Here is a 72,089-nt window from a genome sequence, read left to right on the forward strand (position 1 = left end):
TAATGAAGATTACTAAGCAATGGAACAAATGTTACATTTAGCTGGTTGATGGATGCCTCTCTTCTTTTATTCTAGTAAGATGTTTCATCCCTGAGTCATGAGAAGGGAGCACACCCCAGGTGATGACCAAAGAGGCTACTGTTTGTTATGATTAAGATAATACACCACGAAAGCTGATTTTCTGAGTTCAGTCTTGGATCTGCCATATATTAGTGTGATCTTAGACAATTACTTAACTCCTATGTCTCTGCTTTCTCAGCTGGAAAATGCTACTAAGAGTACCCATGTCATAGGGTTGTTACAGGGTCAAATGCATTAATTCAAGAAAAGAACTAAGAACTGAACTTGATTTTAAAAAGTCAAAAACAAGTATTGATGATGACGTGGAGAAAAAGGAACTCTTATATACTGTTGGTGGGAATGTAAATTGTTACAGCCATTATGGAAAATAGTACGGAGATTCCTTATAAAAAATAAAAATAGGCCAGGCACAGTGGCTCACACCTGTAACCCCAGCACTTTGGGAGGCTGAGGTGGACAGATCATGAGGTCAGGAGTTCGAGACCAGCCTGGCCAACATGGATTGGATTTCAAAGAAGAAAAAGAGAAGTAGATTCTCTCTACTGCTCCTTGTGAATGCCACCACCATCTCATTGTGCCAGCTAGAAACCTGCAACTGCAATTTTTGAAGCTATCTACATCTCCCATAATTAATCCATGACAAAGTGCGATTAATTTAACTTCTTGATTTTTCTTGAATTTACCTACTTTTCTTCATCTTCACTGTCACTATAGGGAAGTTATTCATTACAGTTTTTCACAGGGGACCCTGCAGAGGTCAGCCAAATAGTTGAGGCAGTGGTCACAGGTTGAAAGAAGCCCCCAACTGGGTTTCACGATATAACTTCCCGGAGGAACAAACTCCCTTGGCCAGGGCCAGGGTCAGGAAAAGTGAAAAGCAGCCTGCAGCCATGAGTGCAGGAGCTGGAAATCCAGGTTTTCAGCAGATGGGGAGGGACATGACCCGAAAGCCACAGTTGCTATTTCCATGGGGCAAGTGTATGCCCAGGGCACTTGTGAATTCTGAGTGCAGGCTACCTGGAACATAGCCCATTGCTGCTAGTGGAGCACTGTGAGAATGGATCTGCCTTGCCAGATGCATGGGATCTGTGTGGGGCTTACTTCCGCCTGCTACTCACCACTCCCTACACGAACTCTTCTGTGTAGCAGAGGCAGCAACATTCCCCTATGGAACATCAACCCAGTGGCCTGAGAACTGCCACCATCCCCTGACACCCACAGAGGCTGCTGCTTGACCTGCATGTGGAAATTCAGAGTGCAAACCTGCCTGACCCAGCCCCTCCCTGGCTTTGCCCTACCACCCTCCCTGGTAGCTTAACACAAAGGACAGAAACTTTCAGGAGCTTTGTGGCCCCACTCATTGCCTGAGAAACCAGAGTACTTCCCCTGGGCAACAAAAGGCAAGCAAAAGTCTCATTGCTACTACCACAGCTGCAGCTCCTTTGTAAGCGCCACCTCCTTGCTGGAGGCCAAACAACACAGTCCATTGCAGCATCTCCTGGTAGAATAGCACTGTACCCAGGAAGGAGAAAACAGCTGCACAATCTCAGCTATCACTACTGCCTGCACCACCTGCACCACTCTGGCTGAACAGGTGGTCTTGAGTCTGTCCAAATGACCATGGTGTTCGAGAAAGCCAACACACTAAGTCTATCAATAACGAAGAAATCTCCCATAGTCTACATCACTCCACTGCCATCCCCATTAGAGCCAGTGATGTTACCCACTGCTGGGAGACTTGAGGAAAAGTCACATCACCAGATACCTTGAAGATATTCCCAAGCACCAGCCTGGAGAGTGGCAACTTCACTGAGTGGTTAGACCCAGAGGAGCAACAACACTCATAGTAGTCTGGCCCCCAGGGACTTTCACTCCTAGAAGGAGTGTGCCACATCAAGGGAACACCCAATGGGTCAAAATAATCTAGATGGCAGGCCATGAGCACCAGCTCTTTCTTCTGGTGGGAAGTTTCCTTCAGCAGAGGCAGTTGCAGTGCTGGCTCAGCAAGGAAAGTCTGCAGCTGTAACCCAACAGTCAGACAGCCCTGGTGCACACAAAGGGTCTTAGAGAAGGGGATGGCTTTCCCCTCTTGTCCACCACTGCAAGCACAGTTGGAGGTTCTCTCACAGAAGGCTGGCATGGATTCAACTATAGGCAGCCTTTCTGGAAAACATCAGGGTGACTGCATCCCCACAGGAGGAGCACCCTCCAAGTTCGGGCTTGCATAAGAGACAGTCACAATTCTTCTATACTTGGAACATCAATATTCCTACAGATGAAAAGAGGTGCCTGTCTGAGCTGCATAGCCAGAGCACTGGGAAAGGAGTGTGTCTGAGGGGTGTATAACTTTCCTCCTCACCTGACAGGGGAGCTGAGGTGACTCCAACCCTTCCCCCTGATAAGACCTCAGTGCAACTCACCAAGAGCTCCTCTAGCCACCTTTGCTGATGTTAGGACCTCTGCCCATCACTGGATAATTCATTTACCAACCTGCTTCAGCCACAACTGGTTCCTACGCAGGGACACCTTCCTTACTGGCCTGAAGCCTGAACCATCAAACCAGTAAATAAAATATTGGGGGAAAATAAATAAACAAACAAATAAACAAATGCATTCCAACCCCATAGGAAACAGTAAACTTACACACAGAGCACATTGCTACTACAACCAGCACATGTGAAAGTCATCATACAAAGATTCTTTATAGGCTGGGCATGGTGGCTAGCACCTGTAATCCCAGCACTTTGGGAGACCAAGGCGGGGGAATCACTTGAGGCCAGGGGTTCGAGATCAGCCTGGCCAACACAGTGAAATTCTGCCTCTACTAAAAATTAAAAAAAAAAGAATTAGGTGGGTGTGGTGGCATGCACCCATAGTCTCAGCTACTTGGGAGGCTGAGGTTTCAGGGAGCCAAGATCACCCCACTGAATGCCAGCCTGGGCAACAGAGCAAGACTCTGTCTCAAAAAAAAAAACAAAACAAAACAAAACAAAACAAAACAAAACAAAACAGAAAACTCCAAAAATCAGAGACTCTCTATAACCAAGGAACTCTTACAGAGTCTTCATCCCTGAAAGCACCAAGAACCAAGTTAGGCTAGAATTAACTGTACGCACTAAAGTCACATTCTTAAGGGGAAAAGAGAAACTTAAAAACAGACAAAAGAAACACAATCAAATCAAACATAAATTCAAGAATAATTAGAAGAAATAGTCTAGCCTAATGAGAATGAACCAGAAAAGTAACTTGGTAATATGACAATACAGTGTGCTATAACACTCCCAAAAGATCACACTGTCTCTCCAGCAATGGATCCTAACCATAATGAAACCTTAGGAATACCAGTTAAGAAATTCAAAATGTCAATTATTAAGCTACCCAAGAAGATATTATAGCCGGGTGTGGTGGCTCACGCCTGTAATCCCAGTACTTTGGGAGGCCAAGGCGGATAGATCACAAGGTCAGGAGATAGAGACCATCCTGGCTAACACGGTGAAACCCCATCTCTACTAAAAACAGAAAAAATTGGCTGGGAGTGGTGGCAGGCACTTGTAGTCCCAGTTACTCCAGAGGCTGAGGCAGGAGAATGGCATAAACCTGGGAGGCAGAGCTTGCAGTGAGCCAAGATCACACCACTGCACTCCATCCTGGGCGACAGAGCAAGACTCTGTCTCAAAAAAGAAGAAGAAGATATTAGAGAAAGGTGAAAAACATCATAGAGAAATTTAAAAAGCAGTTCAGGACATGAATTAAGAATTTTCTAGAGATGGATATAATAAAGAAAAACTAATCAGAACTTCTGGAAATGAAAGACACACTTAGAGAACTACAAAGTGCAGTGGAAAGTTTAAACAATAGACTAGACTGAGTAGAAATATGAATTTCAGAGCTTGAAGATAAGACTTTTAAATTAAATCAATAAGACAAAAATTTTTTTTAAAAGAATGAACAAAATCTCCAAGAAATATGATATTATGTAAACTGGCCAAGCCAAAGATAATTGATGTTCTTGAGGGAGAAGAGAAAACAGTAAGTCTGGAAAACTTATTTGAGGGAATAATTAAGATAAATTTCCCTGGCCTGGATAGAGATCTAGGTATTCAAATCCAAGAAGCTCAAATAACTCCTGGAAATTCATCACAAAAAGATTTCCACCAAGGTGGCATATAGTCATCAGATTGTCTAAATTCTAAGAGTAGTATGACAAAAGCATCAGGTAACTTACAAAGGAAAATTTATCAGACTAACAGCACACTTCTCAGCAGAAATCTTACAAGCCAGAAGGGATTGAGGTCCTATGTTCAACCTCCATAAACAGAATAACTGTCAGCCAAGAAGTTTGTATCCAATAAAACCAAGTTTTATAAATGAAAAAGAAATAAGGTCATTTTCAAACAGACAAATGCTAAGGAAATTTGTCATTACCATATCAGCACTACAAAAACAATACTAAAAGGAGTTCTAAATTTTGAAACAAAAGCCCATTATGCACCAATATAGAACTTCTTGAAAGCTTAAAGCTCACAGAGTCTATAAAACAATAACACAACCAAAAAAAAAAAAAACCTATCTAGGTAACAATTAATATCATAAAATAATAATACCTTGCATCTCCATATTAACATTAAATATAAATGGCCTAAATGCTCCCCTTAAAATATACAGAATGGCAGAATAGATAAAAAATTGAAAACCAAATATCTGCTATCTTCAAGAGACTCACCTAGCATAAAAGGATTCATGCAAAATGAAGGTAATGAAATGAAAAAAGATATTCCACATCAATGGAAACCAAAAGTCAGCAGGAGTAGCTCTTTTTATATCAGACAAAACAGACTTCAAAGCAACAGAAAAAAAAAGTCACTATATCACTATATACAATGATAAAAGGATCGATCCAACAAGAAACTATTAAAATCCTAAATTTACATTCGCCTAACACTGGAACTCCCATATTTATAAAACAATTACTGCTAGACCTAAGAGATGAGATAGACAGCAATACTATACTAGTGGGAGACTGCAGTACACCACTGAAGGCACCAGACAGATCTTCAAGACAGAAAGTCAACAAAGAAACAATGGATTTAAATGATATGCTAGAAGAAATTAACTTAATGGATATTTACAGGATATTCTACCCAAGAATTGCAGAATATACATTATCCTCATCAGCACATAGAACGTTCTCCAAGATAGACCATGTGATAGGCCACAAAACAAATCTCAATAAATTTAAGTAAACTGAAATCATATAAAGTATCTTCTCAGGACAACAGTGGAATAAAACTAGAGGTCAACTCCAAAAGGAATTCTCAGATACAAACAACTATACAAATACATGGAAATCAAGGAAATTTAAAAATTCTTTGAATTGAATAATACTGATGAAAATTATCAAAACCTCTGGGATACAGCAAAAGCCATGCTAAGAGGAAAGTTTATAGAGCTAAATGCCTATATCAAAAGATCAGAAAGAGCACAAATTGACAACCTAATGTCACACCTCAAGGTACTAGAGAAACAAGAAAAAATGAAACCCAAAGCTAGAAGAAGAAAATACATAACAAAGATCAGAGCAGAACTAAATAAAATTCAAACAAAAAAATACAAAAGATCAATGAAACAAAAAGCTGATTCTTTGAAAATATAAGCAAAATAGATAGACCATTAGCTAGGTTAACAAGAAAAGAAGAGGAAAGATCCAAATGAGAAATTGGATTCAATTAGAAATGAAAGTGGAGACATTACAACCAACACCATAGGAATATAAAAGTTTATTTGAGACTACTATGATTACCTTTATGCACCCAAAGTAGAAAACTTAGAGGAAACAGATAAATTCCTGGAGACATATAACCCTCCTAGATGAAATCAGGAAGACATAGAAACCCCAAACAGACCAATAATAAACAGCAAGACTGAATCAGTAATTTTAAAATTGCCAACAATAAAAAGCCCAGGACCAGATGGATTCACAGCTGAATTCTAGCCGACATTCAAAGAATTGGTACAAATCCTACTGAAACTATTTCAAAAGATTGAGAAAGAGGGAATTCCTGCTAAATCATTCTATGAGGCCATTATCACCCTGATACCAAAACCAGGAAAGGACATAACAACAAAAAAGAAAATTACAGACCACTTTCCCTGTTGAACATAGATGCAAAAATTCTCAACTAAATATTAGTTAACCAAATCCAACAGCATGTTTAAAAGAGCATGATCAATTGGGCTGCATCCCAGGGATTCAAGGATAGTTTAACATACACAAGTCAATAAATGTGATACATCACATAAACAAAATTAAAACAAAACTAAAACCGTATAATCATCTCAATAGATGCAGAAAAGTATTTGTCAAAATCCACCATCCCTTTATGATAAAAACTCTCAACAAACTGGGCATAGAAAGGACTTACCTCAAAATAATAAAAGTCATTTATGAAAAAGCTATAGTCAACACCATAATAAACGGGGAAATGTTTAAAATATTTTTACTGCGAACAGGAACAAGACAATAATGCCAACTTTCACCACTCCTATTCAACATAGTTCTGGAAGTCCTAGCCAGAGCAATTAAGCAAGAGAAGGAAATTACAGGCATCCAAATTGGAAAAGAGGAAGTCATTGTTTACAAGAGGAAGTCATTGTTTACAAAAGTGTCATTGTTTACAGGTGATATGATCGTATTCCAAGAAAATCCTAAAGACTCCTCCAAAAGACTCCTAGATTTAATAAATGAATTCAGTAAAGTCTCAGGTTACAAAATCAATGTACACAAATCAGTAGCACTGCTATACACCAACGATGACCAAGGTGAGAATCATACTAAGAACTAATCCCTTTTACAACAGCTGGAAAAAAAAAAAAAAACACCTAGGACCTAGGACTATACTTAACCAAAGAGCTGAAAGATCTCTACAAGGAGAACTACAAAACACTGCTGAAAGAAATCATAGGTGACACAAACAAACGGAAACACACTGCATGCTCATGAATTGGAAGAATCAATATTGTGAAAATGACCATACTGCCTCAAGCAATCTACAGATTCAATGTAATTTCCATCAAAATACCAACATCATTTTTTCACAGAACTAGAAAAAAACAATGCTAAAATTCATACGGGACCAAAAAGAGCCCAAATAGCCAAAGCAATCCTAAGCAAAAAGAGAAAACCTGGAGGCATCACATTACTAAACTTCAAATTATACTACAAGGCTGTAGTTACCAAAGCATCGTGGTACTGGTATGAAAGTAGGCACAAAGACCAACAGAACAGAATAGAGGACCCAGAAATAAACCAAATGCACACAGCTAACTGATCTTCAACAAAACATACAAAAACATAAGTTGGGGAATGGACATCCTATTTAATAAACGGTGCTGGAAAAACCAGCAAGCCACGTGTAGAAGACTGAAACTGCATCCCTATCTCTTATCTTACACAAAAATCAACTCAAGATGGACCAAAGACTTAAATCTAAGAGTGGAAATCATAAAATTCTGGAAGAGAACCTTGGAAAAACTCTTCTAGACATTGACATAGGCAAAGGATTTATGACTAAGACCCCAAAAGCAAATGTACAAAAGCAAAAACAAATAAATGGAACCTGATTAAACTAAAGAGCATCTTCACAGCAAAATAAATAATAATTAGAGTAAAAAGACAACCCACTAAATGGGACAAAATATTTGCAAACGACACATCCAACAAAGGACTATTATCCAGAATATATAAGGCACTCAAACACATCAGCAAGAAAATAACAATCTCATCAAAAGGTAGGCAAAGGACACGAAAATATATTTCTCAAAAGAAGATGTACAAATGGCCAATGAACATATGGAAAAAATGCTCAACATAATAAATCGTAAGGAAAATGGAAATTAAAATTGCAATGAGATACCACTTTATGCCTGCAAGAATAGCCATTATTAAAACATCAAAAATCAATAGATATTGGTGTGGATGTGAGGAATAGGGAATGCTTACACACTGGTGATGAGAGTGTAAATTAGTACAACCTCTATGGAAAATAGTATGGAGATTCTTTAAAGAGCTAAAAGTAGATGTATCATCCAATCTAGCAATCCCACTCTGGATATTTACCTGAAGGAAAAGAAGTCATTATATGAAAAAGACACTTACACATATGTTTACAGCCATGCAATTCACAATTGTAAAGATGTGAAACAAACATAAATGCACATTGACTAATGAGTGAATAAAGAAAATGTGGTATACATACACCATGGAATACTACTCAGCCAAAAAAATGAACAAAACAATGTCTTTTACAGCAAGTTGGATGGACCGAAAGCCATTATTCCAAGTGAAGTAACATGGGAGTGGAAAATCACTCATTTATAACTGGGAGCTAAGCTATGAGTATGCAAAGGCATACAGAGAGATATATAATAGATTTTAGCGACTCAGAAGGAGGAGGGTGGAAGGTGGGGTAGGAATAAAAAAACTAGACATTAGGAACAGTGTACACTACTTGGTGACAGGTGCACTAAAGTCTCAGAATTCACCACTATATAACTCATCCATGTAATAACAACAACAACAACAAAAAACCACTTTTACCTCAAAAGCTATTGAAATATATATTTTTTAAAAATTACACACACACACACAGATTGGATGGCAGTAATGTATCATCATTAATTTTAATTTTGATGGCTATGTTTTATTACATAAGAGAATACCCTGTGCATAGAAAATATGGGAAACATGCAATAAAAAATTCAAGAGTGATAAGGCATAGGATGGAAAACTCTCATATGATTTAGGAAAAACGTCTTTGTTCTGTACCTGCATCTTTGCTGTAATTTTGAGAAACTTCCAAAATGAAAGTACTGATAATACATACATAAACTATGTTTGGGAAGACATGCCAGGATAGCCATATCCTATGGGAAGAGGACAGGTGTCCATCATGGAAGAAAAACTCATTTTCTCCTGCATATCTTTTATACTATTGAGATACCGAATATTGTACATTTAAAATTATATTTATAAAAATGATTACATGGGAACATTTTATGAATATTAAAAATAAAATGCATGCATGCTCATTATCTGAATTTGGGAAATTTTGAAAATCATCCCATAGTGCTATGTCATATGCAGTGTTGAATATTTTTAAAATTAATGTTATTTTCATCCTACCTAAAACTTTTAAGCATAAAACAAATAAATGAAATTAATCCCCTTCTTCAATCTGCACCTTTATGCTATTTTATTTGAAGTGTTAGCACTCGCTACTACTATATGATAAAATATATGATTTTTCTTTGTTTTCTGTAGCGCCTGCACTCAAATCTTGGCCCCTCCCATAAGACTGAAAGACTTCGTTTTATTCCCTGCTGAGACTTTGGTGTCCAGTGCTATGACTGGCACATACTAAGCACTCAGTAAATATATGCATAAGAAGATAAATTTGAAGGGAATGAATCTTGTTTACTTTTATGCTTCAGAATCTATTAGGTAGAGTTATTTCCTGGCCTGATAAAAGACTTAAGTACTTACTACATGCCCAGCACTGTGCTAAGAACTTTACAAATATTCTCTAATTTAATGATCATCATCGGCCGTATGAAAATGTCTATGACCATGCACAGGTGGCATCGTGAGGCTTAGAAATGAGCAAATTGACTAAGACCACACAGTTGGCACTAAGGAACCTGAAATTTAAACACGTGCCTCACCAGCCCTAATCCCTGTGGCAGCTACATCAGCAGCAGAAGATACTGGCCCCTTTGCCTTGTCCCTGGCTCAGATTTTTATTACCTCTCCTCTGCACTCCTGCAGTGAATGAAGGCTTAGCTCTGCTCTTGGCCTCCTACCCATTCTATAAGTTTTTTTTCAGATTATACTTCAAAAGAATTCCCATAATGCCTCTACCCTGCCCAGTCATTCTCTGGGGCTGCCTATCAGGTAGAGAAGAATTACCCAAACCTTGTAGAACATTTGGTCCCCAAGAGGAGAAAGTAGGAATTTCTTTTTCCCAAATAAATAAGAAGGGGAAGTAAGCATTGCAATGAAAGAGGAGTGTTGAAGATAAAGGTTTTTAAATGGTCATTCATTTGGCAAATAGATTGCATGACTAAGGTACTAGGTATGTCACTGGGGTATAGCTATAGATAATGAGAGGTGGGTGTAGGGTGCTGAGATAAAATGTGAGAGTTGAGATGTGCAGCTGGACTTAGTAAATCTCTGCAAAATGCGTACAAGGAAGAGTGAAGTGGGGTTGGCGAATAGAAGGCAGGCTTGAGATATTACTACGGAGAAGGCTAATTGAGGGAAATCATATTCAAGACAGTAAGTTAATTTGAGGAATTAAATAAAGAGAGCTAACATTTATAAGATATCCAGCAAAGGGCCTGGCACATAGTAAAAACTCAGTGAACTGCGTATCTTAATAATAATACTTCGATTTTAAAGTATTGAAATGTGTAAACATAAATGAAAAAACATCCCAGAAGTAGAAATACATCTTGATTTATGTGCATTTATACACAACATCTTCAATCACCTTCCCAAACAGTGCCAATCTCAGAAAACATTTCAAAATATTAGTATTTCTTGAGAGAGGTTAATAAATAAGCATTCTTCTCTCGTTCTTTCAGAATCTGTAGCTCTTTTGATTTTTATTTGGTTTCACTTTCCATAAGGGGTTTCCAGCCTAAAACTGAAAGTGTCATCAGGGGTTTTACAAAACAAATTGAGTTTCCCAACCTAGAGATGGTCTAAGGTTGCTCCCAATGTCCTTCGTTCTCTTATTTTTCTCTTACCTGCTGGTTAATGCCTTTCTGCCAATGTAAGAAATTATCCCTCTGTTACCCATGGTGCTGCCAATTACGCTCCGAAACCTAGACCTACTAAACACCTAAAGTGAAATAGCAAAGAAAATTTGATACCAAATTACATATCTATATGTACCCACTGCTCCCCAAAAAGGCCTTACCTACCATCACCTACCCTGTCAGGCAAGCCTGTGTAAATTAAAAACAATGTTCATTAAACAAATACAAATTGAGGGCTTGCTGTACAGCCTGCACTGTGTTGGGAGCTTACCATAACAATCAGAGGTAATATCATAATTCCATAGACCTACCCCAGAGATATGTGTTGAGATCATACTCGAATGCTGAGAAATATATCAGATTGTAAAGCTCTTTAAAGTGAGGAATCCCAGCATTCTCCAGATATCCTAAAACAGAACTTGACCAAACCTATTAGTCACAAGTTTGAAATGTCAACTTCAAAAATTGATTTGAAGGTCGGGCACAGTGGTTCTTGCCTGTAATCCCCACATTTTGGGGAGCCGAAGTGGGCAGATCACTGAAGGTCGGGAGTTCAAGACCAGCCTGGCTAACATGGTGAAACTCTGTCTTTACTACAAATATAAAAATCAGCCAGGAATGGTGGCAGGTGACTGTAGTGCCAGCCTACTTGGGAGGCTGAGGCAGGAGAATTGCTTGAACCTGGGAGGCAGAGGTTGCAGTGAGCCAAGATCATGCCACTGTACTCCAGCCCGGGTGACACTACAAGACTTTGTCTCAAAAAATAATAATAAGATAAATAATAACAATAATAAGTTGATTTGAGAGAATATGTCCTGGTGATTTTCTTCCTTTACTATACACAGACTCTTCCTTACACACACTCTGCATTGTTAGAAACCTTTGACCCTGCTCATGGCCTTCTCTGTACTTACTCTGCTTGAATGCATGCCAGCTAACTTGTTGACTAGACATCCTAGTTTTCAAGCTTGTTCCACCCTGAGTGAAAATAATCCAGATAGCTTAGTGGCTGGAATTCGATACACCTGAGTTCAAGGTCTGGCTTTGCCACTTCATGGTTGTGTGACAAGACGTTATTCAATCATACATAGGCAAAGCTGTTAAAAAGGACACTGAGGCAGAAATAAATTTTAAAAAGGGAAAAAATAGAAAAAAATCAATGAGTCTAAGGTTTTTTTTTTTTTTTTTGGAAAACGTAAACAAAATCGACAAACTCTTAGGTGAAACTACTTAAGAAAATAATACATAAAATACATAAAACCAGAAAATGAAAAGGAGACATTGCAACTGATAACCACAGAAACATAAAAAGAGTATGAGACTACTATAAACAATTATCTTCCAACAAACTGTATAGCCTGGGGAAAATGGACAAACATGCAATCTACTATGACTAAATCATAATGAAATAGAAAGTCTGAACTGACCTATACCAGCAGGGAGATTAAATCAGAATAAAAAAAAACTCCCACCTCCTTTAAAAAAAGCCACGAATCAGATGACTTCACTGGTGAATTCCACCAAACATTTAAAGAAAAGTTAATTCTAATCATTCTCCAACTCTTTAAACATTTGAAGATGAGGCAACACTTGCAAACCCATTTAATGAGTCAGGAATTACCCTGATACCAAAGCCAGACCAAAACACCACAAGAAAAGAAAACTATAGGTCAATATCCGTGATGAATATTGATGCAAAAATTCTCAACAAAATTCTACCAAACCTAATCCAGTAGCAAATTCAAAGGATCATGCACCATGACCAAGTGGTATTTATCTCTGGAAAGCAAGAATGGTTCAACATAAGAAAATCAATTAATGTGATACACCAACTTAACAGAATAAAGGGAAAAATATCATATGATCATCTTGGTAAATGCAGAATAACACTGACAAAATTCAGCACCCTTTCACGATAGAACTCAACAAACTACAAATGGTAAGTAACTTAACATAATAAAGGCTACATGTGAAAAGTCTAGAGCTACCATCATACTTAGTGGTAAGTAACTAGAAGCTTTTCCTCTAAGATGAGGAACAAGACATGGATGACCACTCTTACCACTTCTATCCAGTGTAGTACTGGAAGTCCTAGTCAGAGGAATTGGGCAAAAATAAAATAATAAAAGGCATTCAATTCAGAAAGGAGGAATCAATATTGTCACCACTAGGAAACGACATGATCTTAAATGTAGAAAACGCTAAAGACTCCAGAAAAACAAAAAAAAAAACCCAAAACTGTTTAAACTAGTAAACAAATTCAGTGAAGGTGCAGGATACAAAACAATAAAGAAAAATTAGTTAAACTTCTTTTTTCTTTTCTTTCTTTCTTTTTTTTTTGAAACGGAGTCTTGCTCTGTCGCCCAGGCTGGAATGCGGTGGTACAATCTCGGCTCACTGCAACCTCCGCCTCCTGGGTTCAAGCAATTCTCCTGCCTCAGCCTCCTGAGTAGCTGGGATTACAGGCTCCCACCACCACACCTGGCTAATTTATTTTGGATTTTAGTAGAGATAGGGTTTCACCGTGTTGCCCAGGCTGGTCTCAAATTCCTGAATTTCAAGTAATCCGCCTGCCTCGACCTCCCAAAGTGCTAAGATTACAGACGTGAGCCACCGCGCCCGGCCAAAAATTAGTTACATTTCTATACACTAACAGTGAGCTACCTGAATATAAAATCAAGAAAATAACCTCATTTAAAATAGCACCAAGAATAACAAAATACTTAGGAATAAATTTGACCAAGGAGGTTAAAGATTTGCATAATAAAAACTGTAAAACATTGATGAAAGAAGACACAATAAAATGAAAAGGCATTCAGTGTTCATGGATTGGAAGACTTAATATTGTCAATAACTCCATCCTACCCAAAATAATCTACAGATTCAATGCAATTCCTATCAATATCGCATAGAATTTTTCACCGAAATAGAAAAAAAAAAAAATACTAAAGTTTGGTTCATTCCATTCATATGGAATGACCACCAGTGGGAAATCTCATTGTCATTAAGGTGATAAATGATGAACACCTTGGACATAATAATCACAACAGGAATGGAAAGGAGGGAGCTAAGATAAAGCATACTTAAGAAAGTTAACCGACAAGATTTGGTGACTTGATTAGATGTAGTTGGTGAAATAGAGGTGAGTCTTGAATTCTTTGGGACTCTGATGTAGGGGACTTAGGTAGATGGCAAATCATTTCACTTGCATACAAAACACAGAAGAGTAAATGGGGAAGGATAATTTGTTCATTTGTAGACATGTTGAGGTTAAGATACGTTGAGTAACATCCAAGTAGACAGTTGATAGAAGAATCTAGATCTCACAATAGAGTTTCAAGTTAGAGATAAGCATTTTGGAAATCACTGAAATGCAAGTGATAATGAATAAATGGGAGGAGATATGCTTGCCCAGGAAGACACGTAGAACAGAAAGCCAAGGATGGAATTTTGGGGAATACCAACATTTTTGTCATAAACATCTGTGATTTTATGACTTATGGTTTCTACTTCTGTTACATCAAAATGTTACAGTTTTCCATAAGGTGTGAGATTTAAAATATTTTGTTTTAGGCTCCAGAATATCTTATTTTATAAGAAGATCCAAATAAAATGTAGAACTGAATATGTGGAAATTCTCATTTACAGCAATCTCTTTCATAGAGAAAGACATACAATGTCATGATTTACTCCTCCTCTCTGCTTCCTTCTCCTATCCACTGATCTCAGTAACAAGCACCATCTCTTAACCAGTTACTCAGGCCAGAAAACTGGGAGCTGGAATTGGCATCTCCTTCTCCCTGTGCTTTGTCTCTAATGAATCATCAAGTTGAATCTATTTTTCTTGAATCTCTCAACTTTTGCCCATGCCACGTAACCCAAGTCATCCTGTTCATGTCTAATCGTCTCCTAACTTGGCTCCCACAGCCTCTCTAGTTTCCTTTCAGGCTATTCTCTACACTGCAGCTATAGTCAAAATCTAAAAATCTAAATCTGATATATTTTTAAAGTAACCCCTCACTTACAACACTTTCATAGATTTCCAACACTTACAATAAAGGTAAAAACTCTTATGCCTTCCAAAGGCTCCTTGTGGTATGATACAAGCTCATTTCTTTCCATCCTAAATAGACATATTTTGTTTTTTCATCTCTGGATTCCAGCTATTCTAGGCACTTTCTCAAAAATACCACACTCTTTCTCACTCCAATATATGGGTGAATTCACCTAGTAATGTCTTACCAACCTTCAGATCTCAGCTTAAATGCTACTTCCTTGAGGAAGACTTCCCCAGTTCTACCATCTCCTTGTTGTACATTGTCAAGCATACAAACTTTCTCTACTATATCAATTCAGACAATAGTGGTTTATTAATTCATCAATTATGTAACAATTTGTTCAGTCTTTTTCTTCTCAGATGGCAATGGTTTGAATGTGTCCCCTCTAAGATTCAGGGGTTGCCAATGTGACAGTATTAACAGGTAGAGCCCTTAAGAGGATATCAATCCGTAAGTATTTCTCCCTCAAATGAGATTATAGGCCCCTAAAAAAGAGCTTGACATAGGAAGTTACTTCTCTCTTGCCCTTTAACCTTTCACCACATGATAATGCAGCAAGAAAATCCTCATCAGAGGCTTGGACTTCCCAGCCTCCAGAAGCGTGATTAAATAAATTTCTGTCATTTGTAAATTACCCAGTCTCAGGCATTTTGCTATGGCAGCACAAAATGGACCAAGACACCAGAACTATTTCATGAGGGAAGAAATAAAAGGTGCGGGGCGGGGGGAGAGGGAATTAAAAATAAGGTTCCTATATAGAGAGAAAGCCACAGCTGCTTGCATGCTTTTTGGCCTTGAAGTCACTCAGACACTGGGTTCCAAGGAGTAATTTTTCAAAAAGGATAAATTTGGACTCTGTTGGTTTACTCGAGCTATTATTTAGGACATTAAAAACTTTTTTTTAAAAAAAATGAGGTTATTTGATCAATTAGGATTGTCACCAAGGCCTCACACAGAACTGTCCCTGACCCACCACGTTCATTGTCTTTCTGTTCCTACAACCGTTTTGCTAAGAATTTCAGAGGTAATTATTTTGCAAGACATGGTGGAAGATCCCTGAACTAAGAGTAGACACTTGGCAGTGTCCACAGTGACATTGACAGTGAACCCCTAACCTCTTCCACCAGCATCATAAACTATATGGGCTCCACAGCCAGCCTGCCCTAGCTGGATCCCAGCTCTGCCTTTTAATAAATACCTGATCTTGGCCAAATTAGTTTATCTCTCAAAGCTTCAATATCTCAGTCTTAAAAAGGAATTTAATTATAGTTTCTACCTCATTATATTGTGATTAAGATTATACAATAAAACATTTTAAAATCACTTAGAACCATGCCTGGTATATGACAAGGCTATGTAAGTGTGATAATGATGATGATGGATTATAATGACATTCTATGCACATAAGGTGGACTCCTCTTCCCTAATTCATTTGTTGCTCTTTGGGAACTACTTTTGTTCTTTAAATCTGCCCTGGGAATTCTATTTAACCCAAATTTTTTGGAGTCACATAATGAGAGGAAGAGGCTATAAAATAATTACCCAGTTTTGTTAATAATAGAAAGAATAAAACAAGTGTTTAATAAAGTCTAATCAGGGCCTATATATCATCATAAGTATAACTCAAATCATTCTCACAGCAGTGCTAAGATGGGAAGACTGAGCCTTACAAGTTTTGGTAAACATGGCCAAGTTCACCCATCTGGAAGAGGCAGAGTTAACAACAAAATCTGTTTCTGACTCTAGAGGTATCATTCTTAACACCTGCCTTAAGTTGTTAGTATCATTCCACATCCAGGGATAGCTTTGGGATAAAGAACATGAGGAACAAAGGCAAAAGATGTAAACAAAACTCCATGCTTCTTTTCCAGTTTAGAGCAAGGCCAAGCCAGATGGAAATGGCATGCTGGAGGTGTGTATGCCTGTACCTACCTGCTCTGCTGTTGTTCTACCCTAGATCCCAACTCAGCATCTAGGCCTTCTTACTTTCCTAAGGTATCTGATAGACATATTCAAGCGGAATTTAAGCTTTCTTAGGATCAGCAAAGTACCAATTGTTGCTTAAATATATTGCTATGGAAATTCAGACATTGTTACTCTGAGCCCATTTCTTCCTGTCTACCGGCATTGGCTCATATATCATGAACTAACACTGGTGGAATGCAATTAGCATATATTGAAGGACATTATGTAAAATACATTTTGCTGCTGCACCCAGATTCCCTTATCAGGGCCAACTCACCCAGCCTTCAGCTGTTGGTAATATTAGCATGAAGAATTCACAGCTCTGTTCTTCACTGGGAATTGATGTTGTCCATAAGAAACTGCCTCACGTAAGGTTACACTCCCTCCCAGGGAACTGTCTATAGTCAATGAGTGGCTGGTACGGAAATACACACACCTGGTCGACTTGCCTAAATTTATGTCAACTCTGAAGGGTCTGCCTAAGCTCCTGAACTTCCTATAGAAATTTTTCTATGGTCTCAATTACAAACACCGAGGAATTAATCTTTCTTCCTGAGATGCAATATTGGTTTTGATTTACTAATTTGTCCAGGGAGAGGGGAGGTCATAAACTTCCACTCACCTTTTTCCAGCATGACAGCTCTTACACCACAGGTCAAGAAAGAAGTATGACATTTTGGAACACTACACAGTCATAAAAAATAAATAATAGACTCTGCCAGGTACGGTGGCTCACATCTGTAATCCCAGCACTTTGGGAGGCTGAGGTGGAAGGATCATCTGAGGTCAGGAGTTCGAGGCCAGCCTGGCCAACATGGTGAAACCTCATCTTTACTAAAAATACAAAAATTAGCCTAGTGTGGTGGCTAATGTAGTGTACCTGTAGTCCTAGCTACTCGAGAGGCTGAGGTAGGAGAATCGCTTGAACCCAGGAGATGGTGGTTGCAGTGAGCCAAGATTGTGCCACTACACTCCAGCCTGGGCAATAGAGTGAGACTCTATCTCAAAATAATAATAATAATGATAATAATAATGAAATCATGTTCTTTGCAGAAACATGGATGCAGCTGGAGGCCACTATCCTAAGCAAACAAATGAAGGAACAGAGAACCAAATACTGCCTGTTCTCATCTATAAGTGGGAGCCAAACATTGGTATTCAAGAATATAAAGATGCCAACAAAAGACACTGGGGACTACTAGAGGTGGGGAAGAAGGAAGTAAAGCAAGGGTTGAAAAACTATGTATTGGGTACTATGCTCACTACCTGGGTGATGGGATCAATTGTACTCCAAACCTCAGCATCATACAATATACCCAGGTAACATTGCAATTATACATTCTGAGATGGATAGGTCCATGAAGATAAACCCAGGCTAAGACTTCATATAAAGTCTGGTCCTCATATGTTTTCACTGTAATAATAAACTGTGATCGTACTATATGCTGCAATATGTCTAACAGCCCTCAGAAGTTCTGGATATTCCAATTTCTTCAATGTACACTTACTCGAGTAAAGGCCATAGGTCCCTATACTGTGGAACTAAGGGAATCATTACTGTATACACTTACTCTGATGTTGGAATATCTGTCCTTGGAGGACCTGGCCTCTCCTTCAGCTAATGTAGTCTAAGACTGAGAACTGGCTCAGGACCAGAAATGCGGCAAAGAACCATTACTTTTAATTGGTGGAGTTGTCTTCAGTCTTCTGATTATCCATTCATGATTTACTATAACTGTATAAATTAAGAAACTCACTTGTCAACTGATCACTCTTGCCACTAGGAGCACTGTGTTCTATTAACCATCACATATCTCTCTATTGGTCAGGTTCCCTTGGCTACCTCTCTGATAGTAATTACATTTACCTTGCCCCTTAAGCTTAAGTGCTATTAACTGGCTTCTTCTATTTGGGGATACTTCAATATTGATTGATATTAAGGAGTCCAGTTCTGTAACAGCACCTCCTAATGAGAACTTTAACTTTTAGAAGACAGACACCTTTGAGCTTGTCAGTGATGCTGGTGCCCCTATCACTAGCATGTTTCTTATTACTTTGGTAAGTAGGATGAGCTCTAAGCCTTCCTGAAAATCATAATAAACTAGTTGGTTTGCTGGTATAGGGAGATATATTCTCATATGCTCATTTATTTGACCCTTTTTGACCTCTTATTCCAAGTCTACCATTTTGTGGGGACTACTTGCAGCAGAGAAATATATACCACTCAAAGAGCACCTCTTGGTGTGTTAATGGACTCTAATAGAGACCACGCATCTAATCATGGGATATCGACTGACCATATGGCTAGAGATGCCTCTCATGAGCTGGGTTCCATCAGATTGACTCACCAAGACCTAAGTGCATGAGGGTCAACAGTGATCCACCATAAGATGGGATGTTATATCCAGGATTGGGACAAATACGTTCATAAGGTACAAGCAAGCTCCAAGAAGATGCGGCCCATTTTCCCATGTTAGCCACCACTGTTACACTGGTGTCTTTTCATCAGTTCAAACTTTATGACCAGCTGACAAAGGAGGAAAAGGGCCAAGCTTGGTTCAGTGATGGGTTGGCTTGGTATGTGGAATAATGAAAATGGATTAGTGCTGAACTCAAAACCCATTGAGGGGTGCCACTGAGAATAGTAATGAGGTTAAGTAGCCCAATGAGCAGAGCTTTAGTCAATGAACCTGGACATCCACTTTGTATTAGAAGAGAAGTGGCCTGAAGTAAGGAAATACATGGACATGTAGGAAAGCAAATGGAATAGCTGGTGTGCCAGGGATCTGGAAGGAGAAAGATTAGAAGATTAGAGCCTAAGTTGTCTGGAGAAGAGGCATGAGAATGGGGACTCTGCCAGGGAGCAGGATATGAGATTATCTTTTAATTGCAGGTTATTGCCTATGACAGCATTCACCATAGAAGTGGCACTTAATAACCAAATAGACAAAAATGACTTGACCAGTTGACATCAGCATGCCTCTGTCACGGATATTAAAAGAAATTGAGAATACTCAGCCTCTAAATCCTGCTAGATAAGCAAGTTGTTTCTCTGTTTAAGTTGAACTCCTTATACTGCCTTATATCTACGTTGCATTGTACAATTTCCTACACTGCTCCTGTTCATTTCTCACTCCAGAGAGTAGAGGCCTGCAAACTCCAGTCCTCATGTTTGGAACATGTTGAGATCTTGTAAAGCTCACATTGTAGCTTTGAAGCCTGGCAGTCCTATCCTTTGTCTCTTTATTTACAAGCAAAATCACCTTGAACCCATTGGTTTACCTCTCCAAAACTTAGAGAGATGATAATACCCACCCATAGGTAGTCACAAGGACTAAAAGAAATAATGTTTTTTAAAGGCTTAGTGCAGGGCCTGTCACAAAGCTGATTTTGAAAAAGGGTTAGATGCTGTCCCTGCAGTCAGAACTCCACAATCTGATCTCTCCAGCTCTTGCTATCCATCTAGAACTCTTGCTTTCACTTTGATCAGACAACCAGATACCTTTTTGTCTTAGTCTGTTCAGTCTGCTATAACAAAATATCATAAACTGGGTAGCTTATGAGCAAGACAAATGTCTTTTTCACAGTAGAGTTCTGGAAGCTGAGACGTTTAAGATCAAGGTGCTGGTAGATTCAGTGTCTGGTGAGGGTCTCCTCTCTGATTAATAAAGGGCATCTTCTCATTGTGTGCTCACATGACTGAAGGGACAAGACAGCTTTCTTGGGCCTCTTTTATAAAGGCATTAATCCCTTTCATGATAGCTCCACCCATGACCTGCTCACTTCTCAAAAGTCCCACCTCCTAATACCCTAATACCTTGGGGGTTACAATACCAAAATACAAATCTTGAGGGGATGCAAACATTCAGACCATAGCACTTTTAAAAATGATTTTACACCCAGACTAGCAAAGAGACTTCATCTTCAATCTACTTCTGCTCCCCAGGTGATGACTCTCAGAGGGCTGTGCTGAAATATGTTCTAAGGAGGCATCCACCAGCCGGTGCCTCACGACTTTGATTTATACCTCATTTTTTCTGTGACTCCCTAGAGCACCTCTAAAGATCCCTAGAGTGAAAGCACTTTGAAATCTACTGGCCTAGGGCAATTGTTACAAGCACATCACAAAGAGAACTTACTTAATGAAAGGTCTGAAAAATATATATCATTTAACAAAGCAATTAAAGACATTATCCAAGACCGTGCCACCTGGGCTCCTGTGGCCTACACCAGCAAACGTAATAACATTATTACAATTATACATCCACCATCAGGCCCCACATGTGGGTTAATAAAGAAATGTTAATGCAAAAAAAAGACAACAGCTCAAAAATGTAGAGGGTGAGACTAATAATGACAGACTAATATATCCCTGTCAACAAACCACATTCTACAAACTAGTAAAACCAACAATAACTTATTGTGAGAGCTAACCTCACAGAATTGTTTTATTGGTTTATTTTCCCCATAAGGTGGGAAAACAGACCAACAAAACTAAAGACCAAAAATAGGGGGAAGGGTTAACTCTGCTGCTAACTAGCAATGTTAAGTAAAAATATTCTCACTGACAAAAAAAAATGTGAAAATTATTTTCTCATATGTCTAGCCTTTTCACTAGAGCTGGAAAAATGATATAACCTCTGTTTCCTAGTTTTCCATCTTATTTTAAAGATGGAAGAAACAGTAAAAGAGAAAGAGGCTTGGGAAATAAGGGGAGTGTTCATTTCTCAAAGCAGATGCTGACGCCATGATTCTTTAATCTGGTAAATGTACTTAAGCAAATGTAGAAACAAAGAGAAAATCAAAACACAGCCAGTGAACAGTTAGTAAACAGAGTAGATTTCACATAAACTGTGAATCAACAAATATGATGAAGTTTCTAATATTTGGTCTGAGAACTATACTGTCTACTAAGGGGAATATAAAATAGAGTGCTAAATAAATTATTTACTCTCGATCAATCCTCAAAAAAATTCTATGAAGTAGATACTCAAAGATAAGTTAGCTTAGTTTTAAGGCATTTTAACCATCCACTAGAATGCTTTGGTTGTAAGTAACTGAAGCCCCTATTCAAACTCCATTGATAAGGAAATATTCATTATTGCCTGCAACTGAGAGTATAGTGGCTGAGCTCTCCCTAGGTGTCATACAAGGACCTAAGTGCCAGCTTCATCTCATATCTGTACCCCCGGATGTTCACACACATGGGTCATGGTGACGATCTGAACTACATGTTTCCTTTTTCCTGTCCAGCATGGGGAAGAACCCTCCTTCCTCCTGGGTATGAACTGTCTGTTCTCTTCAAGATGTCTAGGACAACGTAGGTTATAAGATGACTCCTAAATCAATAGCTGCTGCTCAAGGACATATGTGCTAGAATGTTAACAATAAGGGCCATTCCCAGAGCTGGAAATGATACTGTTTTCCTCTGAGTCATGACAGATGCATATGTGAACGAACACTGGGTGCTTGTAGGAGGGAAGAAGGGGGATGAAGGCTAAGTAGGCAATCAGTGAGTACGCTATATTTGCCCAAAGTCAAATGGTTGACAAATGGCAGAGTCAGCATTGAACAAATTATATTATAAAACTATAGACTGATTTCTGCAACTTAGGAAACCACTTGCCATATCCCCAGATAAATCTTTTTTTTTTTTTTTTTTTTTTTAGATAGAGTCTCGCTCTGTCGCCCACGCTGAATTGCAGTGGCGTGATCTGGGCTCACTGTGACCTCCAGCCCCCGGTTCGAGTGATTCTCCTACCTCAGCCTCCCAAGTAGCTGGGACTACAGGTGCATGCCACCACACATGGCTAATTTTTGTATTTTTAGTAGAGACAGGGTTTCACCGTGTTGGCCAGGCTGATCTTGAACTCCTGACCTCAGATGATCCACCACCTCAGCCTCCCAAATTTCTGGGAGTACAGGTGTGAGCCACCAGGCCCAGCCAATAATTCTTTCCCAAAGTGCTGGGATAACAGGCATGAGCCACCACACTCAGTCGGTAATTCTTTTCTTTACAATCCAGGAATTAGTTTGTACAACTACACCTTCAGAGCTGCGTGAGAACCATATTTACCAAACAAAAAAATTAAGTTACTTGTTCCAGAGTAATGCACTTATCAAAATAACTAAATGCAACATTTGAAGTCCAGAAAGTCAGAGGATATCCAGGGCACATGCATGCTATGCCCATAGAAACCTTTGAAGGAAAGTCATTTGTGTTATAAATATATAATAACAATATCTGTACAACAATAAATATTGATGTGACATTTAGTTCATCTTATTATTATCATTTGTTCATGGGAAAGCAACTCTGTTGTACTTAAAAACTGCAAAAGGTATAGAAAGCAAATATAATTTTTTCAGTGACTAGTGGTAAACAAAACACCTCAGTCTGATAAGCTTTCTCTAATTTCTTCTGTCTGCTACTGATAATGGTCTGTATTTAATGCTGCCCCAGTGTCTGGTGTCTCTAAAATATTTAACACTGGAACAAAGATGAGCTGGCTAGTTACTAGGCTCTTTTCAGTTGAGCGCCTGATCCCAAAATATTCACTCCTCATCTAGGGTTATACCAGCTCCATGGAGATAAATATCCTCCTTTCACAAAGCATTTTTGTTCCACGGGGAAAAAAGATGGATGGTGGCAGCCCAGGATACCACGTCTGCCTAGAGGATTAGTTCCAGTTTACTATGCAGAAGGAAATATGCCAGACAATTCAACTCTTGGAGCATCTCCCAACCCTCCCTCTGCTTGGGGCCACTATCATAAACCTGCTGCTCCCAGCTAGGCCACTAAGTCCATTAGGGTCCTTTCTTCCCCTGGGTAAACAGAATTCTTTCCCACTTTCTTTCTCTGAGTAGGTGTTTTGTGGGTGAAAGATTTTAATATATAATGTAGACTTTTAAATTGAATTGAAAATGCTGACATGAGACACACAGAAATAGAGAATGACCAGGCTTACGGCTGCCTTAAGTGTTTCTATAATACCACAGTCCCCTTCTTTTTTATTCTTCCTGCCCTCATTCATGGCCACTTACATCACCTTCATCTGAAGTGTCACAGATTCTTGCCCTTCTCATCTCAAATTCAACTGCAAATTTAATTTTGTAAACATCTCCTTGCTGATTACCTCCCTGTTCAAAAACCTTCATTGTAGTGTACGCCCATTGACTACAAAAGACCTTCTCAATCAAAGATTGGCAAACTTGCTCCATAAATGATCAGATAGCCAATATCCTTAGCTTTGGGGGCCAGATGATGCCTGTTTGCAACTACTCAACTCTGTCTTCTGCCGTTGTAGTGCTGAAGCAGCTGGAGACAACATATTAAAAAACGGGTTGACTATGTTCAGACAAAACTTTATTTATGAACACTGAAATTTGAATTTCATAAAATGTTCATATTCTTTTTATTTTTTCCCAACTTTTTTTTTTTTTTTTTTTGAGACGGAGTCTCGCTCTGTCGCCCAGGCTGGAGTGCAGTGGCCGGATCTCAGCTCACTGTAAGCTCCACCTCCCGGGTTTATGCCGTTCTCCTGCCTCAGCCTCCCAAGTAGCTGGGACTACAGGCACCCTCCACCATGCCCGGCTAGTTTTTTTGTTTTGTATTTTTTTAGTAGAGACGGGGTTTCACTGTGTTAGCCAGGATGGTCTCGGCCTCCCAAAGTGCTGGGAATACAGGCTTGAGCCACGGCGCCAGGCCCCAACTTTTAAAAAATATAACAACCCATCTTAGGTCATGAGCCATACTAAAACAGGTGGCAGGTTGGGTTTGACCTATAGGCCATCATTTGGAAACTTCCAGGTCTAACATCCTTTAGTCCAACATTCAAATTAATACACCTTAACAATCCAGCCATTTTTTTTAGCTTTAGTTCTCACTGTTCCTGCTACACCATTATGCCACTCCTAAGAAATGAAGCCACTTTGTTCCCTTAATGTACTGTGTGCTCTCCTATCTCTGCTCTTTTCATAATGCCATTTCTTCCATCCAGCTTCAAGACCCAGTTTAAGTGGCACTTCTTTCATGAAACTTTTCCTTCAAAGAATCTTTTCATGCTTTATAATAGCAATTTCTACCCAGCTCTGCATTAAGCAATTTGCATACATTTTGCCCTTTAAACCTTAGACTGTGAAATAGGTGCTACTGGAACCATTTTACACACAGGAAATTGAGATTCAGCGTGATTGTGTACTCAATGTCATAATAAATGTCCAAGCCAGGATTTTAACTCAGATATTTTGGACCCCAAAACCTATGCACTGCCTTTTAAACTCCAAGTACACCAAACAGGCTAGATTCTATGTGTACTTCTTTTATGAGGCTGATTTTATTTCTTCCCACTGTTAGAAGTATTTGTGTGTGAACATCTTCATCTCTTTGTCTGCAGTCCAGAATTCTCTAAGGCACAGTTCATCTTTTTCATTTTTGGATCCTCAGAGGGATTTGTATAGAATAGGTGCTTAATACACCTTTGTTGATAAAATGAGCATCATTCAATACGTACTTGTAGCAATGAATTCCTATTATTAACTTTTGGATTTGATTCTCTATAATCACTACCCTTGATGATAGAAAAGAAACCTGTCTCTTTTTTTTTCCCAGAAGGCAAACTCAGAGATAAACAGAAAATCAAAACTGGTTCCTGTCAGTCCATACGGAAAGATTTTACTTGTGTTCAAGTAAACACAAGACAGTTACAAATATGAAATGCATTTGGCCAATGTTTTGGATGTTAGCACCTTCTCCTGGGAAAAAAATACTAGAATTGTTGCATTAATGATTTCCTTTAGCATGTGATTTCTCAGATTGGCATATCTTTTATGGGCTTTATAGACCCTTTGATATCAGCAACAATGGCACTGCTGGTTAGCGGGCACAGAACCTGCTCCCAGCCTGGTTTATGACAGGGCCAGCTTCTATCTCTATTGGACACTTGGGTCATTTAGAATGGAACTTTTGCCGGCCATAGTATTTGGCAACAATGACAGACAGAGCAATCAACAACTGCCATCCTCCTGCAATTCAACTTGATAAATCTAAAAAGTGACTGATTCTCCTGTTGCTGACGTTAAGTGCGACAAATCTTTTCCTCCTTTAGATGTGATACCTGTTAGAACTTAGTATATTGGGAAGTGGTATGGCATAATAGCACAGATTCCCAGTTTTGAATGCAAGAACCACCGTTCACTCACTCTGTGACTGTCCATGCTTTATATTATGTATCTGGCTTTTGTTTTCATTGCTCGTAAAATGGAGAAAAAATATCATCTTCACAGAATTTTAAATAAGGCAGACAGCATTAACAACATCCTCATTACAGTGTCTGGCACATAGTAGGTACTCAATTACTGAAGTTACGTCCTTCTTTCTGTGTTATATTATGTTTTAAAACAAGGACTAGCACTAGTTCATAAGTTGGTTGTGTGAGAATAGGGTTTTATTGCTTCATTTTGTTTTGCATTGTTTACTCTCTCAGGAACATGATTGAAATTTGACTGATGAATTATAATTTGAGTCTATATTAAATGAATAATGAGCCTAAAAGTTAAGACTCCAGATTTTATGTTTATTTTATTCTTAGTTTTATTATATTTTTTTGAGATGGAGTCTTGCTCTGTCACCCAGGCTGGAGTGCAGTGGTGTGATCTCAGCTCATTGCAACCTCTGCCTCCAGGGTTTAAGCGATTCTCCTGCCTCAACCTCCCAAGTAGCTGGGACTACAGGTGCCCACCACCACACCTGGGTAATTTTTTGTATTTTTAGTAGAGACAAGGTTTCACCATGTTGGCCAGGCTAGTCTCAAACTCCAGACCTCAGATGATCCACCCACCTGGGCCTCCCAAAGTGCTGGGATTACAGGCATGAGCCACTGTGCCTGGACAAGACCCAAGATTTTAAAGTTGAGGTTTTGAGAGCAGACAATAAGTTGTGCCATAGATGTGTTGAAAATCCGTGACTTATAAACACAAAGCAATAGAAATGAAGATTCAAAGGGTGAGAACCATTGCATGCTGCTGCCCCATGGCTCAGGGACCTCAGGTGTAGCTGCTAAGGACCAACCAGGTGTCTTCAACTAACCGTGCCCTGGTGATGATGTCAGAAATCGATCCCCTAGTAGGTTTTTTTCTATCACAATCGCCTCCCTTCTCTCTCTTTCAGGATAAATCATCCAAACCATAGTATTTCATTATTTTTCTCTCAACATTTTACTTCTAGTTATAGCTAAGCTAATATCCCAGGTAAATGTTTTCTTCCATAATTATATCCATTCCCCTTAGCTAATTTAGTCCTCCCCATCTTCTTCATGTTTTTTTCAATGATTTGAAGAACTTCTGTCTCCTTTCTTAGTTTGTTACTTTTCTGAACATCCAAGCAACCTAACTCAAGCTTTCTATAAAGAAAATGTTTAGTGTCCTCAACATATAAACTCACAAATTTTCCCAGGATTCCCTTTTAGAAATCCTATCCTCCATATTTTTATGCTCATATTCAAATAAATGAATTCAATTACTCAAATAAATAAAATTGTACTTCTTCATCAAGACTTACACATTTTGGTGTTATTTAGTAGTTAGATTCTTAAATTAGCTGATTTGTCTTTGTAGCTATAGTATTTCTGTTTACATCATGTTAGGCAGGTTCATGCTTAACCACCATTCACAATAATATTTATATGAAGACACAGTGTTGAATTTCAATGACCCACATAATTCATTTGAAGGATAGTTGCTGCTTGCATATAAGCTATTAGTTGATTTTAGAAAATTTATAGCTCACTTAGTGTAGTGTAAATCATATAGTTTATTGTTTTGCTTCTTGGAAAACATTTCTGATAGTTATCATGTACTTCAACTGCTGGGATTTTTGCAAGTTTGGAAGTTCACAGGGAATCCGAAGGGCATACCTTCATCAACATTAGCCCACATGGTTGCCCACAGTTAACAGGTTTTGGGTTAACTAGGAGTGGCTTTTAATTGTTGGAGTTTGGTGAGTGTGAAAAGTCTCCCCTTCAGGTCTTTCTACCAGCTGTCATATTCCCAGAAAGCTAGTCTCTGAGCAAATTTGGTCAGATATTCAAATATTTATTAGTAAAGCTGTAAAAAAAAAAGTAAGTTAACAAACTGTACTAGCTCAATAACACTTCTGTTCTCTTTTCTTTTATATGCTCTGACAAATTTATTCTGAAGCAGAGTGATTTCATCAATGGATTGCTATAATGCATTCATGCAATGGCAGAGGCCTTACAACCCATCTGGCCAATTCAGGTTCTTGAACCAGTTCATTTGACCAGTTTAAAAATTATGTCTAACAACTCTCATACTAATTAATAAACTCTCTAGTGTTGATCATTCATGAAGAAAGTTGAATCCTATTTTCAAACCACTTTACTGAGGTATGATTGACAAACAAAAAAAGCGGTATATTTAATTTATACAATTTGACGAGTTTGAAGATAAGTACATACCTGTGAAACCACCACTGCAATGACATAAGTACATCCTTCTAATAGCACCGCTGGTTTGTGGGCTTCTGATTAGGTTTTCAAAGTCTAACTAACTTAGAATGGATGCTTCAATGTTAACCAACTGGAATGAGATTAACACACACACACACACACACACACACACACACTCACGCACCACAAATTACAGATATGTAAGACACTTGAAAATTCTAAAATCCAAAATTTAAAAATTCTATACCTTCCTGTCTTTTCACACAGCGGTCTTACAGAGATGCAAGTATAAGAAATGAGAATGGAGCAGATACAGTAACACAGTGTGAGAGCCAGGCCTGAGAAAACTAACAAAAGACTTTGTGTCCTTTTCTGGTGAGAAAATGCTCAAGGTTTTAAGTTGGGAGGAACTCAAAAATGTGTAAAATTCAATGTTTCTGAAGGGGCATAGGAGAAAGAGCCAAGGATTACTGCCCACAGAAAGCATGGCTATAAAACAAAATACTTAATTTCAGTGGTCTAAAATTAAGGAAAAGATATGATGTAATGGCTATTTTCCTGCTGTGTGATATTCTTTTAAAAATGAGCATTGTTTAGTCTGGCACAGTGGCACATGCCTGTAATCCCAGTTACTCAGGAGGCTGAGGAGGGAGGATCACTTGAGCCCAGGAGTTTGAGGCCAGCTTGCGAAACATAGTGAGACCCTGTCTCAAAACAAACAAGCAAAAAAAGTGAGTGTTATCTGTCCATTAAGAAAATCATATATGTAAAATCATGACCATACAGAACACACATCCCAATTGCTGTGTTTGTTTTTATTTTGACAGTGAAATTTATATTTCTAGTTTTTAAGATGCCAATTTAAGATTGGGTCATACAATTAATGTAAAATGCCACCAGGGTAATTAGTGTCTATGTTTGAAATCATATGACCCTGAAAATTAGGTTTAGAATGTTGTGATTTATCAAAATAAAGCCAGTATGGTTTAATTTTAATTATTAAAAAATATTTGATTAGCAAAATGACTTAGTCATTAAGCATAATTTAATAATTAACATGCATTTAAATAAATTATAAATATTTAATCAAATCAATAATTATTTTTAAATCCAACCCATAAGGCAATTAGGTACTTTCTGTTAGCTGCAGAGTCAGAGATCCACACAGAAAGAGCACTACTTCTGTAAAATATGGTGCTATTTAACCTTCATCTATTTATAAACTGGGCTCTGTCAAGAGAACAAAACACATTTAATTACCACCCAATTCTCAAATGCGCTCTACAACATCGCTACCAAGGTTGTTCCAACCTAGGCTTGAACCCCTCCAATGATAGAGATCTCACTTCATCCCAAGCCCTCCAATTCAATCTTTCAAGAGCACTGGCTATTATAAAATCCATCCTTGTTTGCTTTTGCTCAACATACATGTACTGAAGGACTCCTACCATCAGATAATGTCATTGGCTCTGGGACTCAGCATGAGACAAACACCACAAATCTTGTTGCTCCCATGGGACTTAAGTTGTAGTAGGGAAAGTCAGACAGTAAAGATAAGTACATGAATTATCTTTCTAGGTTGGAACAGATATGATCTACTGAAAACAAAACAAAACAAAACAAAACAGTGAAAGGCCATAGGGAGAACTCTGGCATTGAGTAAGCTTCTGGAGAAAGGGAGTAAGCAAGTGAATAACTGGGGAGAGGCAGAACTGGCACAGGAGACAGCAAATGCAAAGACCCCAGGAGGAAATGCGCCTGGAGACTTTAAGAAACACCAGGATGCCCTTGTGGCCAGGGCAGTGCAAGTGTGAAGGAAACACTAGGAGACAAGACCAGAGACGCATCTGGATGCGACTGGGACGAACACAGAGGGACAGGCCATGGTAAGATCAGTCTCCCAGAAACTGCTGAATGTGAAGAATGGAATTGGGGCCCAAACAAAGAAGCCTCCAAAGGAGAAAACTCTGAGGAATGAAAATCGGCCCTCACCTGTGCAGAATCTTTGCTTCCTTAGGTTAAACTAATCTACCTAATTCATTCTCTTGGTTTTCATGTCACCTGGTTTTGCAACCCTCACTATTGTGGAGATTCTCTTCTGAATGTGATTCAGGTTGTCTGTTTCTTCTTTCTGTATGGGGCCTGTAACCAGGTAGAACAATTAGTTAACAAAGAGCAGTCTTTACATGTAGCGAGCAATGTGCTCCCACATAGCCCTTAATTGCCCCTGTGGGAACACTTATTCTGGATTATAATGGCTGTTTATTTGTGCATCTCCCACATTAAAGGGGAACTTCTTAATAGCAATGACTTACTCTCTTGTCAAAATTGTAACCCAGAGCCACTAATATCATTGGCTGGCATATGGTTGAATAGCTTCACCTACAGTTGATTTTTTTTTTTTTTTTTTTTGAGACGGAGTCTTGTTCTGTCGCCCAGGCTGGAGTGCAGTGGCCGGATCTCAGCTCACTGCAAGCTCCGCCTCCCGGGTTTACGCCATTCTCCTGCCTCAGCCTCCCGAGTAGCTGGGACTACAGGCGCCCGCCACCTCGCCCGGCTAGTTTTTTGTATTTTAGTAGAGACGGGGTTTCACCGTGTTAGCCAGGATGGTCTTGATCTCCTGACCTCATGATCCGCCCGTCTCGGCCTCCCAAAGTGCTGGGATTACAGACTTGAGCCACCGCGCCCAGCTTACAGTTGATGTTAGTTGAATATTTATAGATGAAAAACCAGAGGCACAGAAAGGTTAAGAAACTTGCCCAAAGTCACAAAGCTAGAAAATAGAAGAGCTAAAGTATGACCCCAAGCCAGCAGTCTGTCTGAATGGCCTGTTCTCTGACCCTGCTATAGTACATCCCACTGGAACCATTATTTTATTCTTTTGTCTATCTTTTCCACCAGACTCTGAACCACCCTGGCCCAACAGCTATGTTATATTCATTACTGTAACCATCATATCTAGCACAGTGCCTGGAAAAATCAGAGCTCATTGTTGAACAGATGGTGTTTGAGAAAGTTTTGTTCGGTTTTTAATCTTGTTAAATTAATCTAGCTGAGCCATAACTGATGGTATTTACAGAAAGAATGGATTTCATATCATTGATCAAAGCAGAGCAGATGGAACACATTCAGCATGTCATTCAGGTAGGAGAAAATTATCCCCCACTCCCAATAAACATAAAAACACACAGACCACCGCCCAGGGCTTGTCAGTGCCTGTGAGAGCACAGGTGCAGATTCAATTCTCTTATGAATCAGTTTGCTCCAAGATCATTAGGTGAAGTAGGAAAGATGACCCGTTCCAAACTAAACCCCCCAACAAGTTAGATATCTCAAAGGGCACATGAGTGATACATTTGGAAAGAGATTGGTAGATAATTAAGTTTTTTTTTATTTTTAGAGGATAGGACAATGAATTTTGGGTTGATCTCATCACTCTACGTTAAGTAACCAGTCAATGTGACAAAGTGAAAAAAGCTCAGGCAGGTCTTGGAATCAGAGAACCGAATTTCAATTGTTGCCATGTGAACTTGGGAAAGTCTTTTTAACTCTCATGTACCATGTACTCTCATATCTCTTGTAAAGGTGGATGAAACCTTTGCCCTTCCTGCCTTCCATGGCTACCACGAGAATTCAATGGAATAATGTACATGGCACTGAGGTGCCAAACAAGCCTGCCTCCTGGGCTGTAACCAGAATGCAATTTTGTTTTTGTTTTTTTACTACCTCATTAGACTTATTTCATGGAGTTAGTTGTTCTGTCACTGGACGAAAACTTGATCAGTCCCATGGCATTTCTGCCCACTTTAAGCCTGAAATATAGTGTCAGTTCAGTCACTGAAAGTGTCTAGTCGCTGTAATAATCACAGAGTTAACCTTTATTAAAAAGTAAAGCTTCTCTCCACCCTCACAGCTAGGGCCTGTGTCAGGAGATTCCCCTAAACCACTCCTAGTTTCAGTGATTTGATAGTAAGACCTATAAGATTCATCATGTAATGGTACTCATAACTATGACTTACTATGGCAAAGAGGTACAAAACAAAATCAGCAAAGGGAAAAGTGCATGAGGCAAAATCTTGGAAAAATTAGACTCAATTCCCATGACCCTCTCCTAATAGAGTCACATAGGATGAGCTTAGTTCCCCAGTAATGAATTGTAACAACACAGGTGAAAATTTGCTAACCAAGGAAGCTCAGCTCCAGTGTTTTTACTGGAGGCTTATCACATAGGCACCCCCTAATTAACACATACCAAAATTCCAGTCTCCCAGAAATCAAGCATGAGTTCAGCATAAAGCATGTTGTTTGCATAAACAGTTTAGGCACAGTGAGCTACTCTGATTAGTTAGAGAGATAGGAACCCTCTTGAAAGCTGAGTTTTCAGATACTACCCAAGGGCCAGTCTTGTAAGCAGGCCTTTCTAAGGAAACACAGTCAAGCCTGCTATGTGAACTCTGAGGCTGGTGACTTCAGCGCAGAAAGATGTGCATCCTTCTCTTTGTTTTTCCTACCTTCTTCCCAAACATCTAGCTGCAACTGACTATGGAAGAACTGGGGGAGAAAGGAGAGGTGAAAAGAGCAGGAAACTTCTTCCTTTTTTTTTTTTTTTTTTTTTTTTTTTTTTTTTTTTTTTTTTTTTTTTTTTTTTTTTTGTTTAGTTTAGTTTTGTTTTTATCATACTTTAAGTTCTGGTATACATGTGCAGAACATGCAGGTTTGTTACATAGGTATACACGTGTCATGGTGGTTTGCTGCACCTATCAACCCGTCACCTACATTAGGTATTTCTCCTAATGCTATCCCTCCCCTAGCCCCACACCTCCCGATAGGCCCCAGTGTGTGATGTTCGCCTCCCTGTGTCCATGTGTTCTCATTGTTCAACTCCTACTTATGAGTAAGAACATGTGGTGTTTGGTTTTCTGTTCCTGTGTTAGTTTGCTGAGAATGATGGTTTCCAGCTTCTTCAACCATGTCCCTGCAGAGGACATGAACTCATCCTTTATTATGACTGCATATTATTCCATGGTGTGTATGTGCCACATTTTCTTTATCCAGTCTATTGCTGATGAGCATTTGGGTTGGTTCCAAGTCTTTGCTATTGTGAACAGTGCTGCAATAAACATACATGTGCAAATGTCTTTATAGCATCATGATTTATAATCCTATGGGTATATACCCAGTAATGGGATTGCTAGGTCAAATGGTATTTCTAGTTCTAGATCCTTGAGGAATCGCCACACTGTCTTCCATAATGGTTGAACTAATTTACACTCCTACCAATGATTTAAAAGCGTTCCTATTTCTCTATATCCTCTCCAGCATCTGTTGTTTCCTGAGCGTTACTGATCACCATTCTAACTGGTGTGAGATGGTATCTCATTGTGGTTTTGATTTGCATTTCTCTAATGACCAGTGTTGATGAACTTTTTTACATATGTTTGTTGGCTGCATAAATGTCTTCTTTTGGGAAGTGCCTATTCATATGCTTTGCCCACTTTTTGATTTTTTTTTTTTTCTTGTAAATTTGTTTAAGTTCTTTGTAGATTCTGGATATTAGCCCTTCGTCAGATGGATAGATTGCAAAAATTTCCTCCCATTCTGTAGGTTGCCTGTTAACTCTGATGATAGTTTTTTTTGCTGTTGTTGTGCAGGAGCTCTTTAGTTTAATTGGATCCTATTTGTCAATTTTGGCTTTTGTTGCCATGCTTTTGGTGTTTTAGTCATGAAGTCTTTGCCTATGCCTACGTTGTGAATGGTATTGCCCAGGTTTTCTTCTGAGTTTTTATGGTTTTAGGTCTTACGTTTACGTCTTTAATGCATCTTGAGTTAATTTTTGTATAAGGTGTAAGGAAGGGGTCTAGTTTCAATTTTCTACATATTGCTAGCCAGTTTTTCCAACACTATATAAATAGGGAATCCTTTCCTCATTGCTTGTTTTTGTCAGAATTGTCAAAGATCAGATGGTTGTAGATGTGTGGTGGTATTTCTGAGGCCTCTGTTCTGTTCCATTGGTCTACATATCTCTTTTGGTAACAGTACCAGGCTGTTTTGGTTACTGTAACCTTGTAGTATAGTTTGAAGCATGATGCCTCTGACTTTGTCCTTTTTGCTTAGGATTGTCTTGGCTATATGGCTCTTTTTGGAGTCCACATGAAATTTAAAGTAGTTTTTGCTAATTCTGTGAAGAAAGTCAATGGTAGCTTGATGAGAATAGCATTGAATCTATAAATTACTTTGGGCAGTATGGTCATTTTCACAATATGGATTCTTCCTATCCATGAGCATGGAATGTTTTTCCATTTGTTTGTGTCCTCTGTTATTTCCTTGAGCAGTGGTTTGTAGTTCTCCTTGAAGAAGTCCTTCACATCCCTTGTAAGTTGTATTCCTAGGTATTTTATTCTCTTTGTAGCAATCACGAATGGAAGTTCACTCATGATTTGGCCCTCTGTTTGCCTGTTATTGGTGTATAGGAAAGCTTGTGATTTTTGCGCATGGATTTTGTATCCTGAGACTTTGCTGAAGTTGCTTATCAGCTTAAGGAGATTTGGGGCTGACATGATGGGGTTTTCTAAATATACATTCATGTCATCTGCAAACAGAGACAATTTGACTTCCTCCAGAAACGCAGGAAATTTCTTACTTACCCAGTACTGCTATAACTTTACTGCACACATCTGGGTCTGGCTGGTGTTTAAAGGTTGGCATTGTGTCTCACTGGCATCCTTGTAGGTTCTTCAAAGTTCTTCCCTGGATTAAGTATAACTTCTGTGATGTGGTGACACATTTTTCTTGGCTGGAGGTGGCCCCTCAGCCCCGGAATTTTCAGAGCACTCTACATGGTCTCCCTTGGATCTCCATCACATTACTGAGTAGCCCTCCTGGACAGGATGTAAAAGAGTTGCATGTGAGCTCTCTCTTCTGCTTAGCCCACATCTGGCTCATGCATTTCAACTGCTAAACACTCTAAGTGTAGACAGTCCATTATGGCCCCCTCACCTTGGCTGCAGTGGCCTGAAGAGCCAGCCAGCTTGACTTTCTCTTAGTTTCCCAGCTTAAAGTCAGTCAGGTATTGCCCCATTGTTCTCCCACTATCAGGAGCTAAGTTAAGCATCAAGCTTTCTGAGTGGTCTTGTTGATGCATTTCTTTTCATTTAATGTAAAAAGTGGAATTCTCTTTTTCCTCACCTTGGGGATTGAGAGGGAAGATGGGGAGGGGAGAGGAAGGAGGAAATGTGAAAGAGCTGATGGTAAACCGGTAGCTTTATCAAGAAAGTTATTTCATAAAGACTCCAGGTATTTCTCTCACGACTCATTTTGATATCTAAAATTCAGATGCAAATCTAAGTTTTAAGTATCCTGAAGTTTGTATAATTTGAAATGAGATTTTTCTTCTTAGCAAAAAAATAAAAGTATAATACAAAACAAGGCACTAAAAGAACATTTTTGAATGATATCATAAATCACAACAAAAAAATTTTTTTAAAGCTGATGAATACTACAACCATTATAAAACTCAAAAATGTGATATCATTATTAACTATCTGATATTCCTCTATTATGCCTTTTCCTGTACTTCTAGCTATAGACTCTTTGATCCCTTCTATAAAGACAACAACTTCGTAACATTTTCAATAGTGTGAAAAGAAAGATAATCCAGTCTTTCTTCTAGCATGGTTGTTTTGGAATTCATTTGTATTATGATAGGTTCAATATTTTTTTCAGCATCATAACACATTATTAGCAATGTCACGTAAACGTCTAGGATTGTTGCCCAAACTGGGAAAGTCTCCACCAAGTTTCTTTCACACAGGAGTTGTAAGATTTGGAAGACATTTCCAAAGACCCAGGCCTGTCGTTTCATTTCCAACTTTTATTTTTGCCTCATCCCATGTGCTTCTGTCCTGGGATCTGCTACCCTGGTTCTGCACCCATGTGAATTGGTGCTATCAGGTCAAGTATTTGTGAAAACCATGCCCACACTCAAACTGTTAGAGAGAATGTAAGCTGTAACACAAATGTGACTTGGAACCACATAATTATATACCAACCCATACTAGGTGTGTCCACAGATCAACTTCTCATTAGTTCAGTGGTTCTCAGTGGAGTGAGGGTTCAATTTTATCTCTCTAGGGGATGTTGTCACAACTGTGTGGGTGGGAGAATAGTCGGTTGCTACCAGGATCTAGTAAGTAGAGGTAAGAAATGCTGCTAAACATCCTTCAATGTATAGGACAGTGAACATAGCAAAGAATTACCTGGCCCAAAATGTCAATTGTGCTGAAATTGAGGGGCCTTACTAGCTGGATCCTTCTACCTGGATCTCCAAAAAATGCCCCTAGTCACTATAACAACACCCGATCCTTTGGGAGGTATGAAAGAAAGAAAACTCCAAGTGGAACTAGTCTGTGATCCTAACACATTGCTGTTAGAAGGTATTACTTTTGTAAGTTTTGCAAAAATAAATGATCATGTAATCACATTAAAAGGCTCTCCCAAGGACTTGGAAAAGGAATTGGGAGTGCTAAACCACCCTGATACTTTCTTTACCTTCAGCAGTTTCAGAGTAAATCCACCTCTGCTAATACGTCTTGTCTTCACATCCCTGCTGAAACGGAGGCAGCAGGAAGAGTCCTTGGTTACCATCTTAATACACATCGAACAGAAACAAACATTTTTTAATGTGTTCTTGTAACAGGCTAGTATATTCTCAATCTTTTAAAGTCTAAAATAAAGAGAGGACACAAACTCACTGTTGGTAGTCTGGGACCTTGCCTGCAGACATAATTTGTTGATTCTCACAGGATTTAAATGTTTTAAATAAATTTTCAGCCCTTTAACATTAAGATATATGCCACGGAATCCCAGGTTTCAGGGATTTATTGAAAAATCCAGTAGCATGAGGCTCCTACTCCCACCTGGAAACAGGTGAAGCTGGTTTTAGTGTGTATATATTTTTTCAGTTTGCTAAGACCTACCTAGCCCTTTGCCTACACTCCCTGCCTGGCCCTCTAGGTACTTGAATCTGCAAGACTGCTCTGTAGTATCAGTTGACTATGAAGGGCTATGCAAATATTCAATAGCGATATTGGTATTTGTACTTTAACTTTCCATGTAGCCTTTTCTGGATGCTAGACAAACACCCCCTTATTTATCTTGGGTCATTTTTCTTTTCTCACAGGGTCACAAGGTGTGTACTTTAATAAAAGTCATATAATCTCTGCAATTTGTCACATGTTGGACCTTCTAGGAAAAAGCAAAGGGCAAAGGAGAAAAACGTGTTCTCTGTATCCAGTGCAGCAGGGCTAACTAAACGGTGTCAAGCCTCAAAGAAATGATCTGCAATAAATTGCTTCAGGAAAAGCATGTTTTGAAAAGGCCATGAGATAAAATGTCATATTGATTTGAAAGCCCAAAAGGCCAATTAATCTTGTGAAAATTAATGAACAAAAGTCAAGAAATAATGGCAACACAGAAATGGTAATATGTCTAAAATTAAAATTGTAATTTATCTTTCATTTGAGATAGGGAGATGCTACTCAATCAGGTTTAGTGAAAAATTTAAGTGGGCTCTTTTCAAAGCTAGGTCTTCAGGTCCCATTCAAAAACCATCTACGATTCCCCGGAAGGCACAAGGTAGTGTATTAGATGTCAGGAATCAAAAGAGGTAAAACTGTTTGAACATTCTTTATCTCAGAATAAATCTCCAGACTCTGTCCTATCAGTCTCGTTCTTAAATGCAGAATTTCTTATTTAGTTGAAAGATATCAAATCTAGTTTTTTTGTGTGTTTTTTTATTGAAGGAACAGAAACTCAGGGTTACTTGGAAACTGGTTATGATGCCTAATTTTATGTGTCAACTTGGCAAGGCCATGGTGACAAGATATGTGGTGAAACATTATTCTGGATGTTCCTGTTTTCAGATGAGATTAACACTTAAATCTGTGCATTGCCCTTTGGGTAAAGCAGATTGTCCTCTATAAAATGGGTGGGGCTGCATCCAATCAGTTGAAAGCCAGAAGAGAACAAAAGACTGACCTTCTCTGAGCAAGAATTAATTCTGCAGCAAATGATCTTCAAACTTGAACCTTAGCATCAACTCATTCCTAGTTTCCAGCCTCCAACCCACCCTGCAAGTTTTGAACTTGTCAGCCTCATAATCTCATGAACCAATTCCTTAAAATAAATCTCTTTCTATATACAGGTGCATCTTTTTATTGTAGTTTCACTTTATTGCACTTCACAAATACTGCGTTTTTTACAAATTGAAAGTCTGTGAAAACTCTGCATCAAGTAAGTCTATCTGAGCCATTTCTTCAATAGTGTGTGCTCACTTCATGTCTCTGTCACATTTTGATAATTGTTACGATCCTTTGAAACCTTTCCTTTACTATTATATCTATTGTGGTGATCTGTGATCAGTGATCTTTGATGTCACTATTGTAATTATTTGGGGGCACCATCAGTCACAGCCATTAATAAATGCTGGGTGTTCTCAATGCTCCACAAACCACCGTTCTCCCATCTTTCTTCCTCTTCTTAATTCTCTCTATTCTCTGAGACAGAGCAATATTGAAACTAGACACCTCTCACTTTAAATCAAAAGCTAGAAATGATTAAGTTTAGTGAGGAAGGCCATGTCAAAAGCTAAAATAGGACAAAAGTTATGCCTCTGGATCCCGTTAGTCAAGTTGTTAATGCAAAAGAAAGGTTCTTTTTTTAGAGGGGAATTGTTTAAATGGCTTTATTGAGATATTATGCACATGTCATACAAGGCACTACTTTCAAGTGTAGAATTCCACATTTTTTAGTATATTCACAGAGTTTTCTATCCATTACTATAATCAATTGTAGAAGTTTTGTCACCCAAAAAAAATCCCTTATCCATTAGTAGTCACTCCATATTTCTCTCTAAACCCACTCCCCCCAGCCCTAGGCAGCCACCAATATACTTTCTGTTTCAATAGACTTCCCAGTAGACATTTTATGTAAGTAGAATCATATAATGTGGTCTATTGTGACGAGCTTATTTAACTTAGCACAATGTTTTCAAGATTCTTTATATTGCAACATCTATCAATACTTCATTCCTTTTATGGCTGAATAATATTCCACTGTGTGGATATACCACATTTTATTTATCTATTAATGAGTTGATGGACATTTGGGGTGTCGACTTTTTTACTGTTATGACTAATGCTGTTATGAACGTTCATATACAAGTTTTTGTATAGGCATATATTTTCATTTACCTTGGGTATATACTTAGGAGTGGAATTTTGGGTTATATCATAACTCTATGTTTAACTTTTTGAAGAATGACAACATGCACTGTTTTACATTCCCACCACTAGTTTATGAGAGAATCAGATTTCTAACACCTTTGCTAACATATTATTATTTGTCATTTTTAATGCAGCCACCCAGGTGGGTGTGAAATAGTATCTCATTGTTTTTTAAATAAATTTAACTTCCATTTCAGATTCATGTGGTACATGTGCAGGCTTGTTATATGAGTACATTGTGTGATGCTGAGGTTTGCATGACAAATAATCCCATCACTCAGGTATTGAGCACAGTACCCAATATGTAGCTTTTTAGCCTTTGTCCTGCTCCCTCTCTAGTAGTCCCCCACTTAGTCCTCAGTTTCTAGTATTCTTTTTTTTATATATCCATGTGTATCCGATGTTTAGCTCCCACTTATAAGTGAAAACATGCAGTATTTGATTTTCCATTCCTGCATTAATTTGCTTAGGATAATGGCTTCCAGCTGCATCTATGTTGCTACAAAAAATATGATTTTGTTCTTTTTCATGGCTATGTAATATTCCGCAGTGTATATGTATCAATACCATATTTTCTTTATTCTATCCACTGTTGATGGGCCCATAGGTTGATGACTTTGCCACTGTCAATAGAGATGTGCTGAACATGAATGCATGTATCCTTTCAGTACAATTTATTTTCCCTCGAGTGTATACAGAGTAATGGGATTACTAGGTTAAATAATATTTCTGTTTTAAGTTCTTTGAGAAACCTCCAAACAGCTTTCCACAGTAGTTGAACTAATTTACATCCCCAACAAGAGTGTATACACATTCACTTTTCTCCATAGACTCACCAGCACCTTATTTTTTGACTTTTTAGTAACAGCCGTTGTGCCCATGTTATCTCACTGCAGTTTTGATTTGCATTTTTCTGATGATTAGTGAAGTATTTTTTCATATGTTTGTTGGATGTTTGTATGTCTTCTCTTGAAGTGTGTCTGTCCATGTCTTTTGCTCACCTTTTAACAGGGTTACTTGGTTTTTGCCCATTTAATTGTTTAAGTATTATAGATTCTAGATATTAGACATTTGTTGATTTGCACAGTTTGCAAATATTTGTGTAGTTTGCAAATATGTTCTCCTATTCTGTAGGTTGTCTGTTTACTCTGTTGATAGTTTCTTTTCCTGTGCAGAAGCTCTTTAGTTTAGTTAGGTCCCACTTGTCAATTTTTGGTTTTGTTACAATTGCTTTTGAAGACTTAGTCATGAATACTTTGTCAAGGCACATGTCCAGAATGGTATTTCCTAGGTTTCCTTCTAGGATTTTTGTAAGTTTGAGGTCTTACATTTAAATCTTTAATCTATCTTGAGTTAATTTTTGAATATGGTGAAAGATAGGAAGTCCAGTCTGATTCTTCTTCATACGACTACCCAGGAATCCTAGCATCATTTGTTGTGTAGGGAGTCTTATCTCCATTGCTTACTTTTGTTGACTTTGTTGAAGATCACACGGTTGTAGGTGTACAACTGTATTTCTGCATTTTCTATTCTGTTCCATTCATTGGTCTATGGGTCTGTTTTTGCACCAGTACGGTGCTGTTTTGGTTATTTTAGCCTTATAGTATAGTTTGTAGTTGGGTAATGTGATGCCTCCAGCTTTGTTGATTTTGCTTAGAATTGCTTTCACTATTTAGGCTCTTATTGGGTTCCATAAGAATTTTTAAAAATAGTTTTCTCTAATTCTGTGAAAAAGATAACATTAGTAGTTTGGTAAGAATAGCATTGAATCTGTAGATTGCTTTGGGAAGTATGGCCATTTAAACAATATTGATTCTTCCAATCCATGAGCATGGAATGTTTTTTCATTGCTTTGTGTGTGTCATCTATGATTTCTTTCAGCAGTCTTTTGTAGTTCTCCTTGTATAGATATTTTGCCTGCTTGGTTAGATATATTCTTAGGTATTTTTTGTGGCTATTGTAAATGGGATTGCATTCTTGATTTGGCTCTGGACTGAAAATTATTGATATATAGAAATATTACTGATTTTTGTATATTGATTTTGTGTCCTGAAGTTTTACCAAAGTCATTTGCTAGTTGTAGGAGCCTTTTGGCAGGGTCCTCAGAGTTTTCTAGGTATAGAATCATATTGTCAGCAAAGAGAGAGATAATTTGACATTTTCTTTTCCTATTTGGATTCCTTTTATTTCTTTCTCTTGCCTGATTGCTCTGGCTTGGAATTTCAGTACTACATTGAATAAGGAGTAAGAAGAGTGGGTCTCCTTGTCTTTTTCCTGTTTTAAATGGAAAGGCTTCAAGCTTTTGCCCATTCAGTATGATTTTAGCTATGGGTTTGTCACAGACGGCTCTAATTATTTTGAGGTATGTTCCTTAGATTTCTAGTTCTTGAGGGTTTTTATAAAGAAGGGACATTGGATTTTAATAAAAGCATTTTCTATATTTATTGAGATTATCATATAGTTTTTTAAAAAAATTTTGTTTATGTAGTGATTCACATTTATTTATTTGTGTATGCTGAATCAGGTATAAAGCCTACTTGATCACGGTGAATTAAATTTTTATATGCTACAAGATTTGGTTTGCTGGTATTTTGTTAAGGATTTCTGCATCTATGTTTATTAAGAATATTGGCCTGTAGTTTTCTTTCTTCATTGTGTCTTTGTCATGTTTTGGCACTAAGGTGGTACTGGCTTCATAGAATCAGCTATGGAGAAGTACCTTCTTTATTTTTTGGAATAGTTTCAGTAGAATTGGTACCAGCTCTTCTATGTAAGTCTGGTAGAATGTGGCTATGAATCGGTCTGGTCCAGGGCTTTCTCTGGTTGGTAGGATTTTTATTACTGAGTCAATTTTGGAAGTTATTCTTGGTCTGTTCAGAGTTTTAATTTCTTCCTGATTCAATCGTGGAAGGTTCTGTGTTTTTAGGAATGTACTTATTTCCTCTAGAATTTCTAGTTTATGTGCATAGAGGTGTTCATAATAGTCTCTGAGGATCTTTTGTATTTCTGTGGGGTCAGTTGTAATGTCACCTTTTGTCATTTCTGATTCTGCTTAGTTGGGTATTCCCACTTTCTGTTTGTTAATCTAGTTAGTGGTCTATCAATCTTGTTTATTTATTTAAAAATAACAGTTTTTGATGCATTGATTCTTTGTGTGGGTTTTGGAGTCACAATTTCTTACAGTTCTACCCTGATTTTTGTGACTTTCATCTTCTTCTGGCTTTGGGGTTAATTTGTTCTTGTTTTTTTAGTTCCACTGGGTATGATGTTACATTGCTAATTTGAGATCTTTCTGTCTTCTTGATGTAGGCATTCAGCACTATAAACTTTCCTCTTAATACTATTTTTGCTGCATCTCAGAGGTTTCGGTACATTGTATATCTGTTTTATTTATTTCAAATAATTTTTTGATTTCTTCCTTGATTTCATTGTTTGCCCAAAACTCATTCAGGAACAAGTAGTTTAGTTTCCATGTCATTGTGTGGTTTTCCAAGATCTTCTTAGTATTGATTTCTATTAGTTCCATTATTCCCCTGTGTTTCAAGAGTATGATTGGTATGATTTTTATTTGTTTTAATTTATTGAGACTTGTTTTATGGTCAAGCATGTGGTTGATCTTAGAGCATGTTCCATGTGCAGATGAGAATGTATATTCTGTGGACGATGGGTGGGGTACTCTATCGATGCCACTATTATTGTGTGGCCGTCTAAGTCTTTCTGTAGGTTTAGAAGTACTTGTTTATGAATGTGGGTGTTCCAATGTCAGATGTGTATATATTTCAGACAGTTAAGTTTTCTTGTTTAATTGAACCTTGTTTTAGTTCATTTTCATGCTGCTGATAAAGACATACTCAAAACTGGAAACAAAAAGAGGTTTACTCGGACTTACAGTTCCACATGGCTGGAGAGGGCTCATAATCACGGCAGAGGGCAAAAGGCACTTCTTATGGTGGAGACTTGGCGGTGGCAAGAGAAAAATGAGGAAAAAGCAAAAGCAGAAACCCCTGATAAACTCGTCTGATCTGGTGAGATGTATTCACTATCATGAGAATAGCATGGGAAAGACTGGCCCCCATAATTCAATTACTTCCCACTGGGTCCCTTCCACAACACCTGGGAATTCTGGGCGATACAATCCGAATTGAGATTTGGGTGGGGACACCTGCAAACTATATCATTCTGCCCTTGGCCCCTCCAAATCTCATGTGCTAATATTTCAAAGCCAATCATGCCTTCCCAACAGTCTCCCAAAGTCTTAACTCATTTCAGCATTAGTCATTTCAGCAAAGTCCACAGTTCAAAGTCTCATCTAAGATAAGGAAAGTCCCTTCCCCCTATGAGCCTGTAAAATCAAAATTAAGCTAGTTACTTCCTAGATACAATGGGGGTACGGGTATTGGGTAAATAAAGCCATTCCAAATGGGAGAAATTGGCCAAAACAAAGGGGTTACAGGGACCATGTAAGTCCGAAATCTTGTAGGGCAGTCAAATTTTAAAGCTCCAAAATGAACTTCTTTGACTCCAAGTCTCACATCTGGGTCATTCTCATGCAGGAGATGGGTTCCCATGGTCTTAGGTAGCTCCACTGCTGTGGCTTTGCAGGGTATAGCCTCCCTCCTGGCTGCTTTCACAGGCTGGTGTTGAGTGTCTGCAGCTTTTCCAGGCGCACAGTGCAAGCTGTCGGTGGACCTACCATTCTGGGGTCTGGAGGACAATGACCCTCTTCTCACAGCTCCACGAGGCAGTGCCCCAGCAGGGATTCTGTGTAGGGGCTCTGACCGCACACTTCCCTTCTGCACTGCCCCTAGCAGAGGATCTCCATGCGGGCCCCACCCTTGCAGCAAACTGGGCATCCAGGCATTTCAACACATTTTTTGAAATCTAGGCACAGATTCCCAAACCTCAATTCTTAACTTCTGTGCAGGTTCAACATCACGTGGAAGCTGCCAGGGCTTGGGTCTTCCACCCTCTGAAGCCATAGCCTGAGCTCTACATTGGCCCTTTTTAGCCATGGCTGGGGTGGCTGGAACAAAAGGGCACCAAATCCCTAGGCTGCACACTGCATGGAGACCGTGGGCCCAGCCCCCAAAAAATCACTTTTTCCTCCTGGGCCTCTGGGCCAGGGTTGGGAGGGGCTACCGTGAAGGTCTCTGACACGGCCTCGAGACAAACTATATCTAACCTTTATCATTACAGGGGTTTGACTCTACAGAATATTGGGTAGAGCCTTTTGACTTTGCTCTGTAGCTATGTGGGCTTCTGTCAGCAGGTTTTATATTGGGCTGTGTGGTGTGACGTACAGGCCAGTAGATGGTGCTTTTGGGTTAGAGGAGCTATAGCCAACAGGGATGGGTATGTACTTGATCCTTGTTTACTGAGAGAAGCTCAGATTAATGTTGTTTTCATGCCTGCTAACACAACATTCATTGGTTGGCTCCATTTCCTATGAATCAAGAAGTATCTTTGACCTTCAAGTCTTATTATTTAAGCAATATATTTTGTAAGGCTATAGCTTCCATAGATAGTAATTCCTCTGATGGATCTGGGCAAAGCACATTAGGAAACTGGAAAGGATTAACCATTTTAAGTACCATTAAGAACATTCATGTTTCATGTGAGGAGGTCAAAGTATTAACGTTTAGAAAAGTTTGGAAGAAGATCATTCCAACCCTCATGGATAACTCTGAGGAATTCAAGACTTCACTGTAGGAAGTAACTGCAGATGTGGTGGAAGTAGCAAGAGAACTAGAATTAGAAGTGGAGCCTAAAGATGTGACGAAATTGCTGCAATCTCATGATAAAATTTGAACAGATGAAGAGTTGCTTTTTATGAATGAGCAAAGAAAGTGGTTTCTTGAGACATAATCTACTCCTGGTGAAGATGCTGTAAATATTGTTAAAATGACAACAAAGTGTTTAGAATATTACATCAACTTCATTAATAAAGCAGATACAGGTTTTGAGAAGATTGACTCACATTTTGGACAAAGTTCTACTGTGGGTAAGATATTAAATACTATGATATTTTACAGAGAAATCTTTCATAAAAGGAAGAGTCAATCCATGTGGAAAACTTCATTGTAGTCATATTTTAGTCAATTGCCACAGCCACTTCAGCTGTCAGCCACCACCACCCTGGTCAGTCAGGCCATCAAAATGGAGGCAAGACCCTCCACCAACCAAAATGTGACTCACTGAAGGCTCAGATGATCAACATTTTTAATCTATAAAGCCTTTTTAATGACGGTATGTATATATGTTGTTTTTTAGACATAATGCTATTGCACACTTAATACATGGCATCATAGTGTAAACGTAACTTTTATATGCACTGTGAAACAAAAAAGGTTATGAGACTCACTTTATTGCAATATTTGGTTTATTGCAGTGGTCTGAAAAAGAACTCACAATATCTCTGAGGTATGTCTATACATACATATCCTGTTGATTCTATTGGTCTGGAAAATGCTAATATACCACCTGAGGAGATTTTAGACTAGGACTCACGCCCTGTGCCTTCCTATCCAGTGTTCTTTCAACTTTTAATTGACTGCCTGCAAAAGCCACTAAAGGAAGTTATTAAGTGGACAAATGGTTTCCCTATTTGGAGATATATCACCTTGATGTATCTCTATTAGCATTAAATATTTTCCAGATCTCCTACCTCAAGAAGAAAAAGATAGGGCTCAGATTTAGATAAGAGCCAAAAGGCAGGAGCAGATGTCAGTTCTAGGAAATCGGAGAGCTAAAGCAAGAAGAGCTCTCTCAAGATGATGGGAGATGCCAAGACCATGCCAACAGACAGAGAAAGCAACAGACTGAAGCACCAGGATACTAACTGATGAGAAAGAAACTAAGAGGAGAGCCAAATCCTAGGGAGACAGGACAAGGTGTCAAAAGGGCCAAAAATTCAAACTAGACCAATAAAAGCACTTACAAATGCAGATGACAGGAATAGTTTCAATGATTCACTCAACAGTCACTTACTGTGCATCTGACATGTTTCAGGCACTATTGTAAGCACAGAGGATGAAATGATGAGCAAAGGAGACATGACATAATCCCTGTCCTCAAGGGGTTCGGAGCCTACCTTTTGCAGTTATCTGGAATAATGATTTTGAGCTGAGAAGCAGAGAGGGCATAACTTGCCATGAGCTTGCTTGTACATCTCCAGGGGAACAGGGAAGAGATGTATAATTTTTAAAATGTGTATTTCAAGTGATCCTATACATTCCTACTGGAGAACAATTTTTAAAATCTATTGTTTTCATAACATAAACTATGGAAAGTAAATCTTGGCAAGTTCTTCTTCTAGAAAGGGCAGTTTGAGAAATATTTGCCAAGAATATCAGCAAGCATTTTCAGCTTGCTTGTATGAACTGGCAAAACTGGGATGCAGAAGATCGTTGACTTGCAATACAAGACCAAAATGAAGCAGATATATGTTTATTCACAGGCATACATCAATTACATGTTCTCCAGCTCCCGTTTCCCCTGCTCCCACCTCATATACCTACACACACTTTACATAGACACCCTGTTTGTACAGGGTCTTTTATCCATCACTTCATTCCGCAAGATATGTTGACCATGTGCCAGACCCTGTGCTAGGTACTCAGAATGTGGTCTCTGTCCACATATTGCTTCCTGTCTGCTGGAAGAGCAAAACAATAAGCAAATGCTTGCACTAACAAATGTACATGACAAACTAAGTATGCAGCTAAAATGGAAAGATGTGTAATTCTGTGAGAGCAGAGCTGAGGAAACCCAGCCCAACCCAGGGTGTCAGAAGGAAAGTGCAGTGAGGTGATTTGACTAATTTAGGTCAGAGACATGGTCCTCTTTTCAGAGCCATGGAACACCTTATTATTCTTTTCCAGCCCATATTTTATCTACGTATCACACAAGAAGGTAGCAAGAAGAGGGTGGAGGCCATCAAATTTGGTGTCAGAATGATTGATAGAAGTGCTGTAACCCTTCTGAAAATATTACCTGAATATCATTCACACTATAAGTGTGGCTCTTCCACAGTCCTTTAAGATTTTCATAAATCTTGCTTGTAAGAAAGAGCTGCTAACACTCGCGACACAGCACTTATTTGCAGCTTTTTGATTTTCACCAGGTAAGGCACAGTCATTACTAATTCAGCCAAATAGTTCAGCTTCAACAAGTCATTGGCCCCAGCAGTTTGGAGAAAGCAAAACAAAACAAAACAAAACAAAACAAAACAAACATATATCCTGGGCCTGGTTTATGACCCCCAAGGCCAAATGCTTGGCATTTTCTAATGGTTCTTTATGAGATTTTCTTAGGGAATGGATATGTTTGTTAATTTTTAACCTGCTCCTCTTTGCATAAATAAGAAGACAATTAGGTTCATTCTACAGCTCAGATGCATCTATTTACCTCTGCTGATGTAATCAATAAGCATTTCTGACTACCTACTAAGAACCAGGCTCTCCCAGTTGCTGACAGACAAGCAGGGAGACAGAGATGCAAATAAATAAATGCAATAAACCAGGGGAAGTGTGAAACCAGAGTCAGAGACTAAATGTCTGAGAGAGAAGAGGGTGAGGGATTGCTCTGTAGGGAAAGTACTATTCTAGCAGCGATGCAAGATGAATAGCTTCCCAGGCAGGGCATGGAGAGGAGGGTGGGGAGGAGGAGCAGTGGCTCAAGCAGCCGAAACGGCCTTTTCAAAGGTGCACAGGTGAAGAAGAGTCTAGTCATTTGTAAGCAGAAAATGGTTCAGTATGCCCTGCAAGCCTGAGGTATGAGGGAGTGGGGAGTGGTGAGCAGCAGGACTGGTGAGGGGGACTTGTAGCTTTCAATGCCATGTTAAGAGGTTTGGGCTTATCCTGGAGGCAAAAAGCAATCTCTGAAGAATTTTAAGCAGAAATGATGTTGTCATCAGATTTGTTTCAAAAACATCGCCCTGGTAACCGTGCAAAGGATAAACTGGAATGAAGAGAACAAATGCAGGGAGATACACCAGGAGCCCACAGCAGCATGGGTGTGAACCCAGAAAGGCTGTCCCATCTGGGTTTACTATTCCCAGAGCCTGTTTCCTCCACATCAGTCTGGCTCCAGGACTATTCTTTTAACCAGAAATTGTTGTGTTTGTGTTTATTTCAAAATTTCTCCTGGGATCCAGCACTGGGTACATCAAATTGGGTGAGGATTGGGAGGGAATCTTACAAAGGTTTAAAAGGCAAATATTCCAGATTCCTTTTTTTACATCCTCCACAGCCTCCGCCTTGGAAGATAACATTCCCGACCATTGATAATCCATGGTTTAGATTCAGAACTTTTGTTCACTTTTAAAGACTCTCTCACATAAGCATGGAAACTTGTACTTGGAGATAGATGACATCTAATCCCCACACTTCACTTTACAGAGGAAATACAGTCCATGAAAGATAAATGAAGTGATTTAGCCCAGGTTTTCACATATAGTAAATGACAAGATCTAAACCATTATTGACATAGCATAATGGTTTATCACGATCAATCATGGATGTTTAAAATCATGGATGTCAGTAGGCGAATGGATTAATAAACTAGTGCATCCAGCCAGTGGAGTATCATTCAGTACTGAAACAAAATGAGCGATGTATCAAGCCATGAAAAGAGATGGAGGAAATGTAAATGCCTTTTTCTAAGTGAAAGAAGCCAATCTGAAAAGCCTACATACTATATGCTTTTAACTCTATGACATTCTGGAAAAGACAAAACTATGAAGATAGTAAAGTGATCAAGGGTTGCCAGGTGTTAGGGGAGAAGGAGACATGAATAGGTAGGGAACAGGGAATTTCTAGGGTGGTGAAACTACTCTGTATGGTATTGAAATCATGGACACATGTCATTACACATTCTTCCAAATTCACAGAATGTACAATGTTAGGAGTGAAACTGATGTAAACTGTGGACTCTGGGTGATGATGATGTGTCAATGCAGGTTTGTCACTGCAGTTAATGTACTACTTTAGTGGGGGATGTTGAGAATGAGGAAGGCTATGCATCTGTGGAGGACAGGGGGTACGTGGGAAATCTCTATACCTCCTACTCAATTTTGATATGTATCTAAAATTGCTGATATGATTTTGCTCCATGTCCCAACCCAAATCTCATCCTGTAGCTCCCATAATTCCCATGTGTTGTGGGAGGGAACCAGTGGAAGATGATTGAATTGTGGGGGTGGTTCTTTCCCGTGCTGTTCTCATGATAGTGAATGTGTCTCACAAGATCTGACGGTTTTAAAAATGGTTTTAAAAAGTTTCCCTGTGCAGGTCAGGTGCGGTGGCTCACACCTGTAATCCCAGCACTTTGGGAGGCTGAGGTGGGCAGATCATGAGGTCAGGAGTTCGAGACTAGCCTGGCCAATATGGTGAAACCCTTTCTCTACTAAAAATACAAAAATTAGCCAGGCATAGTGGTGCTCACCTGTACTCTCAGCTACTCAAGAGGCTGAGGCAGAAGAATCACTTGAACCAGGGAGGTGGAGATTGCAGTGAGCCGAGACTGTGCCACTGCACTCCAGCCAGCATGACAGAGCAAGACTCTGTCTAGAAAGAAAAAAAAAAAAAAGTTTCCATGCGCAAGCTCTTTGCCTGCTGACATCCATGTAAGATGTGACTTGCTCCTCCTTGCTTTCCACCATGATTGTGAGTCCTCCTAGCCATGTGGAACCATAAGTCCAGTAAACCTCTATCTTCTGCAAGTTTTCATGCTCTATCAGCAGCATGAAAAGAGACTAATACAACTGCTATAAAAATAAGTGGTTATCTTGTGTTCTGAAATGTGTTCTTGAGTTGCTGAGAAATAGAGATAGCTGGGAAATGAGATCAAGCATAACCAGTACTCTGTCCTTGATATGCAGCAGTATTATTAGCATCTGTGCAACTATACTGTATAAAGACAATTGGTAGCAAATGACAAAAACTCAACTTGAGTTGGGTTAACTTTAAAACAAAAGTAAGTGATTAGAAACTTCATTTAAATGCATAAAGGACTGAGCTGCAGGTAGTCTCAGAAACAACTGGAAGCACTCGAACATTCCAGGAAACCTCCACATCTCATCTCTGCTTCTTTCTCTCAGGGTTGGGTCATCTTTTGTCTCTCAGGTACACTTGATCCTTTTGGCAGAAGGCAAACATGGACAAAATATGGTGACTAGAGACTCACAGACCTCATCTCTTTTAACTTTACCCAAAAAGGACTGTGTCCCAACCCCTCACACAGACTCTCCCCCCAAAAGTCAAAATACAAAATTTGATTGGGTTTAACTTATGATACATTTTCCACCCCCATCAACCAGCTGAAGTCCTCAGACCAGAAATTGCCACTATAACCACATAGTTGTAGTTGGGGGCAAAACAATTTCTCAAGTTGAATAAAGAAGAGATCCCAGAAAATTATTAGGGTCATAGAGTTCTTCTACTACAGTTGGTTTCACTGATAATGAGTACAAATAATTGTAGAACTTTATTTTATTGCATTTTTTTTTTTAGTTTTTAGTTTCATAAAGATGGCAATATTTTATTTGTATGAGTATCATCAATCGTAACTTCTCTTTATTACTTGTGTTAATTTCTAACTAATGTATACAAAGACTTTTCCACAAACAAAACTTTAAATTTAAGAAAATAATAATTTTGAGGTATTTTTTTATTTCCCCACAAGGACCATCATTCATTCATTGCATGTTGCAAGCACTTGAGGTGCACTCATTCTAGTGTTAGGCACCGTTATATTAAGATGCACAAAAACAGAAGAGCTTCCTAAGGACAGGGGACAGCGCATCAACTCAGGGTGAAATCTGAGCACTAGGGGTCAATTCACAGTTATCAACCAGAGTCCCTCTCTGAAGAATATGTGAGAAAAGGACCAGGACAATCTGCCAATGAGCAGTAGAACATGAAGAGAAGTGAAGGGGCCTGAGGCTGGGAGTTACAGAACCCACAATGCAGGATGACCCTGTGATAGAAACAAGAGTAAGGAATGACTTACCCTGCCTGCAGATGCTGAGGAAAGTTTTGTAATGCTAATGTGAACAGATTTCTGAAGGGTGAATATGGGCTTTCCAGGCAATAGAGGAGGAAAGGCAGAAGTGTGGAAGGAACTGACACATGAAAAGAAATGGTGCATGGAAGTGTGTGACATGTGGACTTGAAAAGGCCACTATAACTGTAAAGAAAATAAACCTACTCAGCCTAAGAAGAGAGAGAGAAGGAAGGAGGAAGAAAGGGAAGGAGGAGGAGGAAGAAAATAAAGGGAAAGAAGGAAAGAAAAGGAGAGGAGAGGAGGGTAAAGGAGAGGAGAGGGGAGGAGGAGAGGGAAGAGAGGAGAGGAGAGGAGAGAGAAGAAGGGAAGGGAATGGAAGGGAAGGGAAAGGAAGGGAAGGAGGGAAGGGAAGGAGGAAGGGAGTTTGAAAGTATAGAGGCTGGGCGCGGTGGCTCAAGCCTGTAATCCCAGCATTTTGGGAGGCCGAGACGGGCGGATCACAAGGTCAGGAGATCGAGACCATCCTGGCTAATACGGTGAAACCCCATCTCTACTAAAGAATACAAAAAACTAGCCAGGCGATGAGGTGGGCGCCTGTAGTCCCAGCTACTTGGGAGGCAGAGGTAGGAGAATGGCGTAAACCTGGGAGGCGGAGCTTGCAGTGAGCTGAGATCCGGCCACCGCACTCCAGCCTGGGCGACAGAGCCAGACTCCGTCTCAAAAAAAAAAAAAAATAAGACAAAGACCCATTGTCCACCTGGGGCATTGAGGTGGCTATTCATGCACAGGCAATATGGCCACTCCCTCTGCTTCTCAAATGAAAGCTCTCACTTTAATTCTCTTTCATGTCATTTCTGCCTTTCTGCATGCAACTACTCTGTTCTAGTTTTGTTCAAAATTATTATTCTACTTACATATCAGCTTGTACATGGCTTAAGATGACCAACCCCCACCCGTGCAGCCCCAGGCCTCTTACTCCACATAACCTTTCTCTTCATGTCTCACAGCTCTCTGTAAAACAGTCTGTCCCTGAAAATTCTGAAGGGAGGGAGGGTGGAAGGAAAGAAAGAAGGAAGGAAGGAAGGAAAAGAAAGAGTGAGTTAGTTTAATTGTCTGATGGTCCTCCTAGGGCTTGCTTCTCTTAGATTGAGATGCATCCCTTGTCTGTATAGTGGAGCCCCTGAAGAAGGCCTTCCCTGGGATCCTTCTTGGTAGAAGGGATAGTAGCCTGGTGGATGAGCTGAAGGGCACATGCTTGACAAATGATGAGACTGGCGGAGCAGTTGGAGCACAAAGCAGTGCTTCACTTGCCCTGCTGCGGAACTTTAGGAGAATGAAGTCCACAACAAAGCAACACCAGAACTAGCATCTATAAGAATGGTGAGATCGGCTCTCAATCCAAGAAACGGTCTGATTATATACGGTCAAGGACAGCATGAAAGAATACGAAGAGATGCCAGGAGCCGAGTAGGGATAATGTCAAGGCTTTAGTGATACATACCACTGAATTCAGCCAGGTAAGCCTGACTGTATGACTACATGTTACATTTATCCTGGATGATGTCTTTCTCATCTGGGGCCACACTGAATGGACCAGTGTGGCACATGAATGAGTTGCTGCTCCACAATGTTTCTCAGATTTCAAGTGGAAATTCGTTACCATAGCTTAAGTGCCATCATTAGTCATTCTAACATTTTGTGATGCTTTTCCAAATGACTGTGGCTACACTCAAATCTAATGTCATAATACAAAATATTGTCCTTTCTTTCCATGTTATTTGAGCTGATGTTTTATGGGGAAGCAGCCAAGAGTGTAAATTCTTGTAAAATTTTTGAGAAGCAGAAACAGAAATTTTGTGTTGGAAAAATAAAGTGGTCTTAAGAATATGTTCTCCTAGGAGCCAGCAATGTCCTAGAAATCAGCTCCCTTGGAACCTCTGTGTCCCATTTTTCCTAGCCTTGATCAAAGCTGGTAGAGAAAGGAGAAGAAAACTATAAAATAATCATCATTAACAATGGAACCTATACAATGTTCCTCTCACCTTTCCTGAGAGCTGGATTTACATTAAGCCTCTTCTTAGCACCTTATTTACTTATTAATTTGCGTGCTAAGAGTTTGTTTAATTTTTTAAGGCAGAGGTGAGAGGAGAACTAGAAAAGAGAAGAAAATAATTAAGTCTCTCTTCAGTAGGTTTTTTTTTTTAAGGCAGGAGCTAGACATCAGCTTAGTTGGATTGGAAGCTGTAAGCAGCACATTAACTTTTAACAAGTTTAAATGCAGGTAATTGCTATCCATGTAAGACCTACAACCACCTCTTTCTAGTCACTTGTTTCAATTTGGGGTTCATTTTTGAGTTAAGTATCTCAGATTATAGAAGATGGACATGTGCCCATTTATCTATGGGTAGGAGGAAGTAACAAAGTAAAAAGCCCATTCATCATTAGAACCATCCTCACTATCATTACTGCCACCATCATCCTCTTCATCATCATCACTATCACCACTACTGAGCTTCTGCTGTGTGCTAGGCTCTCATCTAAGCTTCTTGTGTACATCACCTTATAAGGGATGTACACACTCTACAATGTAGATATTATTACTGTGCATTATTTTGCAGATGAGGAAAGTGAGACTCCTAGAGATAGTATAAATTGCCTAAAGCCACTGAGGTAAGGGAGCTTGAACTGAAATTCAGGTCTTTCTGGTTCCACACTTTATGTTCTCAACTAGGGTGCTGCACACATTCTAAGGGATCTCAATCCTGAGATTGTTTGACTTCTGAATAAGGAAATCAGTTCGTAAGCAGGGAGATCATCCGACTCAGAGTCCTAAAGTCTGTGTTTCAGTCCAGACAATCAGTAAATAATTTTGTTGAACTTGGCAAGATTAATTACAGCTGGACCTTGGTTAATTACAGTTGGACCTTGGTTCCCCATTTCTACCATGGGGGATTGGACCAGTTGATCTCAGAAATGTCTTCCAATCCTGATATTCTGTGATGTGGAGATCTGGGGACTACCTGTCCTTACTAGATTTCTTCAAACAAAAAGGGCAAGCTCTCCCAGTTCCCTCATCTGTAAATAGGATTGGCATCCTTGATTTCTATCGAGAGGTCAAAAATCTGTCTCATAAATGTTTTGGGAAAATATGCCAGTGAGGTTAATGTTCAAACATTGTGTTTCATCTTCTCCCACATCCAGCAAGAACTGCTACTTCCATCCCCCTCGGCCATAGGCAGATGCCATCAACGCCCCGAGGCTCTACAAGCTCCAATAGTCTTAGAGGCTAAAAGGGTAAGCAATGTTTACTTTTAAAATTACATTTTTTGCTTCATGAAAGGATCCACTAAATAAACCCTTTAAATAGCAATCTCTTTTAGAACATTTAAAAGTAATTTAATTTACTTCTTCAGATACACATTTACCATATCAAGCAAGGGCTGCCTTTATCTCCAACCAGAATTTTGAATATTTATCACTCTAATAAAAGCAGAGACCTTTTATTTTTATAAAGGAAAATATATAAATTCACTGACTGAAAGTGTATTCATTGCTGGCCTATTTATTAAGCACTGAAAACTGGGCTAGGTATTGGGAATAAAAGCGTGAGCAAGATCGGTGCAGCGACTTTCTGCACCGAATTCTTAAGTCCAGTATGTCAGTAGATAATTTTAAAAGTGATAGCTTAAAATGAAATAAAGGCTATGATAGGAGAAGTATAGGTTTTATAGATACTGCAAGTGTGAGCATGTCATGGGAGGCTTTCTGGAGCAAGTGATATTTTTACCAAGACCTGAGCTCAGAAGGAAATAGGTAAGGGAAGGTGGGTGGGTATGAGGAGATTGTGGAGATTGGTCCAGAAAAAGAAAAAACAAGTATGAAGATTCAGGAAAGAGAGAGCAAGACATACTGAAGTCACTCATAGCAATATAAGACAAGAATATCTAAAACATGAGGTTGTTCAAGTAGATAAGGGTCATCTCCAGAAGGACCATAAAAGCCTTCTTGAGACCTCAGTCTGAGTAACTTCAGGGAAGTCACTTAACTTTTCTGATTTGCAGACTTCCAATGTGAAACATGAGTGGTTTAGAATAAATAACGTCTAAGGCCTCTTTCAACTATGAATTTAACATCATAGCTTAAGGCAGGGGATAAGACTGGGGAAATAACTTTACCTGAACTTCATTAGAGGTGTAAAGTGATCAAGTTAAGGATGCACTCGTTTCTTTACTAAATAGTTACTTAAACCTATTTATGTTCCAGCAACAAAATTAGACAGAAGTGATCATTAAACAAGTATTTACAAAAATAATATACAAATATTATGTTTTAATTATTATATAGTCAAAATAATTACATAGTCAGATTTTATAAAGTGCTATGAAGGAAAATAAGGTTCTAATAAAGAATATCTACCATAAACCTACAGAAACATCACACTTCATGATAAAACATTAGGAATATGTCAGGACTATAGTCTGTGATTTCCATTAAACATTGTAATGAATATTCTAGCCAGAACAGTAAAACAGAAAAATAGAAAAGAATAAAGATCAGAAAGGAAAAAACAAAACCATTGCTTTTAACAGACAATAAGATAATTTAAGTGGAAAATCTTGGTTTGAATTAATAGAAAGCACATCAAAGTTGAAGAAAAAGGGGTTGATTAAAAAATCAATTGTTATACAATTGTTATATCAAATTGAAAGCTTAAAATGTGCTTAAAATGCCATTTCTAGTAGACGATTTGTGAGTTCTTTAAGAAAAAATTTACAAAACTTTATAAGTACATTTAAAAAGATCTAAGTTAATTGGTGATAGCCGTATTTATGGAGGACCCTGATATTATTGCAATGTCAATTCTCCTGAAATTGATCTAAGATAAAATGCAATTCTAATCAAAATCACAAAAAGCTATTTACAAAACAAGCTGTTTCTAACATTTATTCATACAAGAAAAGTGTCAAGAGTATCTATGACAAATATGATTTATAGGATAAGATATCAAACTTTATAAGAAATTTATAACAATTAAAATAGTGTGGCAGTTGCCGATTAACAGATAAAAATAACCAATGGTATAAAACAGAGACTTCAGAAACAGATCTGTGGCCATTTTGGTACTTGAATACAGTCAATCAGTGGGGAAATAATGCACTATACAATACATAAAGCTGAGGAAATGATATTAATTTTAAAAAAATAGTAAGATCTTTACATAACACCTACTCCAAACAATTTCACATGAATTAATAACCTAAATGTGAGAAAGTAAAATCTGTGTATCCAAAAATATGTAACCACCTTTTCATACCAAGGAGTATATGATTTCTTAAACTGGACACAAAATGCCTAAACTGTAAAAGACTATATTTGCCTGCATTGAAATTTTAAATTTCTGCTTAGGTTTCTTTTTTAAAGTTTCTAACTAAAAAAGTTTCTTTTTTAGTTTCTTTTTTAAAATTAGTCCCAGACAAGCTATCCATTTATTTAAGAAAATATTAATATACATCATTTATAAATAATTCTTACCAATCAATCCAAAAGAGGCAAATGACTGAAAAGAAAATTGGGCAAAATATGTAAATAAACAAATCATAGAGGTGAAAACATAAATGGCCAAAGAACACAAAATGATGCTCAATTTCCCTATAAATAGTACAACAAAAATTACATCTTACATCAATTCAAGGGAAGGAAAGAAGGAAAGAAGAAAAAAAGAGAAAAGAAAACTAAAAAAGTTTCTTTTTTAGATTCTTTTTTAAAATTAGTCCCAGACAAGCTATCCATTTATTTAAGAAAATATTAATATACATCATTTATAAATAATTCTTACCAATCAATCCAAAAGAGGCAAATGACTGAAAAGAAAATTGGGCAAAATATGTAAATAAACAAATCATAGAGGTGAAAACATAAATGGCCAAAGAACACAAAATGATGCTCAATTTCCCTATAAATAGTACAACAAAAATTACATCTTACATCAATTCAAGGGAAGGAAAGAAGGAAAGAAGAAAAAAAGAGAAAAGAAAATAAAGAAAATTTGTTAATACAAACTGTTGGTAAGGATGTGGAGAATGGTACTTTGTATATACATCAGATGAAAGCTTGAGTTAGTACAACATTTTGAGAATTATTTTGATAATATCTAGAAAGTTAAAAATAAGTATGTACCCTAGAGAAACTCTTGTGTATGGACTTAAATATTCATCTACAAGAATGACAAAGCAGTGATGTTACTAAGAGCGAAAAATTGGAAAATGCCTAAATGCCCCCAAAGGAGCACTAATAATAAATCATGGTGTAGTCATAGAATGAATACCAGACAACAGTTAATATGAATGCTCTAGTGTTGTATGTGTCAGTGTAGATTAAATGTCAGAAAGCTGCACTCACAAAAAAGTAGGTTGCACAAGGGTGTCATTCATATTAATGTTAATAAACTGCCAAATATAGATTATCTATCAATCTATATATAGAGACAGATATTGGTAGATTGATAGATATCTATAGATAGATAGATCAATATAGATAGATGATTGATAGATAGATAATCATGCATGGGATAATAAATATAAATTTCAAAAAATAATTACCTCTGGGGGTTGGCAAGAAGGAAAATGGGATTGGTTAAACACTTGAATTTACACAAAAATATTTTATAATAATTTTCAAAAGAGAAAAGAGACATTTTCTGCTTCTGTGTTGAGTGTGGCTGAATACAAATAAAATAAATACTAAAAAGTATCCATAGGATTCAGCAACATGGATGACACTGGTGGCCTAAGAAGTATTTTCTTTCTTTTTTTTTTTTTTTTTTTGAGACGGAGTCTCCCTCTGTCGCCCAGGCTGAAGTGCAGTGGCCGGATCTCAGCTCACTGCAAGCTCCGCCTCCCGGGTTCACGCCATTCTCCTGCCTCAGCCTCCCAAGTAGCTGGGACTACAGGCGCCTGCCACCTCGCGCGGCTAGTTTTTTGTCTTTTTTAGTAGAGACGGGGTTTCACCGTGTTAGCCAGGATGGTTTCAATCTCCTGACCTCGTGATCTGCCCGTCTCAGCCTCCCAAAGTGCTGGGATTACAGACTTGAGCCACCGCGCCTGGCCGAAGTATTTTCTTTCTTTCATGCAGCAAGCATACAGGTGTGTTTATTCTTGGTAATCTGTTGCTATGTAACAAACTATCCAGGTTGTAAAGCTTAAAGTAGCAAGCACTTATTATCTTAACAGTTTCTGAGGGTCAGGATCTCAGAAATGACATAACTGGGTGGCTCTGGCTAAGGCCCTTTCATGGGGTTGCAGTCATGATGTCAGCTTGGGCTGCAGTCATCTGAAGGCTTGAATGGGGCTGGAAGAACTGCTTCCAATGTGACTTCCTCACAGGACTGGGTAGTTAGTTGTGATGGTTGCCAGGAGTCCTGTTCCTCACCATGTGGACCTTTTGAGTGTCCTAGTGACATAGCAGCTGCTTCCTCTCTGAGAAACTGATTCAAAAAAGAAGTCATAACCCACACTATCTTTTATGACCTAGTTTCTAATATTGCATACTATAACTTCTGCTTTAGTTTGCTCAATAGAAGTAAGTTGCAAAAGTGCAGTTCACACTCAAGATAGGGAGAATTAGTCTTCACCTCTTGAAGGGAGGAGTGTCAAAAAATGTATGGATGAATTTTCAAACCATCACAATGCATTATAAGATCTTTGTGCTCTGAGACATATAAATATAATATTAGATGTAATTTCTGCTGTCCAGAATACAATTTTGTAAAGGAGTTAAGTCACATACAAGACAGTTCACATCCAAGCCCTGAAAGAGTAGGGGCAGTCAGATAGGCTGCTGATAAATAGTTCAGTGAAAGGAGATGGAAATCTTCTTATGCCAGGGACCAGAAGACCTGGGATAAGCATATGGGATCGTTGAAGATCCTAGCACATAAACAGCATGATAGGAACTGCATTGGTTAGTGCTTGGAATCAGAGAAACTGCATCCAAAGAATATTTTGTTTACCTTTATTATAGAAGACATCATATTGTATTAGAATATCGCTTATGGAGATTTTCCCCAGGTAGATAGAAATTCACATGCTATCCTCAGAGCCTTTGTGTTTCCTCAGAGCAAGGACTGAATATTCTCCATTTCTGTGTCCTCAGGAGCTATTCCTATACCTGGCACCTGGTAAGTCACTCATAATAGTTTGTTGAAGGAAATATGTGTTGAAAAATAGAATGAAAAAAATGAGTAAGTGAAAGACTGAGTGAACAAATGAATTCTCTGCTGCCAAGATGCTGGCCCAGACCATTTGTGTGGGAGAACAGAAACAGGATGGACACATAAGAAGTGAAAAAGAGTGCAGAGGGTTGAGATTCCTTGGTCTACATGAAGGCCACAGCATAACCAGAATGAATACCAGCCTCCACTGTCTCAGAGGCAAGGGAACAGTCCCTCTGGTCTTGCAGAATTCCTACCATAAGATGTCCAAAAGCCAATCAACTTCTAACCGTCCTTCTCTAGATAAGCAGACATAGCTGCCTCTCCCTACCTGCCTTTACTCAGAAATTATCATCTTTTCCTGTCTTTCAGTTGCCCACCCCGAACCCTTTACTATTTATAGGCTTCTGATCTAAATCTTCACTTTGTCCTAGACCACTAGCATTTATAGGAGTGTGATCTGAAGATCATCAGAAAAAAAAAAAAAAAAAAAGAAAATGGCGCTTGGAGGGGATGAGGATAGGTCTACGCCTTAACACACTGGAAAAGCGTTGAACTCTTTACAATCCTCCCCCAAACCCTATGATGGACAATGTATAAATTCTGGCAGTAAAGAATTCTATTTAACATTTTTAAAAAGTTTGCTTCTCAAATGTATTTGACCTCAGGATGCTTTTCATTGTAAAATTAATGATGATGAGAATGACAATATAATGTAACTGACTGCTTTTTATATGTTCACCATTGTGCTGAGAACTTTGTGTAACTTATCCATTGACCCTCAGTAGAACTTTATGATGTGGATATTCTTACCATTCCTATGTATGGATGAAGAAATCACAATACAGAGAGTTTAAATAACAACCCCAGGCAAAGAACTAGGAAGTAGCCAAGATGAGATCTGAATCCACCTCTACTTGGTTCCAGGGCTTATGGTTTAACACCAAATAAACCATTCTGTCCTGGAGAATATTTTCCGAAAAGCATTGTCCTAACCTCTTTTCAAATGCATCCTCCCTCTTCTCCACCTTGTGCCCTGATAATGTGCCCTCCCCTCCTCATCTTTAGTGCTCATCTTCTAGTCTCCCTGCCAGGTTTTCCTAGTTCATTGTAGGCTCTCAACAAATATCGCATGAATATATGCATCCTCTCCAATGCTAATTAAGTAGTTGAAAGTACTACCATGAGAAAACTCATACAAACATGTATGTGTGTATCTTGTCAATTCAATGCTTGTACAATATGTTATATTTTTCTCATGATTTTTTTTTTTTTTCGAGATGGAGTCTCGCTCTATCACCAGGCTGGAGTGCAGTGGTGCGATCTTGCCTCACTGCAACCTCCGCCTCCCTGGTTCAAGAGATTCTCCTGCCTCAGTCTCCCATGTAACTTGGACCGCAGGCACATGCCAACATGCCTGGCTAATTTTTGTATTTGTAGTAGAGATGGGATTTCACCATGTTGGCCAGGATGGTCTCCATCTCTTGACCTTGCGATCTGCCTGTCTTGGCCTCCCAAAGTGCTGGGATTACAGGCGTGAGCCACTGTCTCATGAATTTTTTAAAAAAGAATCTCATGCAGAGCTTCCTGACTGCTTGCATTATCTTCATCAATATTCTGCATCCCAGAGGGCTCCAGTAAAATCTGTTTGGCTGATTAATCCTCACTTTCACCATAATTAAAAGTAAGACTCAGTCGCTGCTTGAGCAGCCCTCAGTTGGATAAGAATTCACACAGTGGTCTGTCTACTCTAATCCATGGCAGGGCAGTTCCTGAAAGGGAAAGCCGCAAACTGTTCAAAGGTGGGGCCAACTGGGAATCCAAGGAAAGAAGCACCAAACAACAGAGTGATCAGGCTAAAGCTTTTATTCATTCATTCATTCATTCATTCATTCATTCATTCATTCATTTATTATTCCAAAGCATTTACTAGGGGAACTTACACACAGGGCTTCAGCGTGTCCTCACAATGGACATAGAATGAAAGAGATGTTCTACTTCATTAAGTCCACATCAAGGGGGTTGAGGTATGGAGTTTGTATGAGGGTTTAAGAGATCTGGCTAAAGCCACAGGCTAGTTTCTTTCAATGTTTTGAACAACCTAAACACCTTCATCAGCGCCTTAGAATGTTCAAGCCCCCAGCTCGGGTTCAAGCCAACAGGTGAAATCATGCAGCTGGACAGGTCAAAATAACTTTTGTTTCTCAGTCAGGATAGAGAAAAAAGTGGGGAAAACTAAAGAAGCCTACACCCCTCCTCACACAGACACACACACACACACAGACACACACACACACACACACACAGATTACTGTGTTACAATGTTAGAGGGGCTATCACAAAAGTCTCAATACCTCTCTCTTTTCAGTTCACAAGAAGCAGCTAAATCTGGGCTGACGCACAGTTCTGAAAAGACAGGTAGAAATGTGCTTGCTAATCATTTTCTAGGCATCCCTCCTAGTCTTCTTATCTGGCTACCTAGAGGAAATCTTCGACCTCACCTTGTGAGTGCTCAGTGTCTCTCCTCCTGAAAAAGACTGTCAAGCTGGTAACCTGAAAAATCTCTCCAAATGACCTGCAGGTGTCTGGGCTAACAAAGAAATTCCATGTGAAATATGAATATCTTTTATTGAATGTGAACTTTAGACTGTGTCAAAGTCCTCACCAGCCCTCTCCATGTGTTCCCTGCTTTCTCTGTTTTATTGTTATTGTTATTGATAGTATTCAGCCAGACTTAAGACTGCCTTCTGAAAGCACTGTTCCTCCCTCCCTAGAAAGTCATTAGTGTGCATCTTACGGCCTTGGAGATGATTAAAGGATGATTTCTATTCCCTTCTAGTCATTTGTCATTTTGCCTTGGATCATAACAGTCTAGGGTAAGTTTACAGGGAGATTTAATCAAGTGACTGGAGTAGAATTGTACAAGATGTCTCTCCCGAGATAGGGGAATGGGAAAGGATGCAAAGATTGGGCAGACCCAGTCCCCACCATTTCCTGGGTATAGGATTCTAATCAAGTCCCTTCCCCTCTATGAGCCTCAGTTAACTGGCGAATATGAGATTAACAAGCTGATGCTCATAAACACACCAGGCACAGATGTGGCTGCACACAGCAGGTGCTCCACAAGTGAGAGGCTTCCTCCAGCCTTGCTTTTAAAGAAGACTCCGAGTGCTGTCCCTCTAGGACAACTGTTTACCAAGTGGGTAAAGTCTGGTATCTACAGAGACATAGCCTGGGATGCCTCCAGAAGATCATGGAGAACGACTCGAGGGCTGAAAGCAGCAGAGCTTTCAAACATCTCCATTTATAAGGGATATATAAATTAGTTAAATTAATAGAGACGAAAAGCAGAATGCTGGTTTCTGGGGACTTGTTTGCTAATAGGTAGAGAGTTTTTTTGCAAGATTAAAAAGTTCTGGAGATCTATTTTCACAATAATGTGAATACACTTAATGCCGCAGAACAGCACACTTTAAAATGGTGAAGGTGGTAAATTTTATGTTATGTGTGTTTCAATGTGAGATTGCTTAACCCAGACGAAACTCTAATCAACCCCACTCTGGTCTATTGTTCTGTAACCAAAGAGAGGCTAGGAGACCATCCCTAGGACAGAAGAGACCTCCTTGTTGGTTATAGCTGTGCACTCTGGGAGGGAATTGAGATTTTGAGAAGCAGCTTTGTGCCAGGGTCTGGGGCATGGCGAGGTGAATAAGGCACAGTCCCTGTATGCACACAGGTTTTTTGGCACAATGAGAAAGGAGCTGTTCCAGGACTGTGTACATTGTGCTGTAAGAGAGGGATTCCTTCTACCAGGAAAGCCGGGTAGGGAAGGCCTCCAAACCATGGGATTAGGGGCTAGGCATTCAGAATGTTCAAGAGTTTCTTCAACAGAGAGGCTGCCTAGACTGAGGGAAGAGGAGGAGCGAGAACCTAAAGAAACAGAATGAAGTGGGAGTGGGGAGTGACTCTAAAAAGGTAATGTGGGCCAGATGGTAATGAGCCTCACATGCAGTGTTAAGATGCTCTGGCAAACGATTATCACTGAAAGGTTCTTTTCTTCTTTTTCTTTTTTTTTTTTTTTGAGATGGAGTCTCGCTCTGTCACCCAGGCTGGAGTGCAGGGGTGCGATCTCGGCTCACTGCAAGCTCTGCCTCCCGGATTCACGCCATTCTCCTGCCTCAGCCTCCCAAGTAGCTGGGACCACAGGCACCCGCCAACACACCCGGCTAATTTTTTGTATTTTTAGTAGAGACGGGGTTTCACCTTGTTAGCCAGGATGGTCTCGATCTCCTGACCTCGTGATCTGCCTGCCTCAGCCTCCCAAAGTGCTGGGATTACAGGCGTGAGCCACCGCACCCAGCACTGAAAGGTTCTTAAGCAATGAATGACATCAAATCTACTTGTCCTGAATACCTCTTTTTGTCAGATTTCAGAATTTGATTAACAAGGTTGTGCTCCCTTGAAAACTTCCAGTAAACAGTAATTGTTCTTTAGCATTTGGAAAGTAATTTTACATTCACTATTATATTTATTATTTAAATAAGTAATAATGTAACACATCTAATACAGTGATGTATCAGTGCCTTTTGACTGGAAATAAAAGAAACATATTCTGCTAAGAATTAAAGAGATAACTGAAGAGCTGATTACCAAATGTCAGGAAACGAACAGTGCCAGGCTCCACGGTGCATGAAGGAATGCCCTGCCCTAGAGGATGCAACATGAGGATGAGTCAGGACCAACCATTTCCTTTTTAATGTTTTTTTCCCACATTTTACAGTTTTTAAAACATAAAGACAAACATACAAAATAATAAACATTATTTATATATATTTATAAACTGTGTTCCCAACATTCCAGGACTACCAAATCATTACATGTTGTCATATTTGTTTTAATCAACTATTAAAGATACAATGGAAGGTACTCTGAGTTTCCTCTCCTATCTCATTTCATTTTCCTCTCTCAACGGTCATGACACTCATCCTTTACATACATGTTTCTATTATTTTATTATATATTTGGATACATAAAAAATATATGGTATTGTTTCTCGACTTGCCTTTTTTGCTCAACATTTTTATTTTGAGTTTTGACCAAATTTACTCATCCAGGCTTAGTTCGCTCATTTTCATTGAAGTATAATAGCCCATTAACTAGATCAGGGGTGTCCAATCTTTTGGCTTCCCTGGGCCACACTGGAAGAAGAAGATTTGTCTTGGGCCACACATCAAATACACCAATGCTAAGGATAGCTGATGAGCTAAAAAAAATTGCAAAAAAAAAAAAAATTCGTAATGTTTTAAGACAGTTTACAAATGTGTGTTGGACTGCATTCAAAGCCATCCTGGGCCACATGCAGCCTGCGTGCAGTGGGTTGGACAAGCTTGATCTAGATAATTCTCCATCTTCTTCCTCCTTCCCTCCTCCTCTTCCTCCTTCTGCTCCTGTTTTCTCTCTGTTTCTGTCTCTCTTTTTATTTTGTTTCTTAGACACTGAAATGAACCATGGTAAGGATTGTTAGGAAGTATTCTTAGATACACATAAAGTGAGGAGGGGAAGACTGAGAAGAGGGAGAGTTGAATTGAGATTTGGCTGTGGCAGGGGTCTCAGCCTATCCCACAGGCAGCTTTGGAAATGCGATGGCCTTCAGAGTTGTCCCAAATGGAGGTGAAGTGTCCTTAGTATCACTAGATTAACCAATCGTTAGCCATTGTGCCCTGGGAAGAAGCATAGCCTTGGGTGAGCCAGTTCTCAGTGTGCAAGGGCAGTTCCTAGCTTTGAGCCTTCGGCCCCTGGAAATGCAAGCACTGGGGAAGCTGGGTGCCAGTCCGAAGAGAGGATCTGGGCAGATGACCTGAGTATCCACCACAGACTGATACGGTTCTTTGGCACTCAACATTTATTTTATCTTTCTTCCAGTGTGACTTGTAATGGAAAGCCCAGAAAGCTCTCAACTATATTTCTCGGCCTCCCTTAGAAGTAGTGCTGTAGATGTGGCCTAGTTTGCACCTGTGTGAGATTCAAAAGCAAGGTGTGAGATGGACGCTGTGTTTCTGCTCCTGCATTTCTGCTGGCAAGCAGAGGCTGGAGGGAAAGGACAGAGCAGGTGGCTTTTCTGCACCAGTGATGGCAGATTCCAGTGTCCATGCATTAGCTTTGTGGGTGTTGAGAAACAACCAAGGGGGGCATCCTTTCTGCAGGGGCAGGTCACACAACAGACGCAGCATGTTCTAGAATCAGCAGCTTGAGCTTCTTATCTTGGCAACTTCCTGCTTGTGGTCATGGCAGGTTGGTTCTGGAGCCAGAGGTATGCTGATCTCAGAGGAGGCAGCCGCTCTTTGTTGGGGCCCAGTTCTGGGGTGTGACTCTGGAGGCCGTACCAGACATCTCTAGGATATTTCTTCAGTGCTTCCCTCAAGGATTCTCTAAGCCACTTACTACCCTTAAATGTTCCCCTCCTCACTTAAGTCACCCAAGTGATTTCAAGGTCCTGCACCTGAAATCTGACTAATTTACATTGGTTATTTACAATTTTATTTAGTAATTTGTATTAGATATTTGAATTTTTTTCTAACTACTTATATTAGTCCATTTTTACACTGGTGATAAAGACATACCTGAGACTGGGAAGAAAAGGAGGATTAATTTGATTTACTGTTCCACAAGGCTGGAGAGGTCTCATAATCATGGCAGAAGGCAAAAGGCACTTCTTTCATGGTGGCAATAAGAGAGAATAAGGCAAAAGCAAAAGTGGAAACCCGTGATAAACCCATCAGATCATATGAGACTTACTCATTATCACAAGAATAGCACAAGAAAGACCGGCCCCCATGATTCAATTACCTCCCCCTGGGTCCCTCCCACAACATGTGGGAATTCTGGAAGATACAATTCAAGTTGAGATTTGAATGGGGACACAGCCAAACCATATCATTCTGCCCCTGCCCCTCCAAATCTCATGTCCTCACATTTCAAAACCAATCGAGCCTTCCCAACAGTCCCCCAAAGTCTTCACTCATTTCTGTATTAACCCAAAAGTCCACAGTCCAAAGTCTCATCTGAGACAAGTCAAGTCCCTTCCGCCTAAGAGCCTGCACAATCAAAAGCAAGACAGTTACTTCCTAGATACAATGGGGATACAGGTATTGGGTAAATAGAGCCATTCCAAATGGGAGAAATTGGCCAAAACAAAGGGGTTACAGGGCCCATGCAAGTCTGAAATCCAGCAAGGCAGTCAAATTTTAAAGCTCCAAAATGATCTTCTTTGACTCTAGGTCTCACATCCAGGTCATGCTGATGCAAGAGGTGGGTTCCCATGGTCTTGGCCAGTTATGCCCCTGTGGCTTTGCAGGGTACTGCTTCCCTCCTGGCTGGTTTCACAGGCCGGCATTGAGTTTCTGCTGTTTTTCCAGGCATTTGGTGCAAGCTATCGGTGGATCTACAATTCTGGGGTCTGGAGGACAGTGGCCCTCTTCTCACAGCTCCACTAGGCAGTGCCCCAGTAGGGACTCTATGTGGGGACTGCAACCCCACATTTCACTTCTGCACTGCCCTAGCAGAGGTTCTCCATGAGGGCCCCACCCCTGCAGAAAACTTTTGCCTGGGCATCCAGGCATTTCCATATATCTTCTGAAATCTATGCAGAGGTTCCCAAACCCCAGTTCTTGACTTCTTTGTACCCGCAGGCTCAACATCACATGGAAGATGCCAAGGCTTGGGGCTTCCATCCTCTGAAGCCACAGCCCAAGGTGTATGTTGGCCCCTTTCAGCCATGGCTGGAGCAGCTGGGACACAGGGCACCAAGTCCCTAGGCTGAACACAGCATGGAGATTCTGGGCCTAGCCCACAAAGCCACTTTTTCCTTCTGGGCCTCTGAGCCTGTGATGGGAGGGGCTGCTGTGAAGATATGTGACATGGCCTGGAGACATTTCCCCATGATCTTGGGGATTAACATTAGGCTCCTTGCTACTTACGCAAATTTCTGCAGCCAGCTTGAATTTCTCCCCAGAAAATGGGTTTTTCTTTTCTACTTCATCATCAGGCTGCAAATTTTCTGAACTTTTACGCTCTGCTTCACTTTTAGAATGAAATGCTTTTAACAGCAACAAATTAACGTCTTGAACGCTTTGCTGCTTAGGCATTTCTTCTACCAGATATGCTAAATCATCTCTCTCAAGTTCAAAGTTCCACAAATCTCTAAGCCAGGGGCAAAATGCCACCAGTCTCTTTGCTAAAACATAACAAGAGTCACCTTTGTGCCAGTTCCCAACAAGTTTCTCATCTCCAAATGAGATCAACTTGGTCTGGATTTTATTATACATATCACTATCAGGTTTTTGGTCAAAGCCATTCCATAAGTCTCTAGGAAGTTCCAAACTTTCCCACATTTTCCTGTCTTCTTCTGAGCCCTCCAAACTGTTCCAACCTCTGCCTGTTACTCAGTTCCAAAGAAGCTTCCACATTTTGGGGTATCTTTTCAGCAATATCCCACTCCTGGTACCAATTTACTGTATTAGACTGGTTTTATATGGACAAATGTCTTCTGATAAAGACATACCCGAGTCTGGGAAGAAAAGGAGGGTTAATTTGACTTACAGTTCCACAAGGCTGGGAAGGTCTTATAATCACGGTAGAGGATGAAAGGCACTTCTTATATGGTGGCAGCAAGAGAGAATGAGAAAGAAGCAAAAGCAGAAACTCCTGATAAACCCATCACATCTCGTGAGACTTATTCACTATCACGAGAATAGTACAGGAAAGACAAGCTCCCATCATTCAATTACCTCTCCCTGGTTTCCTCCCACAACACATTGGAATTCTGGGAGATACAATTGAAGTTGAGATTTGAATGGGGACACAGCCAAAACATATCACTGCTACTAAGAGCAATGCTGAAATAAACATCCCTACACATATCATCTCTTAAATATATGCAAGAGTTTCTCTGGGGCACAAGAGCATGTCTTCAGCATTAATAGGTAGTGTGGCAAAGCTATTTTATCATCTTATGCTCCCCCTAACATAGCACTACAATGTTTCGCTCAAAGCCAGTATCTAAGAACATTAAGTGAGGACTAGCTTCTTGAAAATTGCAACTTTAAGCAAAACGATGTATAATAAATCCATTTTTTAATCAACATTACCACAAAACGACCTTGGATGAAATGACCTTGAATGAAACGACTTTGATTAAAAAGATGTTATTCAAGGACCTGCTGTATAAGAGTTTGATTTCTCATCCCTCACCCCTGAACTCTCCTGCCTTTCCAAGTCTCAAATAAATCTATGAAAACAAAAAATTTAATTTTAAAAGAGTTTGATTTCTCTAACATCATTGCTAACCCCTGGAACTCATATATTTTTATATTTGCCAGTCAGTGTGAAGTGATATCTCTGTTGTTTTATTTCCTCTAATAATTAGTGAGAGTAAGCATTTTTTCATATGTTTATTCATCATTCATATTTCCTCTTCTGTGAACTCCTGTTCACATCCTTTGTGGATTCTTCATCTTAGTTGTTCTTCTTTTTCTTATTGATTTGCAAAATTTATTTATGTATTCTGGGCTCTAATTCTTTGTTCATTATGTGTGTTGTAAATATAGTCTCCAATCTGTGGCTTGTCTTTTAACTTTTTATGGTATCTTTCAATTATGCAGAGGTTTTAAATCTTTTAAGGTGGTTTAGAATTATTGCCTATGGTGATATTGGACAAATATCAGAAAGAGTTGTGGGGTCAAATTCCAAACTCTCACTTACTGATGTCCATGGCTTCAGGAACTTTTATGCAAAGAAATGTATATCTTTTTGAGCTAAGTAGTGCAATTATGGTTATTTTTTTTTCTTAATATTCAATCTAATTTGCCATTGCTTTGTACCAAGAGAATACATGAGTCATTCCACTTAAGATTCAAATTCTAGGAAAAAACAGATAATCTAGCTAGTGTAGCTTGAATAATATGCTCTCTCTTGGCCAGGAGATTGTGGGCCATCTTGACTGATGCAGTTCTACCAACTGTGTCAATGGAAGAGGAGGAGATCCCCAAATCAGAGCCCTGATGCAGTCTTCAGATATAGGCAAAATGGAACCTGGGCAGGCAAAACGATCGATCTAGCTTCAAGGGCTTGGCGATATGACACTGAATAAATAATTGCTATTTCTTAGTTGTAGTAATTAGAGAGTTTTGTTTTGCAAGATGATAAAATAGCATCAACTCTGGATAACATATTTACATATGGCACAATGGAAGCATTAAAAAAAAAACAAAACCTCAAATCAGTCAAGGGCATTAGAGAAGGATTCAGAGGAAGTAACTAGTGCTTCAGTCAAAAATCAGGGGAGATTTTCTAGGCTGAGGAAACAGCACATACAAAGAAAGGGAAATGTAATAGGCAAGTCATAATCAGACAGCTCCAAGTAGTTTAGTATGGCAGGCATGTGAACCGCAAGGACGAGTGGTTATAGGTGAAGACAGAGAGGAACAACGTGTCTTATAACCATCCACTAATAGATGTCTTTGGAGAGAAATAAAGGAGTGTGGGGAGGTATTTCTAATGATAGAAGCTAAAATAAGAATATTGAAATTTAGGTGTTAAAATATCTCAGGCTTCATGGAGACTAGCACACTGTCTCCCAGCTGTTTCAAGTTCCCACCATCAGAGAAGACTACCAACCGGGAAGGACGTGAGCGAGGTGTAGCTCATCTTCTGTTCTTGGATTAAATGTATAGATCTCCATCTGCAGTGATATACCAACAACCCCTAAAGTTAGAAAAGCATATGAGAGTCCTAGGCAGGAAGAACTTAGAACCTAGATTTTTTTGTACAATCAAATATAATGTTCTTGTTCAAAATACTTCCTGATTATTGTTTTAGGACACAGTAACACCTTACTTATAGACATGCCTGTGGCATAGAAAAGTAGAGAGGGTATAAAATGTGGTGTCAGCTGCCCTGGGTTTCCACCCAGCCTCTGCCACTTGCCAGTTATGTGGCCTTGGACTTCTCCAAACTTGAGTTTTCACACTTGCGAAATGGTGATTAAAACACCTCCGGAGCCCACCAACACCCAAAGCAGATAAGTAAACAAAACTTAGCTCTCTACATATACCTATATATAGCAGTTGTCCTAAGAATTAATTACATAGCGCTGCTTTTAAAACGCACTTACAAATATACAGTTGATCTTTGTTTGTTTTGAAATTGTATAGTGTTTTCCAATCTGTAGGTTAAAAATCAGTTACAGTGATTTTGACTACCATTAAAACAATAATAAAACAAAATGAAGTCTAAGAGATTGAAACAGCATCAATGGAGTAGACTCAATGAGAAAATACTAAAGTAATACCAAAATATGGAGTGCTTTTGTTTCAAAAGTCTGTGTATGTGTTTCTTTCTTTCTTTTTTTTTTTTTGAGATGGAGTTTTGCTCCTGTTGCCCAGGCTAAAGTGCAATGGCATGGTCTCAGCTCACTGCAACCTCTGCCTCCCAGGTTCAAGGGATTCTCTTGCCTCAGCCTCCCAAGTAGCTGGAATTACAGGTGCCCGCCACCACACCCTGCTTATTTTTATATTTTTAGTAGAGGCAGGGTTTCACCACGTTGGCCAGGCTGATCTTGAACTCCTGACCTCAGGTAATCTGCCAGCCTTGGCCTCCCACAGTGCTGGGATTACAGGTGTGAGCTATTGAGTCTGGCTTTTTTTTTTTTTTTTCGAGGCAGAGTCTCACTGTGTTGCCCAGGCTGAAGTACAGTGGTGTGATCTCGGCTCACTCCAACTTTCACCTCCTGTGTTCAAGCGATTCTCCTGACTGAGCCTCTGGAGTAACTGGGATTACAGCACGCATCACCACGCCCAGCTAATTTTTGTATTTTCAGTAGAGACGGGATTTTGCCATGTTGGCCAGGCTGGTCTTGAACTCCCAACCTCAGGTGATCTGCCCACCTTGGCCTCCCAAAGTGTTGGGATTACAGGCGTAAACCCCTGCACTCGGGCTTGTTGTTTTGTTTCTTGGAGTGTGTGTGTGTGTGTGCGCATGTGTGTGCGCGCGTGCATGTGTATCAGGTGATTAGGATAAATAATTGGCATGACTTATAAATAAATTTTGAAGGAGATGACCCAAAACTTAAACTAGGACTTTGGGCTCCAAGTCTAACTCTCTTGCTGACAATAGATACTTAACCAATATAGGGAAGGATTAGATGCCCCAT

This window comes from Rhinopithecus bieti, unplaced genomic scaffold (assembly GCF_001698545.2).
Source record: "Rhinopithecus bieti isolate Rb0 unplaced genomic scaffold, ASM169854v2 scaffold_68895, whole genome shotgun sequence".
NCBI lineage: Eukaryota > Metazoa > Chordata > Mammalia > Primates > Cercopithecidae > Rhinopithecus > Rhinopithecus bieti.